The sequence below is a fragment of the Pan paniscus genome, chromosome X (assembly GCF_029289425.2).
Source record: "Pan paniscus chromosome X, NHGRI_mPanPan1-v2.0_pri, whole genome shotgun sequence".
Classification (NCBI taxonomy): Eukaryota; Metazoa; Chordata; class Mammalia; order Primates; family Hominidae; genus Pan; species Pan paniscus.
Window position 1 is genome coordinate 153,350,040 of NC_073272.2, and position 71,017 is coordinate 153,421,056.

At 46.9% G+C, this 71,017-nt stretch overlaps 2 protein-coding genes, 1 long non-coding RNA gene and 1 other non-coding gene across 6 annotated transcripts; 3 read left to right on the top strand and 1 right to left on the bottom strand.

The window, feature by feature from the left end:
- Nucleotides 1–7,012: 7,012 nt before the first annotated feature.
- On the bottom strand, nt 7,013–11,226 carry PNMA6F (PNMA family member 6F). Of its 2 annotated transcripts, none has more exons than XM_034949922.3 (2): nt 10,868–11,226; nt 7,013–10,126 (listed from the first exon to the last, which is right to left on the bottom strand). In XM_034949922.3, the coding sequence occupies exon 2, from the start codon at nt 10,053–10,055 to the stop codon at nt 8,271–8,273; it is 1,785 nt and encodes a 594-aa protein (XP_034805813.1). In that variant the 5' UTR covers nt 10,056–10,126; nt 10,868–11,226; the 3' UTR covers nt 7,013–8,270. The 2 variants fall into 2 exon arrangements, with proteins under 2 accessions (XP_034805813.1, XP_034805812.1); XM_034949921.3 differs by having other exon boundaries at nt 10,918–11,225.
- A 12,289-nt stretch (nt 11,227–23,515) lies between these two features.
- ZNF275 (zinc finger protein 275) lies at nt 23,516–42,339 on the top strand. Of its 2 annotated transcripts, XM_008964307.2 has the most exons (4): nt 23,516–23,655; nt 25,984–26,060; nt 34,834–34,935; nt 36,133–42,339. In XM_008964307.2, exons 2-4 carry the CDS (start codon nt 26,030–26,032, stop codon nt 37,287–37,289), a joined length of 1,290 nt encoding a protein of 429 aa, XP_008962555.1. In that variant the 5' UTR covers nt 23,516–23,655; nt 25,984–26,029; the 3' UTR covers nt 37,290–42,339. The 2 variants fall into 2 exon arrangements, with proteins under 2 accessions (XP_008962555.1, XP_003804905.1); XM_003804857.5 differs by lacking the exon at nt 25,984–26,060 and having other exon boundaries at nt 23,519–23,655.
- Nucleotides 40,885–40,988, top strand: LOC112438620 (small nucleolar RNA U13). Its single transcript, XR_003027021.1, has one exon. It is a non-coding gene; the product is annotated as a small nucleolar RNA U13 (small nucleolar RNA).
- Nucleotides 42,340–46,553: 4,214 nt separating the features above from the next.
- On the top strand, nt 46,554–49,520 carry LOC130541157 (uncharacterized). The gene is made up of 2 exons (XR_008955202.1): nt 46,554–46,667; nt 49,110–49,520. It is a non-coding gene; the product is annotated as an uncharacterized LOC130541157 (long non-coding RNA).
- The last annotated feature ends 21,497 nt before the right edge of the window (nt 49,521–71,017 follow it).

The following is a 71,017-nucleotide window of genomic DNA, read 5'->3' on the forward strand; positions in this document are numbered from 1 at the left end:
CCTTCCAAATTGCTTTTAAGCCACAATTGACTTGTCATCACAGTGGTTCCCTTAGCAACGGCGAGAGCTGGCCACCTCTCTCCCGATACAGACCACACTTGAGTATTTTTCCACAGAATGTGCTTCTTTCCATGGCATATTCCAAGACAGCTCCCTACCTGTTAGGAAAAACCCTTCACCATGGGCCCCCGCTTGCTTCTCCAGCCTCACGCCTCACTACTGCCCTCTCACTGCTGCCCTGTTCCTGGCATTCACTCCCGGCCTCCTCCACATGCATCCTGCTGCTGGCATTGGCGACACCTCCTTCCCCAGTCCTCCACCCTTTAACAGTGGCTTGGCCTTTAAGACCAAGATCAGAATGCATCTCCTCCGAGGACTGCCGTGGAGTCCCCCAGACTGAGTTCTGTGCTCCCAAGTGGCTCCCAGTCTCATTCAATGCACACGTCCCCCCCCCAAACCAAACACACGCAGCCCAAGTACCATGTGCCTGTACCAGCAAAGGATCTCCAGACTCTGCAGGTAAAGCCAGCAGCAATGCACACAAACTCCTAAGGAGGCGCCTAGCAAGTATCAAGAGCTCAGCGAGTGTCACTTTTGTTCCAGCTGTCACTGTCTATGGCCCAAAGGACTAGGATAGCAATTGCCAGCCCAGGGGACACTGAAGAGATGCCCTGACAAGTCCCTGCCTGGGAACAGACCAGAGCAGAAGACTGAGCCTCAGCTCTGGGAGCCCCGCCCTAAGGAGCACAGGCTCCTACAGGTCCTGGGGACATTGCAGACACTGAGTAGAAAGAAGTTGAGTGCTCACGACCATCTCAGGTCCCCAAGTGGATGGAGGCAGTCACTGAGAACGTGTGGCCCATGTTATTCTGGTCTCTTACTTAGAGTCTTTAAAAAGACATTGACATTGGTTTGGGATTTTTGTTTTTCTGATTACAGAAGCAACATGTGTTGACCACCAAGAGAGCGCTGATCACTGTTAACTGCAGGCCCTGTGTCCTCTGGCCATGTTTTCAAGGGCTGTCACCATTAACCACATGCCACCTGTCCTCCGGCTGTTTCCACGGCACAAGCTGTGTGGTCTGTCAGCCTGGGTTAGAATCCCAACACATCCACTGATGAGCTGTGTCACTGTAGGCAACTTCCTGAACCTTCCTGTGCTCAGTGTCCTCATTTGGAGAAGAGTGGTCGTGACACTGCCTACCTCCCCTCCCGAGGGCTCCTCTGACAGCTTGAGGAGTCAACGCAGGCTCAATTGCTCAGCCTGGTGCCTGGCCCTAGGTAGTTCTCTAAGGGAGAGGCTCACTATTCTCCCAGGCTCCAAACCCTTCAGCACCTCGGGGTGGATGGCTGGTGTGGGGGGAGGGCCATTATGACCAGGTTTCTGCTGTCCCTGATTTGGCCAGATGTAATCATGGCTGTCAAATGGCCATGGGGGACTGAAAGCAAGATACGGGGGTGCCACAAAAGGCAAGACCACAGGCAGTGCCATAGAAAGTGCAGTGTGGTGGGCATGCAGTGTGGCCACACTATGCAGAACCCAGGTGGGTGTGCGCCAGGACTCCTGGATCTGGGGCTCAGGGAGACAGGGCTTCAGGGCCCAGTCTCCAGCAGTGCGATGTGCCCTGGAATAGGGTCACAGGTCCCCAGGGTACTCACTGGTGATTGGGCTGACTGTCAGCCTTGCTGGAGAGAAATCCACCCACCCCTATTCCCAGGATAGGAAACTGATCTGCTTGGGGGCTGCTTGTCTTTCTTTGTGATAGGTGCTGTGGCTCACAATGAGGTTCTGGGGATAGATGGACCTGGGGCTTTCCAGGAGGAGAATGGGAGCCATGAGTTTGAGCCCAAGCAGGCACGTGGAGCCAGAAGCAGGGCAGCTGGAGGTGCTGGAGGCCAAAACGCTCAGGGGACTGACTGCTGCGTGCAGGGACTGCAGGCCTGGGAGGCAGGCCCTGCTCTGGGCTCCCTGAGGAAGGGGTAGGATCTGGAGGAAGATGGTAGCCTTGAGAGAGGCTGCCCCACAAATGCTAGGGTCTGTGGGTGGGGAAAAGCTCAGACAGCACAGTGTAAGCCCAGGCCCAGAGCCAGCCAAGCCTCTGGGGCCCATGGCTCAGGGGACCACAGCAGCAGGGGACCAGGGTCTGCCCTGCAGGCCCAGGGAAGCAGCCAGCAGGCACTTGGGCTTTGGCCTTTGCACAACCCACTGTGGGTGAAGGAGTCAGGGCCTGGGAGGTGGCCCTGTTTGCACAGGCAAAGAGAAAGGTGAGACAGAGGGAAAAGGTCACATTCAGCTCTTTCCAAATTATCTTGCTCCAGGGGAGAGGACCAAGGGCTGGGAAAAGGATGGCCCCCAGGGGTCTCACTCTTCTGTGCCAGGCCCTGTTCCTGTGTCTGGCAGCCAGAGGGCCCATTCCCAGAGCCCATCTAGAGCCAGACTGCCCAGGGCGTGACCTTCCTCCTGGCACCCTGCCATGGGAGTGGCTGGGAAAGTGACTGCTCTGTGGCGTCTTCATCTTCAGAAAAATGAAGCTGCCACACAGCTCACCAAGAGGAGGTGATCCCAGGCCAGGAACAGGTGGAGGTCTGGAGTCCAGAAAGGCCACAGAGGGTGCTGGATCCTGTGGGAGAAGCAGCAGGGGGTCCCGGCCATGCCCCTAGGTTGGCCTTGTCATTCCCAACCAACTGCAATGGGACATAGACTTACCTTACAAGGTAGTGAATCGACAGGTTCTCAGATGAGCCTAAAATTAAGTACAAAATATGCTGGCCCACCACAGACCCCGGGGTGCTATCCATAGAAGGACAGGACACAGGCCTGAGGACGGCACCCCTGTCAGTCCTCTCTGCTCAGGGGCAGACCCGAGGATGGGACCCCTGTTAGTTCATTCTGCTCAGGTGAAAGGCCCAAGGATGGCACTTCTCTCAATCCACCGTGCTGAGGAAACAGACCTGAAGACAGGACCTAACTCAGTCCCCACTGCTAAGGGAAAGAGCTAAGGCCACGACTCTCCCAGTCTTCTCTGATCAAAGCCACTCAGGGAGCAGGAGTTTTCTCAGTCCTCTCTGCTCAGGGGACAGATCTTAGGACATGACCTCACTCAGTACTCTCTACTCAGGAGCAATTCATAAAGGGACACCTCTCCACATACATGTCACTCAGCAAACAGGACAACAGGAACTCTGTTGGTCCTCTCAGCTCAGGGGACAGGCCTGAGGATGGGACCCCTCTTGGGCCATCTTCTAAGGGGATAGATAAGAGAACAGGACCTCTCTCAGTCCCATCAACTCAGGGGACAGACCTGAGGGTGGGACCCACCTCGGCCCATCTTCTAAGAGGATAGATATGAGGACAGGACTTCTCTCAGTGCTCTCTGCTCAAGGGACAGGCCTGAGGATGGGACCCCTGTCGGTCCATCTTCTGATGGGATAGATATGAGGACAGGACCTCACTCGGTCCCCTCAGCCCACGGGACAGGCCTGAGGATGGGACCCCTGTCGGTCCATCTTCTGATGGGATAGATATGAGGACAGGACCTCGCTCGGTCCCCTCAGCCCAGGGGACAGGCCTGAGGATGGGACCCCTGTCGGTCCATCTTCTGATGGGATAGATATGAGGACAGGACCTCTCTCCATCCCCTCAGCTCAGGGGACAGGCCTGAGGGTGGGACTGCTGTCAGTCCATCTTCTAAGGGGATACATGTGAGGACAGGACCTCTCTCAGTCCTCTCTGCTCAAGGGACAGGACTGAGAATGTGACCCGAATCGTTTTATCTTCTAAGAGGATTGATGTGAGGTCCAGACCTCTCTCAGTCCTCTCTGCTCAAGGGACGGACCTGAGGATGGGACCCCTCTCTGTCCATCTTCTAAGTGGATACGTATGAGGACAGGATATCTCTCAGTCCTCTCTGCTCTAGACACAGACCTGAGTTTGGGACCTCTGTCGGTCCATCATCTGAGGGGATAGGTGTGAGGAGAGGAACCCTCTCAGCCCCCTCAGCTCAGGGGACAGGCCTGAAGATGCGACCCCCGTCGGTCCATCTTCTTAGGGGATAGATATGAGGACAGGACCTCTCTCAGTCCTCTCTGCTCAAAGGACAGGCCTGAGGACAGGACCCCTCTAAGTCCTCTTTTCTCTACGATAGATATGGGAATGGGACCTTTCTCAGTCGACTGTGCTCAGAAGACAGGCCACAGCACAGGACCTCTCTCTGCCCACTAAGCCTCAGCTGCCTGAAGACAGCATCTCTCTCAGTCTTCTCTGCCCGGGGACACCTCTCCCACTGCTTTCTACTCAGGGTCAGGCCTGAGGACAGGACCGCTGTCAGTCTTCTCTGCTAAGGGGACAGACCTTAGGATGGGATCCCTCTCTGACCTCTTACACAGAGGATGGGCCTGTGGACAGGACCTCTCTTATGACTCTCTGCCCAGGGATGGGTCTGAGGACAGGACTCCTCTCAGTCTTCCTGCTCAGGGGACGCCTGAGGATGAGACCTCTCAGTTTTGTTTGCTCAGGGGACAGACTAGAAGATGGGACCTCTCTCAGTCCTCTCTGATCAGAAAGAGACCTGCGGGTTGTACTCTGTCAGACATTTCTGTTGTTCTGCACAGGGGACACCTGAGTATGGGACCTCTTTCAGTCCTCTTTGCTCATGGAACAGGCCTGAAAATGAGACCTCTGCCATTTCTCTATGATCAGGGACAGAGCTGAGGACAGCACCTTTCCCAGTTCCCACCGCTCAGGGTTTGGAGAGAGGCCTGTCTGCTCAAGAGACCCAACTCAGTCCTCTCTCGTTAAGGAACAGGTCTTATGATGACACCCGTCTCAGTTCATTTTCTCAGAGGTATACCTGTGGACAGGACCTCTCTCACTCCTCTCCGCTCGAGGGAAAGACCTGAGAACAAGACCTCTCTCAGACCACTTTGATCAGGCACAGGCCTGGTGACAGGACCTCTCTCAGTCCTCCCTGCTGAGGGGACAGGCCTTAGGATGGGACCCCTCTCAGTCTTGTCTACTCCGGGACAGTCCTGAGGACGGGACTTCTCTGAGTCCTCTCTGCTCAGCCTCACCCCCATGATTGGGCTCTGATCCAGCTCCCTCATCCACCGCTCAAGCCCTCTGTGAGCCCAGGAGGCTGCTGCTTATTGGATGGGCTTGGTCAGCCCTTGGGCACCCAGGAAGGCACCTTGATGGACCTTTCTGTCCCCAGGCCACACATGCCGCCCTCCTCAGGGGCACTTGTTGAGGACTGTGCAGCAAAACACAATGCATGGTAGGAGCTCTGCCAGCTGGCACGCACCAAGGGCCTGGCCGGGATGAAGGGGACAGGTGGCCCCCCGGGGGGGGCCGTCCTTCAGGCCCGACAAAGTCTCCTTGCTCTGGGCTGGTGGGGAAGCAACTGGTTTCTCCCGGTACCTCCTTCCAGACTCCCTGGCTAGATCCCTTCCGGGTTTCACAACCCAACTGTCCAGCATGTGTGCTCACATGCCCACTGACACAGTCACACACACATTCACTCACACACTCATGTTCCAGACACACTCACATGCGCACACACATTGAGTGACAAACACACATTGACGCATTCATGCCTGCTCATTGACACACCCACATTTGCAGTCAGCACACGCACGCACAATGACTCACAAACTCACACACACACTGACACACATTGACACACTCACAGTGTCACACACATTCAGCGACATGCATGCTCACCTTCAATGGCACAGCCTCATTCCCCCACACCCTCCCACTCACACACGCTCAGTGATGCAGTCACATGCTGTCACTTGGATTCACACACACATTCTCAGAAACTCATGCACATGCTCACACTGACACACACACGCACACGCTCAAACACACCCGCTCACTCACACTCATACCTGCTCGGGAATCGCGGCACACACAGGTCCACTCTGAACAGGGAAAACCAAGGAGCCCTGACAGGCCCTGGCAAGGTCAGCCAAGCTCTATGCCCTCTCCTCTTGCCCTGTCCCCAAAATCCGGAGGGGCCCTTGGAAAGTGAGCAGTTGACTTGGCCCTGCTGAGACACAAGGGACGGACATGCTGGGGTTGTGCCTAGCCTGAAGAAGGCAGGGAGAACAGAGCATAGTGGGGGCCCCAGGCATGCCTGCAGGGCACCCCAATGGGACACACTACAAGGGTCCCTGAGACACCGGTTAAGCACCTTCAGGCCGAGGAGGCTGCAGGCCCAGCCCCAGAGACCTGCCGCCCCCTGCCCCTCCCCGACAGCCCCGCAAAACTACCCCTCCCATGCCTGCACTGGCCTGTGTATGCCTAGTGTCTCCCAGGGCCCCTGCCGCCCTGCAGACCTGCTGACTGCAGCTCTGCTCAAGCAGACACGTCGCCTAGATCCAGGATTCCTCAGCCCAGGTGGGCAGCCACCCATTCCCAGCATTGGCTCTGAGGCTGCTTTGGGGGAGCCTGGCTATCATCTGAACCATGGGGATGGCCGGAGGCTCTGTGCTCCAGAACAGCCGGAGGAAGTGTGTGGACACAGACTGAGTGAGCCCCGGGAGACTGTCGCCACATCCAAGTCAATGATCCCGTCCCCTCCCCACACATGTGCAGGGAGGGGCCTATCACTTGTCCCAGTTCTGTCGCCCACAGACTCTGCGTTAGTTAAATGGCTGATCCAGGACTACCCTCCATTTGTGGCGAGCTCCCTGGCCTGTTGGGAGAGAGAGCCAGTTCCAAGAGGGCTCAGGAGGGCGGGTTCCAGGATCCTCAGGCCCCCACCAAGAACTGCCCCTCTGGCCACAGTGCTCAAGGAGGATTGCTGCCCTGGGGATTCAATCAGCCACTGCCCATGAAAACCAACATCCTGTCGCCAGGCTCCATGCAGCCCAAAGAACCCCACAGGCCTTCAGGGACCCTGCCCTGCGCACACCCCAGTGTCAGCCTGGCCACTGTGGCCCTCAGCCCACCCAACCCCATCCCCAGCAAACCTCATCCCCAGTCTCCCAGAGCAGAGGCGAGGCCGGCTGGAACACTGAATGAAGTTTATTGAAGAGAAACATGTACTGAAACCATTGAAGAGAAGGGAATCACAACACAGAGAGAAACTGCAAACGGCCACCACAGGACACAGGTCCCACACAGGTCCCGGGCCCCCTCCTCCTGGGGTTCCTGGCAAGACGCCTTGTCTACCCCACCTCCTGCTGCCGACCCTGCTGCCACCTCCCTCCTTCCTGAGGGCCCCAGGGTCCGCCTCTTGCCAGGATGGTGGACTCTGGCAGTGTCCACTGGCTTCAGGGAGCCCCCTCCCGAGCCCATCTGCTGGGGCAGGGCCCTGCCCTATAGCCCTCACAGGACACTGAAAACACAGCAGGGAACACCCCCCCAAGTCAAGGAAACTGAGTCACAAGTAACAACAGGAATAGAACGCCAAAGCACAAAGCTCCCCGGGGAGCCTCAGGCAGGGCAGCTCTGCTCTGTCCCAGGTCCGGTTCTTCCTCACACAGTCATGGTCACCATCATGGTCACGGGCACCATCGTGGTCATGCTCACCATAGCAGTCAAAGGATGAGCGTCCATCGTGCCCTGGCGCCTCCTTCCGCCATCTCCCAGGACTGTGCTGGGGGCCTCCGGGGAGGAGCTGCTCAGAGAAGAACACACACAGCTCCACGAGAACAAGCAGCCCCTGACCTAGATCTACACCAGGAAAGCAGAGGTGGTGCTCACGACAAGGGACAGATAGCAGCTAGCAGAGCCTGGGCTAGCAGGAAGCTCACAGCATGTGCCCCAGGCCCAGAGGCAGCCGCACCGATGGGCGCACAGCATACAACTTTGTGTAGGAACAATGGCTAGCGGTGGGTGAGTGGGCGTCTGCTGTACGGACGCGTGGGTCACTATGGGGCCTACAGAGGTGAGGGTGGGCTTCCCAGAACGGGGGGCAGTCTGCCCCAGGGACGGCAAGTGGGGGCCACCTCTTGGGAGATGCAGGCAGCTGTCACCCTTGAGAGGGCCTCTTTCCCCCATCTCTCCCAACACAGGACAAGGGGTGGGGGGCAGACATCTTCAGGCTGGCCGCTCAGGGCTCCCTCCAGGCCAGCTCCCCATTTGGTATCAAACGTGGACATCTGGGTCACTGGGAAGGGCTGGTGGTGGTGGCCAGGGCCCATTAGGGGAGGTGGGAGGCACAGCTCCCAACATGGGGTGAGGGACCGGCCCTGGCCTGGCCTCTGTCTGCCTCCAGGGTGCTGCTGCCTGAGAGGAGAGGAGCCCTCAGGGCCCTCAGAGCCTATTTGCCCAGGGGGGACTTGGGCTTGCCCGCCTCCCCAGCCCCATCCTCATCCTCGTTTTCTGACTCCTCTAAGATGGGCTTGAGCCCCTCCTGGGGAGGCTCCTCAGCCTCGTGGCCTCCAACCTGGACAAGGCCCTCTGGCTCCCAGCTGGGACCTCCTGGGGCCATGTCGACTGCACTGCCCATCCTGGCTGGGAGGCCCCCAGGGGCTTCGGGGGACCTTCCCTGACCTAGGCCTTCAAGGCCTGCAGGGGTATTTTCATCCTCCCCAGTGGCAGGGGCAACCCTGGCGGCCTCTTTGGTGGCGGAAGCAGCCTCATCAGCATCTTCTGCTCCAGGATCAGCCTCGCTGGCGTCCCCCTGGGCTGGGGAGGCCTGGGCAGCAGCTGGGTCTTCACTCTCCACTGGGGCCGCTGCCCAGGCCACACCCTGCTGGCTCCTTGCTAGGGAGGCTGCCCACGCCTCCATGTCCCGGATGAGCCGCAGCAGCCTCAGGAAGCCAGGTGGCCTCCTCTCCAGCTGCATCCTCCTCAGGGTATCCTGGAGTGCCTCGCTGGGGCGGGCCCGAGACAGCACCTGCCGCAGTCGCAGGTGGTTGGCCATGGCTGGGTGGACGGCCCCCTTCTCCACGGCCTTCTGCAGCAGGCCTTCCAGGCGCACCACGAAGGCAAACAGCCCCTCCTGGGGCCCCTGCGTGCAGGTCAGGAACTTCATCCGCGAGGTCATCCATGTATCCCGGCTCCTAAACACCTGCCCCAGCGCCGTCAGGCAGTCCTGCGCAGAGAAGTCTGGATCTTCCTCCAGGAGGCCGCTCACGATATCCAGGGCCAGGCCATCCAAGCTGTCCAGCAGCCGCCTCCTTTTCTCCCTTTCCGACGCATGGCACCACAGCTGCAGCATATCCTTGGCGTCCTCCAACCAGCTCTCAAAGGACTCTTCCACGCAGCCTGGCTGCTCCCTCCCGGAAAAGGGTCTCAGTTCCTGGTAGGCCATAGTTTTCACCAGAGGCCGCAGGGTCTGGCGCCATGACTGGGTCCAGGCCTCCACCACACCTGCACCTACTGCCTCACCTGCAGCTCCTGCCTCATCTTCACCTCCTTCCTCACCTGCGCCTCCTGCCTCACCTGCACCTCCTTCCTCACCTGTACCTCCTTCCTCACCTGCACCTCCTGCCTCACCTGCACCTCCTGCCTCACCTGCACCTCCTGCCTCACCTGCTGCTCCTGCCTCACCTGCTGCTCCTGCCTCACCTGCTGCTCCTGCCTCACCTACACCTCCTGCCTCACCTGCGCCTCCTGCCTCACCTACACCTCCTGCCTCACCTATACCTCCTGCCTCATCTTCACCTGCAGATCTTTCCTCATTCACACCTCCTGCCTCACCTACAGATCCTGCCTCACCTGCAGCTCCTGCCTCACCTGCACCTCTGGCCACTGCTTGCCCCTGGGGCTGTGCAGGGAAACTGGGTATATCCTGAAACTCAGCATCAAGGGCCTGGGGCAGGGAGATCACTTTCCAGGGTCCCCCTTTGCCTGCTATTTGGCGGGGAATCAAGCTTTGGTTTAAACCCTCAGCGAATTCCACCAAGGCTGCCCTGGCCCCGAGCTCCTTTCTGAAGACCTTGATGAGCACTCGGTACCTGCCCAGGGGCGACAGGGCAGCCCGCACGGCCTCCTGGAACTCATGTTCCTCGCAGTCGTCAGGGATATCCAGGATGAGCAGAGAGCGCTCTGCGTTCACACCCATCCTCCTGCACCAGTCCTGAAGCATCGCCAGAGCCATCGCAGAGGACTTGAGGGAGGGAGCCTGATCAGACAGGAATGTGTGCTGACTGTTGCAGTCTCTGACGCAGCCTGTGAGTGCAAAGGGGAGAGAGGGACGTTGCTGCCAATCAACCCACCCCCACTACAGGCCTTTGCCCTCCCCTCCCAAGCACTGCAGCAGCCAGGGATCCACTCCCTCCCACTGCTGCAGCCCATGCACCCCCAAAGCCCTCCCCCAGTTGGTGACACTTAATCCCTTGGCACACACCCACCACCTCTATTGGGAGATCCCCTTTTGCCTGAGCTGATGTCCCCTTATCACACCACAACAAGTGCACCTCCCCCTCCCACCATCATCTGTAACATTGCAGCCAGGAGTCCTCCCCTATCCAAGCCCCTGCAACAGGTAGCTCTTCCCCCACCCAGAATCCCTGCGGCCAGTAGTCTTCCCCTACACAGATCTTCGCAGCCTGGAGTTCTTCCTTACCCAAACTGCAGAAGGGAAGCAGAGAGACCTCCCCTGTCTCTTTTCCAGCGCCAAACCAGGAGCCCCCTCCCTCTTTTGATCTTCCTCTTTTGATCTTCCGTGTAACCTGGCAACCCCCCTCCACGCCCCCCACACCTGCAGCCAGAAGTCCCCTTCCTCCCCCGAAAGCCAGAGCCCCCCTCTCTCCCACCGTCCCCTGCACCTCTGCAACGGCAGCCCACCCTACCCCCCACCCCCGCCCCACCAGACTCCTGCAGCCAGGAGCCCCCTCCTCCTCTCTCTGCGGGCCCTGGGCCAGACCGGGACCCCCTCTCGCGCCCACTGCGGAGGCAGCGATCTGGCACCTGCCCAGGGCGCCCGCGGTCACTCTGGGGTCCCGCCGGAGCCTGCTCACTTTCTCCGACTCTGCGGACGCTGCGACCACCCGCGGAAAAACGCCGCCTTCAAGCTGTGGAGCCCACTCTGGAGGCCGCCTAGAGGCCCTGGAGCAGGAGGGTGGAAGATCGCGCCTCAGTCACGCGGCCGCGCTGCGCAGCGCAGGGGTCTCCAAAGCCCGCTGTGCTAAGACTACAGGGCTTCCCGCTTCTCCCAGAAGCCCCAGGTAGATGAGGAAGAAAAATTTCGTAGTCTCTGTGGAAGACAAGTGGCTAGACAGGAGGAGACATCTGTGTTGCCCTGGCAACGGGACCTGCATGGTAAGGGCTTAATGTTCCAAGGCTTGGAGCCTCTGGGAGCAACAGGCCCACCGATTGGCCCTCCACCATCAAAATGACCTCCATCAGTAATTGTGGCAAATTGCTGGGATGGGATGGACTAGAAGTCACGAGGAGGAGATCCTAAGACCAGGTCCCCAGGGTATTCACAGCCTGCCCTGCTCAGGCCTGGAATCCCTACAACATAGATTGATTGCTGGCTGTGTTCCTCATACCAGCTCTTTACCGGCTGGAGGCCGGCCTTCAACCACCTGGGCAGCCATTGCCTAGGAAAGCGTGTGGGCTTTCAATCAGACAGATGCAGCCTCACCTAACAGCTGGGTGGCCTATATCTGTCAGTGAACATGTATGCCCATCATCTGGAAATGGGCAATAAAACACTTGCCTTTTTATATATTGCTGGATATGGATTTCTAATAAATAGTTTTCCTATACTGTTCTTGAGGGATATTTTTCTGTAATTTTCTGGTTTTATATCATCTTTTTATCAGGATTTAGGTTTGTACTGGCCCCATAAACTGAGTTAAGAATTGTTTCCTGCTCCTCTATTTTCTGAAACTGTTGTGTAAAATTGGCAATTTTTGTTCCTTAAATATTTGCTGGAGTTCACCCATGAAATCATCTGGGCATGGATTTTTGTTTTATTTTTAGAAAAGTTTTTTGTTAATAAATATATTTATGAAGTATAGGGCTATGTGTTTTTTCTATTCAATCCATTGGAAGTTTTGGTAAATTGCTTTGTTTACAATGCATGTGTCAATTTTATCTAAGTTGTCAAAATTATTGTCATAAAGTTAATATTCCCTCACTATTCTTTTAATGCCTATATAACCTCTAATGATATCCCTCTTTCACGGCTGATATTAATGATTATTTTCTTTTTTCTTGATTAGCCTTCCTAAGGGCTACACATTTGGTTGCTCTTTTAAAATATGTGTGATTGACTTACTTTTAGTTTGTTTTCTATTTTGTTGATTTCTGCTCTTGTATCTCTATTATCTCCTTCCTTCTACTTATTCGAGATTTACTTTGCTATTCCTTTTCTAGCTTCTTTAGGTGGAATGTTTTGTATATTTACTGATTTATAGTAAATATTAAATATATTTTATATATTTACTGATTTCTTGTCTAGTGGTGATATCAGTTGCTGAGGCAGAGATGATGAAATCTCCAACTATAATTGTGGAAATGCCTAGTTGTTCCTTTATACTGTCAATTTTTGTTTCATATATTTTGAGGCTCTGTTATTGGGTGCAAACATGTTTATGAGTTCTATGTGTTTCTGATTAATTGAACCTTATATAATTATTACCTTTATCTCAGGTGATACTCTTTGGAACTCCACTTTGTCGGCTATTAACATAGACTTTCCCACTTTCTTATGCTTGCCCCTTGCATGGTATATAATTTACAACCTCTTACTATCAACCCATCTGAGTCTGTATATTAAAATTGCATTTCTTGGAGACAGCAAAAGTCTTGCTCTTTTATTCATTCTGACAATCTCTGCCTTTTAATTGGAGTGTTTAGCCCATTTACATTGAATGTTATGTTTGATATGTTTGGATTTAGGTCTATCCTTTTACTATTTGCTCCATCTGATTTTTGTTCCCATGTTCCCCATTTCCTGCCTGGATTAATCAAATATTTTTTATAATTCACTTTTAATGTATCCGTTATCTTCTTAGCTATATCTCTTTGCATTTTTGTAGTGCTCACTCTAGAGATTACAATATATATATATATTTAACTTTTCACTGTCGACTTAAAGTTAATATTGTACATAAATGTAAGAAACTCTCCATCATATAGATTCACTTCCATTCCACCTCATCCTTTATGAGTTGCCAAACCCTAGTATATACTATTAAACTGTTTACCTTAAAGTCATATTATTATAAAGAAATTAAGAGCAAATAACTATTCATTAATATTTACCCACACATGTGCCATTTCCTGTGTTCTTCATTTCTACCCAAAGATCAAAGATTTCCTCTAGTTTAATTTTTCTTCAGATTGGAAGACTTCCTTTAGTATTTCTTTTAGTGCAGTTCTGTTGATGAATTTTCTTAGCTTCCCTATATCTCAAAAGATATTTACTTCACCTTCATTCTTGAATTTGTTCTATTTCCCTAGCTATAGAGTTCTGTATTGGAAGGTTTTTTTTTCTTTCACCGTTTTAGAAATGTTGCTCCACTGTCTCCAGGCTTCCATTGTTTCTGATGAGAATTAAGTTCTTAATACACTCCCATATGTAGAGTCATTTTACTCTGACTACTTTCAAGATTTTTCTTGCCCTTCTTTGTTTTCAGTAGCTTGACTACAATGTGCCTAGATGTTGCTTTCCTTTGTAATTATCCTCTTTGTGGTTCACCAAGTTTCATTAAATTTGTAAATAATGGATTTCCTAAGAAAAATGATACCAGAGGAATTTTTCAGCCATTATTTCTTCAGATAGCTTTCCTTCCCCATTTTCTCTATCCCATCCTGGCACTCAAAATACACATTTGACCTTTATATATTGTCCCACAGACCACTGAGGTTCCATTCGTTTCTATTGTTGTTCCTCTTGGTTTATCCGAATAGATCATTTCTATTGATCTAGCTTCAAGTTCATGACTCTTCTGTCATCTGCAATCTGTTATTAAGACAATCCATTGAATTTTTCACTTTATGTTTTTCAGTTCCGGAATTACAGTTGGTTTGTTTCTCTTTTTTAAATTTTTATTTTAGACTTAGGGGTACATGTGAAGGTTTGTTGCATAGATAAACACATGTCATATAGGTTTATTGTATGTATTATTACATTACCCAGGTATTAAGCTCGTACCCAATAGTTATCTTTTCTGTTCCCCTCCCTTCACCCACCCTCCATCCTCAAGTAGACCCCAGCATCTGTTGTTTCCTCCTTTGTGTTCATAAGTTCTTATCATTTAGCTCCCAGTTATAAGTGAGAACATGCAGTATTTGGTTTTCCGTTCCTGTGTCAGTTTGCTAAGGATGATAGCCTCCAGCTTCATCCATGTTCCTGCAAAAGACATGCTCTTGTTCTTTTTATGGCTGCATAATATTCTGTCATGTATATGTACCATATATTATTTATCCAGTGTGTCATTGATAGGCATTTAGGTTGATTCTGTATCTTTGCTATTGTGAATAGTGCTGCAGCAAACATTCACGTGCATGTGTCTTTAGGGAAGAATGCTTTATATTCCTCTGGGTATATACCCAGTAATGAGATTGCTAGGTTGAATGGTAGTTCTGCTTTTACCTCTTTGAGGAATCTCCATACTGTTTTCCACAATGGTTGAACTAATTTACACTCTCACCAACAGTGTATAAGGGTTCCCTTTTCTCCACAACCTCGCCAGCATCTGCTATTTTTTGACTTTTTAATAATAGCCATTCTGACTGATGTGAGATGGCATTTAGTTGTGGTTTTCATTTCCATTTCTCTAATGATCAGTGATATTGGGCTTTTTTTCATATGCTTTTTGGCCACATGTATGTCTTCTTTTGAGAAGTGTCTGTTCATGTCTTTTGCCCACTTTTTAATGGGGTTGTTTTCTCTTGTAAGTTTATTTAATTTCCCTACAGATTCTGGATATTAGACCTTTGTCAGTTGCATAGTTTGCAAATATTTTCTCCCATTCTGTAGGTTATCTGTTTACTCTGTTGATAGTTTCTTTTGCTGTACAGAAGCTCTTAAGTTTAATTAGATCCCACTTGTCAATTTTTGTTTTTGTTTAGATTCATTTTGGTTTCTTTGTCATGAAATCTTTGTCTGTTTCTATGTCCAGGATGGTAATTGCCTAAGTTGTCTTCCAGGATTTTTATAGTATGGGGTTTTAGATTTAAGTCTTTAATTCATATTGAGTTGATTTTTGCACACAGTGTAAGCAAGGGGTCCAGCTTCAATCTTCTGCATATGGCTAGCCAGTTATCTTAGCACCATTTACTGAATAGGGAGTCTTTTCCCCATTGTTTGTTTTTGTCAGCTTTGTCAAAGATCAGATGATCGTAGGTGTGCAGACTTATTTCTGGGCTCTCTATTCTGTTCCATTTGTCTATGTGCCTGTTTTTGTACCAGTACCATGCTGTTTTAGTCACTGTAGCCTTGTAGTATAGTTTGAAGTCAGGTAATGTGATCCATCCAGCTTTGTTCTTTTTGCTTAGAATTGTCTTAGCCATTCATACTCTATTTTGGTTCCATATAAATTTTAAAATAATTTCTAGTTCTGTGAAGAATGTCATTGATAGTTTGATAGGAATAGCGTTGAATCTGTAAATTGCTTTGGGCAGTATAGCCATTTTAATGATATTGATTATTCCTATACATGAGCATGGAATGTTTTTCCATTTGTTTTTGTCTTCTCTAATTTATTTGACCAGTGTTTTGTAATTCTCATTGTAGAGCTCTTTCACCTTCCTGGTTAGCTGTATTCCTAGGTATTTTATATTTTTGTGGCAACTGTGAATGGGATTGCCTTTCTGATTTGGCTCTCAGTTTGGTTGTTGTTGGTGTATAGGAATGCTTCTGATTTTTGTGCATTGATTTTGTATCCTGCAACTTTGCTCAATTTTTTTATCAGCTGAAGGAGCTTTGGGGCCAAGACCATGGGGTTTTCTAGATATAGAATCATGGTGTCCACAGATAGAGATAGGGTGACTTTCTCTCTTCCTATTTGGATGCCCTTTATTTCTTTCTATTGCCTGATTGCTCTGGCTAGGACTTCCAATACTATGTTGAATACAAGTGGTGAAAAAATGTATGCTTGTCTTGTGCTGGTTTTCAAGGGAGGAATGCTTCCAGCTTTTGCCCATTCAGTATAATGTTGGCTGTGGTTCTTATTATTTTGAGTTATGTTCCTTCAATATCTAGTTTATTGAGAGTTTTTAACATGAAGTGATGTCGAATTTTATCAAAAGTCTTTTCTGCATTTATTGAGATAACCATGTGGTTTTTGTCTTTAGTTCTGTTTATGTGATGAATCACGTTTATTGGTTTTCATATGTTGAGCCAAACTTGCATCCTAGGGATGAAGCCTACTTGATCATGGTAGATTAGGTTTTTGATGTGCTGCTGGATTTGGTTTGCAAGTATTCTGTTGAGGATTTTTGCATTGATGTTCATCAAGGATACCGGCCTGATGTTTTCTTTTTTTGTTGTGTCTCTGCCAGATTTTGGTATCAAGATTATGCTGGCCTCATAGAATGAGTTGGGGAGAAGCCCCCTCATCCTTAATTTTTTGGAATAATTTCTGTAGGAATGGTAACAGATTGTCTTTGTACATCTGGTACAATTTGTCTGTGAATCTAGCAACTCCTAGGCCTTTTTTGGTTGGCAGGCTATTTATTAGTGATTCAATTTCAAAGCTTGTTATTGATCTGTTCAGGGAATCAGTTTCTTCCTGGCTCAGTTTTGGGTGGATGTATGGGTCCAGAAATTTATCCATCTCTTCCAGGTTTTCTAATTTGTGTGCATAGAGGTCTTTGGAGTAGTTTCTGATGGTTGTTCTTAGTTTTGTGGGGTCAGTAGTAACATTCCCTTAATCATTTCTAATTGTGTTTATTTGGATCTTCTCTCTTCTTCTTAATTCATCTAGCTGGTGGCCTATTTTATTAATTTTTTCAAAAAACCAACTCCTGGAATTTCAAGCCAGTGGGTTTTATCTTGTGAGGTGCTGTGGAAGTGGGGGCTACAGGCTGTTGCTGCTCAGCCCCCTAGATTCAGCCTCTTTCCTAGGGGTATGTACAGGAGTCTAACCTTCCACTTTGCCGAAGCTGCAACTACTTTTGCCAGAAAGCCCAAGTATCTAAGGTTCCAGGTTCTCCACACATGCCTGAGCAGCTGCTCTGCCAAGAGCCGTGGCTCTGTCTGTCAGACTGAAAACTGAAAGGCCCTGGTGGAGTGGGTTCACAAGGAGATCTGCTGACCCGAGGGTTGCAAAGATCTGTGGGAGAAGCGTGGTTTCCTAGAGTCGCTCATTCACTAACCACTTTCCTGGGTAGGGGAGGATCCCCTGGCTCTGTATTGCTCCCAGGTGGGCCATTGTTCTATCTTGCTTTTCTTCGTTCTCTGTGGGTCAAGTTGTTTCCTTGATTAATCCCAATGCAAGTACCTGGATGTTTCAGTTGAAGGTGGTGTATTTACTCACCCCTTCTGTTCCTCTCTGTGAGAGCCACACATACTACCTGCTTCTAGTCAGCCATCTTGGCCACTCCCCCAATTGGTTCTTTTCAATAGTTTCTTTTTCTCTACTAAAATTTCCTATTTAAAACTTCATTGTTATTCTCTTGGGCCATGTTTGTATATATTTTACATTTTTACACTTTTACCTTTTACATATTACACATAACATTTACATTTCTACACTACACAATTGGTTTTGTGTAAATCATAATAAACACATCAGCCAAAGTGATAAGTAGGTTGGTGTATATAATTCATTCATTAATTTATTCATAGATCCACCCATTCAACAAGCATTTACAGTGCACCTACTGTGTCAGGCATTATTCTAAGTCCTAGAAATTTAGAGACAAATTAGAAATAGTCTCTGTTCTTAAGGAGCTGCCAGAATGGTAAGAAGAGGCAGGCATGTAAACAAATTTAGTAATACAATTTACTGGGGGTAGTGATAGGGTATGTACAGAGTACAGGGGGATACCAAGTGGGCAGGTCATACCTGGAAAGGGTCAGGAAAGTCCTCACAGGGAAGGTACACCTTGCATTAGGATAGAGGAGGAAAGATAGAGGTACATATCAAAAACGTAGCAAACAATCATCAAATGGCTTGAAGAACATCAGGGAGAGGTGTCCAGTGAGCAGGTGGACATTGAGATTTAGAAAGCAGAAGTTGGTCCCAGAGAGCCAAACCTGATGGCATTTAGCCTTAAGGTGGTTGTGTGAAGCTGGGTGTATTAGTCTGTTTTCATGCTGCTGATAAAGACATACCCAAGACGAGGTAATTTATAAAGAAAAGGAGGTTTGATGGACTCACAGTTCCACGTGGCCGGGAGGCCTCACAATCATGGCAGGGGGTGAAAGGCACATCTTACATGGCAGCAGGTAAGAAAGAAAATGAGAATCAAGCAACAGGGGAAGTCCTTTATAAAAACATCAGATCTCATGGGACTTATTCACTACCATGAGAACAGTATGGGGAAAACTGCCTCCATGATTTAATTATCTCCCTCCAGGTCCCTCCTACAACACGTGAGAATTATGGAGCTACAATTCAAGATAAAATTTGGGTGGGGACACAGCCAAACCATATCACTGGGTGAGGGGCTGATATCCCCAGATGGCACCACAGGTAGCCTAAGAGGATGTGGGTGAAATAGAGTTGTTCTGAGCCTTAGTCAGTGAAGGAGACCAGAAAAGAATTTGTTGGAACTGAGGGCCAGAAGCCAAGCCTGAGACATTCAGAGCAAGTTTTACCTTTATACTTTATACTTTAAGGACGCAGGCTGTGGACTCAGGCCAGCCATGTGGCATTGAACAAACTACTTAAACTCTGTTTGGCTCAATTTCCATAACCATGAAACAGAAGTAATAATAGGACCTGCCTCAGGACTATTGTAAGAATTAGATGAGATAATATTTATAAAACAATGTCTGGCACATAGCAAACAATCATCAAATAATAGCCTTTGTTATCAATTTATTGTTTTAATGGATATGAAAAACTAGAGAATTAATTTTAACCCCTCAATCACTAGATTGTAACACAGATGCATTCATTTATTTGAGAAATATTTATGAAGCATCTACTATGTGCCAGGCATGTTTTTTGGTACTATCAGGGAGAAATCAATATCTATGGTCTTAAGACCTTAACCTGGTGTTAAGATCTCAAAGGATCTACGAATCAGATGGGGGAAAATGCATCCTTATTTTTACTAAAATAACTAAACTTTAGTGTTTCCTTCAATTATGAATGTAGGCAACAAACCACAACAGTATCGGCAATACATGTGACTTTGTCACCAACAGAAATTAATATTTTCATATCACATTACAGTTATTGCCAATAGCTAGACACATTTGCTGGAAATAACATTTCATCAATTTATGGCATTGGTAAAGAACCTTTAAGTACTGCTGTTTTACTTGTTAATGAAGAAGCACATATATCAATATAAAAATCATTATGAGCATGCTTTATGTTCTTGACTATGGTCAGCCCAGGTTGAGTTTCCCTTGGATGCTTTCTTCCTTGAGTATCAGGACAATTCTTGTTTCTTGTAGTAATCTAGCATTATATCCTAGACACTGTCCATAATGAATTCTAGTAGATTTGGCTTCTTGGTTTCTGTTATATTTCTCCGAAGATGAGTCATTGTTTGTTATTGTTGTTGTGGTGGTGGTGGTGGTGGCGGTGGTGGTTTGTTGTCTTAGTAGACAACTAAACTAGCTAAACTCACATGAAGTCTCCTCTGTATTGGGTACCAACTGCAATCTCCAGACTCCGTTTCTTTGGTATTGGGCATCAGCTGAAACCTCTGCTCAGTTCTTTTCTTGGACTCAGCCCTGTGCATGCATGGCTCCAGGGTCAACCAGAGATTTGGGCAGAGTGTATAGGCCAAACATGGAGCTCGTCAACACAGTGCTTCTCTACTCCCGGGTATTGCCCCTCCTGCTTTCCCTCTGCCATGGCCACCCTAAAATCTGCTCTCTGGGTCTCTGAGTTTTAGCCACCCTGCACAGCATCCTCTGTGGCCCACACTCACATGCAGACAAGCAAGAAACTCACCTTTGCAGAGAGGAACAAGATTACAAATCTCACCGCAGTGCTCAGCAGTTCAGGCTCCCCTGTGGCTCCCACCAATGACTGGGCAGACATTGCAAGACTCGGGATGCTGCCAAGAGAACCATGGCTACCAGTGCTTCTCAGGGAATGGGTGGCACAATGCCTGCCACCAGCAGCCCAGCCTGAGTGAAATCTGTGGGGACCCTGCTTCTTCCCACCTCGGGCCTCAGACTCAGTGGATAGTAGGTTCATATGATTGGTGGAGCCTGAGTTAGGTGCCCATGCTGTAGCTACAAGAGAAGCTGGGAGAGTGAATACTAACCATCTTTGAGATCTAGAGTGGGAGGCAAACTCTACTTCATGGGATAGGGCAATGCCCCAAACAATGGTTAATATAAAAATGATTGTCATTGTCTACTTTATATGGTATTAAATGGACAGAAGAAAGAAGAGAAACACAGATTAAGAAACAAATAAAACACACTGATTACCAATATCAGGAATCAGGGTGGTGTTATCACTGCAGATAATAATAGAACATTGTGTACAATTTTATATTAATAAATTTGGCTACTTACATGAAATGGGCAAATTTCTTGAAAGATACAAATAGCAAAGCTCAGTCAAAAAGAAATAGATACAGGCATACCTCTGAGATAATATGCCTTCTGTTCCAGACCAGGGCAATAAAGCATATATCACAATAAGCCAGTTACCCAAATTTTTTGGTTTCCCAGTGCATACAAAAGCTATAGCCTGTTAAGTGTACAATAGTATTATGTCTGAAAAAAATGTACTCATCTTAATTTTAAAATATTTTATTGCTAAAAATGCTAATGATCATCTCAGAGTTTGGTGTGTGGTGAGGGCCTTCTTACCATGTCCTCATATGGTGGAAGGCAGAAGCAAAACAGCAAGCTAACCAGATGCTGCATGAAGCCTCTTTTATAAGGGCCTTAATTCCATTCCGAGGGAGTAGCCCTCTGGTCTAATCACCTTTTAATAGATCTGGGTCTCTCCCTCTTCTTCCTTCTGTCCATTTAATACTATATAAAGTAGACAATGACAATGCCTCACCTCTTAATAATATCACATTGGCAACAGCTGAATTTTGGAAGGGATACATTCAAACCACAACATCCAGTCTCAGGCATTTTTTCATGGCAGTGCAAATGGACTAAGACAATTTCCAAATAATTTTGTTGAGTGAAAGGAACCAAACACAAAAGAAGACTTATTATAACATTTTATTATATAAAATTCTAGAAAATACCCTATAGTGACAGAAAGCAGATCATTGGTTGCCTGGGGACAGGAGAGGAGAAGAGAAAGGGATAGTCATGGGCATGAGGAAACTTTGAAGGTGATGGAAATCCTTATTGCCTTGATTGTGGTGATGGTTTCATACGTGTGTGTGTGTGTGTGTGTGTGTGTGTGTGTGTGTGAAAGCTTATCAAGTTGTTTAGCTGAAACATGACAAATTCACAGTTTATTGTCTGTCAAATATATCTCAGTGTAAACAGACAACCTACAGAATGGGAGAAAATCACCTGACAAAGGTCTAATATCCAGAATATAACCCCATCAAAAAATGGGCAAAAGACGTGAACAGACACTTCTCAAAAGAAGACATACAAGTGGCCAAAAACATATAAAAAAATGCTCTCATCACTAATCATCAGAGAAATGCAAATCAAAACCACAATGGGACACTATCTCACTCCAGTGAGAATGGCCATTATTTAAAAGTCAAAAAATAAGAGATCCTGGAGAGACTGTGGAGAAAAGGGGATACTTATACACTGCTGATGGGAATGTAAATTATTTCAGCCACTGTGGAAAGCAGTTTGGAGATTTCTCAAACAACTTATAACAGAGCTACCATTTGACCCAGCAATCCCAGTACTGGGTATATACTCAAAGGAAAATAAATCATTCTACCACCAAGACACATGCACCTGTATGGTCATCACAGCACTATTCACAATAGCAAAGACGTGGAATCAACCTAGGTGATCATCAGTGGTGGATTGGATAAAGAAAATGTGGTAGGCATTCACCACAGAATGCTATGCAGCCATAAAAAAAGAATGAAATCATGTCCTTTGCAGCGACATGGATGCAGCTAGAGGCTGTTATCCTAAGTGAATTAATGCAGGAACATAAAACCAAATGCCACACATTCTCATTTATAAGTGGGAGCTAAACATCGGGTACTCGTGCACATAAAGATGGGAACAACAGACAATGGGAACTACAAGAGGGGTCAGGGAGGGAGGGGTCAAGGGTTTAAAAACTAACTATTGGGTACTATGTTCAGTACTTGGATGACAGGGTCATTCGTACCCCAAACCTCAACATCACACACTATACCCAGGCAACAAACCTGCACATATACCCCCTAAATCTAAAATGAAAGTTGAAAACATAAAATTTCTCAGGAACTACATGTGTGTGTATATATATATACATACATACACACACACATATATACACACACATTGCACATAATGGGCTAGCTTTCTCTTTTGTCTCTCTCTCTATATATACACACACATATATGTACATATATATATACTGCACATAACATTGGGCAAACTACTTGAACAGACACTTTACAAAGAAAGATATAGAAATGGCCAGTGAGCACATAAAAGCATACTCAACATAATTAGTCATCAGGGAGATGATAATTGAAATAACAATGAGATGCGACTTCCCACCCTTTCAAATGGCTAAAAATAAAGGCTGACAACCTCAAATGTTGATGAGGATGGGAAAGAAAAGGAGCTCGCATACATTTCTGGTGGGAATGTAAATTGCACAACCACTTTGGAATACATTCTGGCAGTTTCTTATAAAACATAAAACTATCCTGTGATGTGGCAATTCATCTCTTAGGTATTTGCCCAAGAAAAATGAAAGCATATGTCCACACAAAGATGTGTACATGAATATTCATAGTAGCTTTATTTATAATCGCCCAAACTGGAAACAGCCCAGATCATAACCTGGTGAATGAACAAACCAACTCTGATATATCCAAACAATAGCATACTACTCAGCGATAGCACATTCAACAACATAGATAAATCTTAAAAACATCACGTTGAATGAAAGAATCCAGACACACAATAGTACATACGATCTGATTCCATTCATACAGAATAGTGGCTTTCCAGTCTTCGCCCTCAGTTCCCGACCCTTCACTCCCCCCACCACCATCTTGAAGATGCCCAAGGGGGAGAGGTCCCTTGCATTCCTTCGTTCCTTCCTTCGTCTGCTGGTCGATTTGTTCGCTCGTTCATTCATTCATTCGCACGCTCATTCCACTCCTCCCCACCTCCACCCAAGCGTCCAGCCCGCGCGCGCCGCTCCCCCGCAGGCTGATCAGACTTGCCTGCCCAGTCCGCGCCCGCCCAAACCCCGCCCCCTTCCCTCCACGCCCCCTTCCCGGGCCAATCGGGGACGAGACTGGGGCCGGGGCGGCGCCTCGCTCCCTCAGAACCCCCGGCGGCGCTCACGGCTCCGGAAACGCGCCGCGGGGCTGTTAGCTCGGCTGGGCACGGGCGGCTCCGTGGCGCTTCCTGCCACGCCAGGCCTGCCTGGGCCGCGCCAGCGCCGCTCCACCGAGGGCCGCGCGTCGGCCGCCGCCGGGCCTGGGTGAGTGTGCGGGCCGCGGGAGGATGTGCGGGGGGCGCTGGAGGGGCCGCAGGGCGGAGGTGATCGTGGGGGCGGCAGGAGGACGTGTGGACCTGAGTGAGAGTGCAGGGCCGCGAGAGGATGTGCAGGGCGTGCAGGACCGTGTGCGGGGTTGGAGCGAGTGTGCGGGCCGCAGAAGAGTGCACGGTGGAGGGAGGGGGCGTCTCTGGGCAGTTGGAGAGCTGCTCGGCCTTGGGCGGGCCAGAGCAGGGAACGGGTCCCGGATGACGACTACGAAGAGGCCCGAAGGCCTTCCCGAGGCGGGCGGGGGGCGGCGATCCCGGGTAGGAATCGCTAAAGTGTAGAGGCCTGCTCTGCTCTTTGGGGGACGCTAGGAGATGGGAACCGCTCAGGGGCGGAGAGAAAGGACCCCTGCCCCTAGCTCCTAGGAGCCCGATCTGGAGGGGGCATTGTAGGGGTGGGGGTTAAAGGACTTTTCCCTGGTCTAGGGGAGGGGCTGAGCCGCAGTCTGGGAGCTGGGAGGGTGGGCCAGGTGGGAACAGTTCCCGCTGGGGAGTCCCTCCTTTCCTTTTGAGTGGGTGGGAGTGGGGGGGCGGTTAAGCCTCAGCTTGGTGGGGAGAATGGGGGCCGGTAGGTAGCCTAGAGAGAGAGCTGTGGAGAGGCAGGGGAAAGGGGGCGGTGAGCCGAGCTCAAGGCCCTCTGTCTGAACCAGTCTTTTTCTGTCGCCCTGCTGGGGGCCGCCATCTCCCACTTCAGTGCCCCCGCCCCCTTAAACTCCTTTGCTGGCTCCTCCAGTCTATATTTGGGTGATTAATTATATATCTTTTCCACACACACCCCCCACTCGCCTGCCGCCCAAAGTCCATGGTCCCTTTCAAACAACCCCCTTCCCAGAGGTCCCACCCTGCCACCTTGTTCCAACTGAAGCCCTCCAGCCAGCCTTGACCTAGCTGGGCATGCGGCCCCCTCCAGTCTCCTTAGTCAATGAAACATTTCCTCTTCAACCTCAGCCCGACATTTTCCCTTTACAAGAGAATTTCAGATGGGATTGCTGGAACAGCACCTCCCCTAGGTACTAATGCTGCCTCAGCCCCTCCCCACCCTCACCTTCCCCCAACCCCGCAACATTGGACCTTCAAGTAGAAGCCACTTGCACAGTATCTGGCCCAGTTCAGTACATCCCCACAAAATGTTACTAGGGGGATGTACTGAACTGGGTCAGACACTGAGTTTTATATATAGAACCCTATTGAGCAGTGATTTGCAGCCTTCTGTCTGTGAGGGACCCCTTGGAAATCTACTAGAACATGTGAATTCTCTTCTAACCATCAGCACAGACTCAGAGATAGTGGGCTCCCATTTCAGCAGGTTCCTGGGCAGGAATCCTGTCCGTAACAGAGATTCTGAGAGTTGGAGAATCTGGGAACCTCCAGATTCTAGACAGGCCCCGTGTTAAGGAGGTGCAGCTCTGCATCATAATCTCCTGGGGTGCTTGTTGAAAAATGCAGACTCCTTGGTCTCTCCCAAACCTGCGAAACTCCCACATGAGTTCTTAGTGAACTCCACACCAGCTTTCTCACCCAGTGATCCAGCCCTTAGTCAAACCTGCCTGGGCTCCTTGGATGGCCCTGGGCTCTTTGCAATTTGCATAGCATCCCACCCCACCCCCAATTTCGAATCCTTTGTATCCAGGCGGTGTTACCTAAAGGAAGCTATACTTAAAATTTATTTCGATTTTTAGTAAGATGCCATGAATCTTCTTGGAGAAATGGGAACACAAAGCTTTCCTCAATTAAGTACAACAAACACTACAAAATCCCCTTCTGGTCTACCTTCTGGCTTTTTATAGAAAGGAAATAAGATAGAAACCCAAACAGAAAGAGACAGGTGCCCAGGCAAAGTGAGAGGAAACAGATGCCTTCCCACCCACACATACAGAAAAAGGCACACACAGACACAAATACCCCAAGAGAGACAGACTTTCCTGGTGAGACACCCTCTCTTTAGGCCCTTCAGGATTCTGCTACTTCGAGTAGCAGCCTGTTTGCTGCTTTGGGACGGGACGGGATGGGCCCACGTGGGGCCTTCACTTCCGCCTCCTGGCCTGTCAGGTGGAAAGAACATGAAGGCCAGGCTCAGCGTGGCCCAGGGCTTGGCTCAAGGGTTGCATCCTGGCCTGGCTAGGGTGGATCCAGATCGTGGCAGTATATATTCAGTTGAACCCTGTATCTGGCCCAGTTCAGTACATCCCCCAAAATGTGGGGGACATGTTCCTGGGAGGTGCACACAGGTCTGCTTCTGTTCACCTGAATTATTGCAATCCAACAGATGGGGCCTTACCTGCCAGGCTGATCCCTTGGAGTAGTTCTGAGGCATGATGAGTCATCCGTGTGTGTCTCTTTTGGGTAAGTCTGGGTGTTTATGCATGGTGTCTGCTGGCCTTGACGCTGGGCATGCTATCAGAAGACCCTATAGGTGGGGTTACAACATGGTGAGGAGTATCGTTTTGGTTCCGGAAGCACTTATATTTTCATCTGTGCCACTGTTGCTGAACTGTCTTTGCCCAGAGACAGTTCTCTCAATCCAAGCAATACAACTCACAGGAGAAAAGATATTCAGGAAAGAGAATCTGGAGTCTAATCTCCCTTTTGGATGGGAGAGGGAGCTGAAGGCATCCATCTGAATTGGATCTCTTGTGAGTGGAAACCTTTGAAGACACCCGTTGCTCTGGCCTAGAACTGAGCAGAACACAAGCCACCTGTTGTCTTCTGGGTAAACTCAAGCTTTAGGGCCTGAGGACATTCTGCTCCAGGTCTTTATTTAGATGCTTCAGAGAGTCCAGGTGTTTCTGGCACCCCTTGGAAGCTTCTGGAACCTTCCAGAGGAGCCTTATTTGGGTGGTCTTGCTGCCTTTCCCCTGCCCAGGGAAGGACAGCGCACCTGTTAGAGAATGTTGCTTGGCTATTTGTGCGATAAAATCAGTTGAATGCTGGTCTTTAGGCTCAGAAGCTACCGTTAGCCAGTAGCCAAACATCCAGCAGTGAGGCAGGGATGTTCTTAATCCAAAGGCAACCAGAAAACATCTCATTATTACTACATTTTGTGACGTGGGTTGTTTTTTGTCTCTGTTGAGTTCAACTCTTCATTTCTGTTCTTCCACATCAAAGTGGAATGATTATTTTGAGACTCTTAGTGTTTTCTGCTTTCATGCAGTAAATTTGATTTAAATAAGTTGGTTAAAATTTACATTGTGATCTAAAGCACGTTAGCAGGAAGATTTGTTCACTCACATGAGCTTTCATGTTTTAGAAAGCATAATTTTTCAAATTATCAGGCAGTAGGTTGACATTGACATCACTATTTTCCATTTATTCTAGCAGATGTTTGTTAAACAGCTGCAGTGTAATGGCGCTTGCCTAGGTCCAGTGTGCAATTCACAGCTGACCTTGACAGGGCCTTTGCTTTCTGGGAGTTTATAGTCTTTAGACTATCTTCAGATCCCATTGAAAGAAGGAGAGTAATACCACTTACGTTAAGGGTTGGAAATGTGTTTTCCCACAGTATTTCTTTGAGCTTTCATATTTCCCAGTTGTATGTAGGAGTGCACCCTATGAGATTCAGGACATGCTTTTGTGCTGTGAGTGAAAGTGCCTCACTTCAGGGTCAGCATTACCCTGTGTGTCCATTGGGTGTGCATTACAATGATTTTCATGTTCTGTCTGGAATTCCTTCGACCTTGATTCCCCAAGATCCACTGTCAGAAGGCAGTGGACACCTGCGTTTGTCACTTTTGTCACAGCATCTAGCTTCTTTTCCTGATTAGTTCCACCATTTTAAAATAGAAGAGTTGTGCAACATGGACCCTAAATGATCCGATTGTCTCTAGGATTGATGATAATTTTATTTTGAACTGCAGTAGGGATTAATGTGTTATCTTTTTTTAATGATCTTCCTTTGCTTCTCATGCAGCTCTTTTACCTGATATACTTGATTGATTAATTATGCACAGTTTTGTTTCCTTTTGTGGAAGCAGGGCCCACTTCTTTCCTCCCATTTTTATGAGTACCTTTTAAATGATCTCCGTGTCCAGGGCTCTGTCACTGTGGGTGGTGATCACGCAGCCACTGAGAGCTAAAGTACTCTCAGGCTAAGTCCCCTGCGTGAGCTGCTACAGGAAGGGGCACTCCTGTTGCTGCACAGGAAAGGATTATTAACAATTCATTTGGGGGTTGTGGCTCCAGGATTTCAACAGTTAATCATGCCAATTAAGTAAAAACACTTCAGTAGGATTTGCCCGATTAAGTTGAACACTTCAGGAGGATTCACTCAATTAAATGTGGGTGGCTTGGGAGGACTGTGTGTGTGTGTGTGTGTGTGTGTGTGTAAGAGACAGAGACGAAGAAAGAGAGAGAGGAATGGCATGTCTCGTTGTGCAGTGAGGGCATGTTAACAGGATGGTTTAAAGGCAGCACCCAAACACCCATATATACCATTAGGCCTAGATGACACTAAACCTCACCCCCAGTCTGTCTTCTGGCTGTGGCGTGGTGTTATAGGTTGGATATTATTTCACTCTTTTCTGGTGTGGTTTGAAAAGTCTCAAATCTTGGGAGCTAGATATTAAGCAAGTTTACCTCTTGGAGCCCTGGTTTCCTTCTCTGTGAATGGAGGCGGTAATAACCGCAGGATGTGGTAAGTGAATTACAGGAAGGGAGATGCATGTCTCCAAACACGTGTAGTGCATGCTCCAGGGATGGAAGTGTGCTCCATTTAATATGCCCCTCCCCACACACATTGATTCAGTCACCCCGCAATTTATCACGTACCCACTCAGGGCCAGGAGCTGCTGCAGACACTGGGGACTCAGGAGTGACCAAGAATGAGAAAGTGCCCCTGCGCTGTTGGAGCTCCATTTCTCCTGGGGACTGTCAGTTAGAAACAAGCAATTTCATTGGATAGTTTTTAGTTAGCAAAAGTGTTCCAAGTAGACTATGACGGGGACTAGAGAGTGAAGGCATTCTAAGGAGGTGACATTAGAGTTGAGGCCTGATGTGGGCCAGGCGCAGTGGCTCACACCTGTAGTCTCAGCATTCGGAGATTGAGGTGGGAAGATGGCTTGAGCCCAGAAGTTCGAGACAGTCTAGGCAGCATAGTGAGACTCCATCTCTACAATTTTTTTTTTAAGTTAAAATATTAGCTGGGCATGGTGGCACGCAGCTGTAGTCCCAGCTACTCAGGAGGCTGAGGCGGGAGGGTCACAAGCTTGGGAGGTTGAGGCTGCAGTGAGCTGTGATGGCACCACTACACTCCAGCCTGGGTGACAGAGTGAGACCCTGTCTCAGAAAAATAAAAATAGAGTTGGGGCCCGAATTCTCAGAAGGAGCCATCCATGAGAAGCCCTTGGTACTCTCAGCAGTTTCAGAGGCCTTGAAGGCCACAGTCTTGGCCTATCGAGGATTGAATGAAGGCCAGTGTGTCTGGATGTCACTGCGATGTGGCAGGGCAAGATAAGGAATTGGGGGGCTGGGCCAGGGCATTGTCAGAAGGCTAAGTTCTTAGGTCTCTGGCCTGAGGTCAGCGAGAAGAGGTCTCTAACAGGTCCTCTTTCTCAGAAGGTGTATCCACAATATCCCCCTCTACATTCCGTTTGGCAGCCAAACGTCAATGTCAATTGGAAGTGAATTTTTTTAAATGAATTGTGTAAGTAATTCATGACCAGTTCATTTTGTACTGGAAGCCAAAGTCAAATCAGACATCAAATGTATACCAGAGGAATCCAACGGACCAGCAGGGCCCTGCCCAGGTGACAGTGGGACAGAGAGGGTGTGGCTGCTGAGCACCCGAGGATGAACACGATCTCACACTGGGGAAGCCCCTGTGCCAGACAACCAGTTAAAGATGGGAATGGGGCTGCCTTGGACTCTGGGGCTAGATGAGGCCTTCTGCCCGCACTTCTTAGGTGCTGATAGCTTGCAGGGAGGAGCCCAGGAAGTCACAACCCCATGGGCCTGTCTCTAGGCTTTCTGGTCATTTCCCTTCATGGACCGCCCATAGATTCCTGCCAGCCCTTCTCCCCTGCACTTGCCTTGCTGTGTAGGGATCCCAGGAAATGCTGGTTTTTTTACCCAAGCAGAAGGGCTGCTCCCCATTGACTCCTTGGCCTCAGCCCTTGGCTTCTCACATGCTGAGCAGCTTTCTTACTCAAAGTCTTTTAAAAGCAAAATATTTTACAATTGTTATGCTTTTCTGATACCAACAAAATTCAGCTTGGTTACTAAAAATTCTCACATTACAGAAAAAGAAAGCAGATCTTTCTAGACCTTGACTCTCCCCAACTCCAACCCCATGTGGTCACATACATATTAGAGATGTGCTTATTCTAGCTACAAGTCACTCTCACTTTTTTCCTTTTTTCTCCTAAAATGCAAATATATACTTAGCCATCTCCTCCCCTTCCCTTACCCTCTTTAGGTTTTCAAGGGAGAAGTAACTATGTCTGCCTGTATCATCTACGAAGGATTCACATTTTTGTCATCTGCAGCACATCATTCTACGTTGGCACCTGTTGGTTTTATATTGAAACCCTCCAGTTTTCTTCCTGCTGAGTTCTAGGACTCTGGTAGTGTCTCCAGAGCTCTTAGCCACATCTGTCATTCATTCTTTCCCCCACTTTTTTGTGACGGGATTTTTTAGACTCTTTCTGTTGGTTCTAGTATCATGTTTTCCATTCTCCATCTGTTTACTTTTAACTTATCTGTGTCTTTATATTTAAAGTTTCTTGTAGACAGTATGTCTTGTTTTTATTACAGCCTCACAATCTCTGCCTTTTGATCAAAGTGTTTAGTCCATTTACACTTACCTTAACTATCCACGTGGTTGGGTTTAAGTTTACCATCTTGCTATTTGTTTTTATTTGCCTCTTCCATTCTTTTTTCCCCTCTTTTTCTTTACCTTTCTTCTTTCAGATTATTTTTAGTACATATTTGATCTCTGCTGTTGGCTTATTAGCATGTATCAGAGTCTTGGAGGACTTGTCAGAACACACAATCGTATGTTTTACTTCTGATGTTATAAACCCCACACTACCTTTTTATTACTTTTGCTTTAAATGATTGATTAATTGTTTTTTAAAAGATTTAAAAGTGAGGTGGGTAAAAGCATTGTATATTTCCCCACATATTTACATTCCTGGTGTTCTTCAAGCCTTTGTGTAGATCCATCTTTCCACCTACTATCATTTTCCTTCAACCCGAAAGATTTCCTTTAGTATTTCCTATAATAGAGATCTGCTGGTGATGAATTCTCTTAGCTTTTGTCTGAAAACAAACTTTATTTTGCCTTCATTTTGGAAGGAAATTTTCCTTGAATATAGAATTCTAAGTTGACAGTTTTGTTTTTCTTTCAGCACTTTAAAAATGTCATGCACTGGTTTTCTGACTTGCACATTCTCTGATAAGAAGTTAGTAATTACTCTTTGCTCCTCTCCACGCAGCAACATCATTTCTTTCCTCTGGCTATTTGAAGACTTTCTCTTTATCACTGGTTTTTCAGCAGTCTGATTATTATGGGTCTTTTAAAGTTTTGCTAGGGGTTGATTGACTTTCTTGGACGTGTGAGCTTACAGTTTTCATCAAATTTGGAAAACTGTCCTGCCATTATTTCTTCAACTGTATTTTTCATCCCTCCCCCCACTTTTCCTCACCTTCTCAGGTTCCAGTTATGTAGGTGTTAGACCACTTTCTCTTACCCCAGGTCATTAAGATGCTGTTTGTTTTTAAAAACTCTTTTTCTCTCTGAGCTTCATTTGAGATCATTTCTATTGCTATGTCATCAAGTTCTCTAATTTTTTTGTGTGGTATCTAATCTGCTGTTAATCACATCTAGTAAAATTTTCACTTTAAATATCATAGTTCCCACCTCCAGAAGTTCCATTTGGTTCTCTTTATATCCTCTATTTCTCTCACTATATTCCTGTTTTTCTTTTAATGCTTGTACATCATTAAACTCGCTGTTATCCTTGTCTGTGAGTCGTCACTGGTCATTTCTGTGTGTTTTTATTAACTGATTATTCTCCTTGTCCTGGCCACATTTCTGTGCTTTTTGGCATTTCAGTAACTTCTGATTGGATGTTGGGTATTATAAAGATTATATTATTGAGTGTCTGGATTTGGGGTGGTAGTTACTTGTGGATCAGTATGATCCCTTTGAGGCCTATTTTTAAGCTTTCTTTGAGACAGGTCTTTTGTAGCTTTGGCTCTAGGAATAGATCAGCCCTACTACTAAGGCCTCTGGATTCTCTGCTGCATGTCCCAGGTGATTACAGAGGATTCTCTATACTGGTTGATCAGACCTTGAATGTCTCCCTACCTTTGTGTGTCCTGAGAATTATTCAGCTTACAGCTTCCTGGTCACCCTTTTCCTGGGCTTTTGGAGTTTCACTCTATGCATGCATGGGCCTAGTAGTCAGGAAAGACTCAAGGGGAGGCTTATACAGATTTTTTGAAGCTCTTTTTACTGCATAACTAACTCCTTTCTGGAACTCTGCTCTGCAACTTCCAGCTGCCTCAGCTGCTCTGAATGCTGGCCTGTGTCTCCTCAACTTGGCGAAGCCACTAAGCTCTATTTGGTTCTCGCCCACCCCAACACACAGTCTCGATCTGGAAATTGCCTCCAGGCAGAGAGCTGGGGCAATGATAGGGCTCCCGTCATCTGTTTCTCTTCTCTTGGGGATCATGATTCTGTGCTTCCTGCTGTCCAGTGTCTGAAAACTTGTTTCACATATATTTTCTCCATTTTTTTCTACTTATTTATGGCAGGATGTGAAATCTGTTCCTTGTTACTCCATCGCAGCCAAACGTGGAAGTTTCTGTCCATTCTTTTTCACATAACATCTTTAATTTTATATAAGAGTCTTTCTGGAGTAGCTGGATTTTGTGGGCCTTGAGCCAGTGTAAGAGCCTTCCTTTTCACTGAATTATGAGTTGAATTGAATTGAATTGTCATCACAACAGGAACTGTGTAGCTGTTTCTTAGAATTCACTGAAGTGGGAGGCCTGTGATGCACGGATGCCGGTGGTTGAATCTTTCACATATTTTGCAATTTGGAAGAAGAAGATAATTTGTACAAATCATTCAGCTCTTTTATTTAACAATTTAGTGTTTGAAGATCTTTTCTTTGAGGCTTATTTTTCCAGCTGTTTTGTTCCACTTTTCATTTGGGTTGAACACGTTAGAGAACTGCTGTCATGTGTACCTGTCTCGCTGTCACCGGGCTCCTTGTGTCAGTGGGCTGTGGCTTTTAAGGGCCTCACTGCTGGTCTAGAAGCCCCCATTCCTGCTCTCTTCCCTCCGGCATCTTGATCCGGTTTTTTGTTGCCTCTACAAAGTTGGAAAGGGTCTCTCATTTCCTGGTTATTTCTTCTGATGATCTTGGTGTGCCTCCTTCCTGTGCAGCATCAGCATGGACTTCTAGGCTTGCCAGTCTCCCTGCCCTTGGCTTTCTGTCTAGGTCTGTCTTCTCCTAGCTGTGCCTGGGCTGGCATCTGCTGGTCTTGTCTTGGCTCCCTCTGGCCTGCCTCTGTTCATTCTTTGCCAGGCTACTTTCCCCATTGTTCAAGATGTGTTTTCTCAGGCATCTCCGTGCCCTGGCTCGTCATTCAGCCAGCATGTGAGAGAAGACTCAACAAGATCAGAAACCAAGGAAGAGGAAATCACCAGTCTCTTCCCAGGGGATCCAGGGACAGGGCTGTCGTCACTCATGGCCTTTTTCACTTTCTTTAGTTCCACCTACTCCCCAAGGTCTTACCCTCCCCAGGATGGAGCCCCAGGAAACCAGGTCCTGGCAGTCCCTCTTGAGATGCCAGAGGCCCAGGTGAGCTGTGCTTCCCTCTGCCTTGCTTGGGATTCTCTCACCGCTCCCTGAATCTGGCCTCAGCCTCTGTCTCTTGCCCCAGCATGACACACGGCAGAGTATGAACCCCAGCTGCTGCCTTCCTACCCTCCCTCTGCTTCTCTTCTGGAGGCTGCCAAGGATTGGATGTCCACTGGGCTTGGAGTTCCAATCATCCAGATGGGGAAGCTGAGTTTCCATCCAGGAAAGTGATTGAATGGAGGTCCCTTGGAAAGACGAGAGGCCAGGTCCATGGCCCAGGGATCCTAGTGCTTGATCAGGTTCTCTTTTCAGGACTTCTTGGAGCTGTGGTTAGGCCTCCATGTTAGCAACAGACACCCACTCCAGACCCTCACCTCTTGTCCCTGGCATTACTGGCGCTGCCCCTGCCTCATTCTAAAATAGATGGAAAGACTGATTAGCCCTGGGAATTCTTTCAGGATTTGGTGACATTTGATGATGTGGCATGGTACCTCACCACAAGGGAGTGGTTTAAGCTGGACCCTGAACAGAGGGCACTGGAATATTATGGGAACGTGACCTCTGTGGGTAAGGATGTCCCAGCCCTTCCTCAAATTCACCACCTTCTTGGAGTGGGGCAGGGGGCACATGGCTACTCCCACAGAAGCTCACCTTCTCCCTGGGTTGTGGGGAAACACAATGGGTCTGCCACACCTGATATGTCAGAGTAGTATGAGCTCCCCCAACTCCTCTTGGCATGGAAAGAACCCCTCTCAGTCTTTTACTGGGAAAGAAATTAGAACACTGCCACTGTAATGTAGAATGCCCTTTTCATTTTAATGCACAAATTATGCAAATTGCATGGCCATTTGGTTTGAGTTTATTTGTGAGAAAGGTTGACGTGATCAAGATCTTGTTCACCCATTAAGGGTCTGCATGTGCGCAGTGGGGAGGAGGTTTTAGGAGGAGAGACGTTGGGAGTCAGATTTGGGAGCTGTTGAAGTCCACGTGTCTGGGAAGAGCATGAAGTTAAATGTGTGAGCTCTGAGTGGGTGGACAGAGAGAAGACAGGGTAAAGATCACCTCCTCAGGGTGGCCACTTGATACTCCACAGAGCCTCCCCAAGGTGGGCCCAGAGGCTGCCTTCCTCAAGCTCCTGGAAGGAGCCTGACCTTGGGAAACACCTTTGAACTGAATGAATGACTTGCCTAAAGCCTGGTCTTTGAAGATTGAAGGGGGTTCCCCTTCAAAGGCCTTGCCTATGTTCCTCCACTATTCTCATGTCATCTCTGGCTGTCGCCATAACCAATCTCCTTTCCCATGAGCAGGCGTTCCTGTTTTAAATCCTGCCTTGGTCCCTCACCTGGCACAAGGACAAGTGCTACTGGTGTCAGACCCATCGCCCAACACTGATCCTGCTAAGTACTCTGGTGAGTGAAAAAGAAATGTGAGGAAATTGGGGGAGACCCAACCAAGCTGCTATGGGGCATGGGTTAGGGTTGGAGAGCCCAGCTGAGCTGTTAGGCTTCAGGTTAGGGTTGGGGGTCCCAGCTGAGCTCTTGGAGTTGAGGTTAGGGTTTGGGGGCCCTGCTGAGCTCTTGGGCTTGAGGTTAGGGTTGAGAGAAACAACTGATCTCTCAGGGGTTTGGGTTAGGGTTAGGGTCCCAGCTGAGCTCTTGGGGTTGAGGTTAGGGTTGAGAGGATGAGCTGGCCTCTTAGAGGTTTTGAGTTAGAGTTGGGGGGTTCCAGCTGAGCTCTTGGGTTCGGGTTAGGGTTGAGGGACCCAGCTGAGCTCTTGGGGTTGAGGTTAGGGTTAGGGGGTCCAGCTGAACTTCTGAGGTTGAGGTTAGGAGTAGAGGGGCCCATTTGGGCTCCTGGGGTTGAGGTTAGGATTGAGAGGATCAGCTGGGCTCTCTGGGCATTCAGGTTAAAGTTAGGACCCCAGCTGAGCTCTTGGGGTTGAGGTTAAGTTTGGGAGCCCTGCTGAGTTCTTGGGGTTGAAGTTAGGGTTGGGGGGCCCAGCTGAGCTCTTGGAGTTGAAGTTAAGGTTGGGAGGGCTCAGCTGAGCTTTTGGGGTTCTAGTTAGTGTTTGGGGCCCCAGCTGAGCTCTTGACGGTGAGGTTAGGGTTGAGAGGATCAGCAGGGCCCTTTGGAGATTCGGGTTATGTTTGGAGATCCCAGCTGAGCTCTTGGAGTTACAGTTAGGGTTGGGGGTCCCAGCTGAGCTTTTGGAGTTCTAGTTAGGGTTTGGGGCCCCAGCTGAGCTCTTGATGGTGAGGTTAGGTTGAGGATCAGCAGGGCCCTTTGGAGATTCAAGTTATGTTTGGGGATCCCAGCTGAGCTCTTGGGGTTGAGGTTAGGGTTGGGGGACCCAGCTGAGCCTTTGGGGACATGTGTGGCTGCTCTCTGGTCACAGAAGGGGTGACCTCCTCAGCACCACTGTGGTAGAGAGTGTCCAGAATGAGGTCCCTCTGCCCCTGGCTTCTGCAGTCCTTGCTTCTGGTGGCTTCCGGGCCCAGGCCACGTGCTCAGTGGCTGTCTCAGAAAGAAAAAGATTCTTGACAAAGGAGAGGCCCTTCCCTCCTTCATCCTCTGCAGACTACACTGCCTTCTGTTTATCGTTTCAGAAAGCACCTCCGCGACCCGACACCAGATGAAGGGGGAAGATGCCCAGCCACAGGAGATGGCGTCCACAAGCTTCCCAAGGGCCAGTGGTCCCAGTCCTGAATTCAGACAGCACGGGGACTCTGACGGGAAGAGAGGGAGCCCACAGAATCTGCCCATAGAACATCATTTTGCTTGTAAAGAGTGTGGGGACACCTTTCGGCTTAAAGTCCTGCTTGTCCAGCACCAGAGAGTCCACAGTGAGGAGAAGGGCTGGGAATGTGGCGACTGCGGGAAGGTCTTTAGGGGGGTGGCGGAGTTTAATGAGCACAGGAAAAGCCACGTAGCTGCGGAGCCCCGGCCCGGCCCCAGTAGGGCCCTGGAGAATGCCGCGGAGAAGAGGGAGCAGATGGAGAGGGAGGCAAAGCCCTTCGAGTGCGAGGAGTGCGGAAAACGGTTTAAGAAGAATGCAGGCCTGAGTCAGCATCTGAGGGTCCACAGCAGAGAGAAGCCCTTTGATTGCGAGGAGTGCGGGCGGTCGTTCAAAGTCAACACCCACCTCTTCCGACATCAGAAACTTCACACTTCGGAAAAGCCTTTCGCCTGCAAGACGTGCAGCAGGGATTTCCTGGATCGCCAGGAGCTTCTCAAGCACCAGCGCATGCACACTGGCCACCTGCCCTTCGACTGCGACGACTGCGGCAAGTCCTTCCGAGGGGTCAACGGGCTGGCCGAGCACCAGCGCATCCACAGTGGGGCCAAGCCATACGGGTGTCCCCACTGCGGCAAGCTCTTCCGAAGGAGCTCAGAGCTCACCAAGCACCGGCGGATCCACACGGGCGAGAAGCCCTACGCCTGCGGCCAGTGCGGCAAGGCCTTCCGCCAGAGCTCCAGCCTCCTGGAGCACGCACGCATCCACAGTGGCGAGCGGCCCTACGCATGCGGCGAGTGCGGCAAGGCCTTCCGTGGGCCCTCTGACCTCATCAAGCACCGGCGCATCCACAGCGGACTGAAACCCTATGAGTGCGACAAATGCGGCAAGGCCTTCCGCCGGAGCTCTGGCCTCAGTCGCCACCGGCGGATCCACAGTGGGGCGCGGCGCTGCGAATGCAGCCAGTGTGGCCGCGTGTTCAAGAGGCGCTCGGCACTGCAGAAGCATCAGCCAACCCACCACGAGTAGAAACGCCCTGTGGTCCCGCGGGACAGGGACGGAGTCCCCAGAGGGGATGGCAGAGTCAAAGGAGATGAACAGTTTTGTAGCGCTTATATATTTTGTCTTCCAAAAGATTGAGACCGATTTATACTGCCACCAGCAATTTATAAGTGTTACGTTATGCCCATCAAGAGTAGCTTGTACCATTTAACTTAGTTTGGCTAGTTTAACTGGTAGGAAGTACCATCAAGGTATTTCAGTCCACATGCCTTGAATCCAAGAATGAGAGACGACAAATCTGGATGTGGGGTAGGGAGGGGCTTAGAGGTCATCAACTCCAAGCTCCCCCCGCCCCAGAGAAACACACAGAGCTATTCCACGATGGCGTCCTCATAATGTGATCCCAGCTTTCCTGAAGAGAACGTTGCCCTCATGATTTTTGGCCTACTTGAATTTATAAATTTTTAGGGATGTAAATAGAACACTCAAATGTCTTAAAATATTTAATTTATTAATTTAGTTATACATACATACTGTAAATCACATATTATATAAAATAATATATTAATTTAGAAAATACCCCATTTTTGCCACCCTCCCTTTCACGAAATCATTTTACTCTGACTCCTCACCGTCTTCACCAACATGGGAACCCTGTTTGAGTCATCAGACAGTTTCAAGACACACCCAGTCACTTCCATCCGAGCTCTGCACGGTCGCTCAGTGACGATCCCTTCATGAGGCTCTCATTAGAAATTTTCTCCCAAGCCATAAGACCATATTTGCAGAACATTAGGACGATTTCTCTTGTCGTTTTTTAATCTGTCCTGTGACTGTACAATATAACCACTTAAGGTCATACTTTTTCAAACAACCTTTAAACGTCTTTTCTTTTAAAGCACCCAAAATGTCATTGTGAGGCCAAACGCCTAGTAACAGTTACTGAATCTGGGTTAAATGTCTGTATCTTTTTTTCTTAAACCATTTCAATTTGGTGTCCCCTATACATATCCAAAATTAGCATCGATTGGGGTTGTTTTGAACTAATGGGTCTTGTCCTCAAGCAGCGCTATTTTGTTCAAAATAAAATAGTTGAGAGCATGCCCCTAAGAAGAGATACATCTCAAGGACTCAAGTGCAGGGTGACGCCTCCTTTTGGAAACGAGCCTCTCCTGGTATCAGGCCTAGATGGTACTTCTCCAGCCTTCCGTTTCTTGTTCTATAAAACGGGGGTGATCACAGCACCTACCTCCGAAGGTTATCACGAGGACTGCCATCGTGGCTGCAGAGTGCCAGGACCACCAGCCTGGCATGGAGGTACACACTCAGTGAAGGCCATCTGCTGTCATTGTCATTGTCATAGTTATTGCCGTCATTCTGTGGCTTGTCAATTCCAGAACTGGGGATAGGCCCCAGGCCTCCTGACCACCAGTCTCATCTTTCTCTTATGCGATGACTTAAATGGTGTTTCTGTTTTTTGCATGCAAATGGTCCGTTCATCTCCTTTGACTAGTTATCAACTTACCTTCGGATATATTAACTTTATGTAGCAGTTCTTTCTATATTGATGGTGATGTTCTCTTTTCCAATTTTATTGCTTTGCTCTTTGTAGCAGTTTTATTACGTTTTTGTTGTGAAAGCTTTTAATTTTTACATATCCAAGCATTCATTTTTTGTCCACTCAGTCATAACTTTCATTGCTTCTGTAGCTAGATATGATGACATTTTCTCTAGAATTTTAATTACAAACAAAAAGCTGCAACCCCGGCCCATCAGAAGGTGAGTACACCAGGTGGGCAGGCTGGATGGAAATGGGCCAGAGAAGCAGGCTCTTTCCTCATCCGAGATGCGGACTCCGTGTCTATCTGTGGGCACCACTTGACTATCCAACCTGGCCACTGCGGCACACTGGAGATGCTCCCATCATAGATTAGCCAGAACTCTGTGACTGCTCATCATTATAGACCCCTCCAGCAGCAGCGGGGCTTGGCCTCACCTAGATCAATGGAGTGGTCCAAACTTGGTCTGGGAGCAAGCAGCCCAGCCATCCTTTGAGCTCCTGGGAGCCTTGGCAATGCTCCGAGTGGATTCAGTGACTGAGCAGCAGATTCACCCAAGAAACATCTCCTTGGACACAAGAAGACTTGCCTAGACCACATCCTCCTTTCAGCCGGTGACTCTAGAACTAGAAAGAGATTGGTTCATAGGCTTCTGCTGTGGGCAGCTAGGGGAAAATTCACCCATGTGTTCTGGCATCACTTCCTATAGCCACACCTAAGTGAGGGCAACAGAGCAGAGGCTCGGAGAGGAACCCTCCCCTCCGATGGCTTGTGCGTTATGCTGATAGAAGCTGGCAGCACTGCCCTGGGCTATGATTTGCAACAGCCATGCCCAGGAGGAGCACTAAAGCAAAGGTTTGGAGGGCAGTGGAACCCTTCTGAAACCCTGTGTGGCATAGAAGTAGAAGCTGGTCCTCCTGGGTCTGAGCTACCATTTCCAGCGGGCTCCCCCAAGAGGAACAGCAGCAAGGGCTAGCGAGGAACCTGCCCCTCCAGTGGCCCACAGAAGCCACAGATAGAAGCCAGCCCCACCAGGGCTGTGCTGTGACTTCCCAGCAGCTGTGGCTGGGGACAGGGACACTAGGAGGGCCTGGCAAGGAAGTGTGCCCTTCTCGTGGGCCCACCAAGGCTGAGGCAGAGCTTCCTAGCAGACACAACTTGGAAGGGCTTCTCAGGCACCCATCCTGGGAAGCAAGGTCCTACAATGACCCCTGTGACCTTGGCCAGAAGGTCCTCTCAAATGGACCCAGGCCACCACAATAGCACTATGCGACATCTCCACCCTGACCCCCAGGCTGGAGAGGAGCCAAAAGCACTTGTTACATAGTGATTCCTTTTGCCCTGTGGGCCTCAGTTCTTGCAGTAGTTGTGAATCTGTGTCTGAAATCACTACTTTCTTCTCGGATCCATTTTCTCTTTTCGAGTTGTTAGGATGTGTTTTGTACAGCTGTCATTTGATAAAGAAGGTTGACCTCTACCAGGGGCAAGTCTGGCACCTTTACCTAGAAGTACTCTGCCATGTCTTGCCCATTCATTTGTCGTTTGTTGGGTTTCATGAGGGATCCCATTGAAGTAGATCCCTTTTATGAAGGGATCCCATTGAATGCAGCATTAACTCAGAACGTAGCATAAAGTCGTCACTGCTCCCAGCTGGGACGTGGTGTCTTGGCATCCCTTCCTGCCGTCCTTGACTCTTTCCCATCTTCAGTTCTATAATTTTCTCCCAAACAAATGCTCTTTTAGAGTTAACACTAAAGATCTGGTCTTTGCCGTCAAGGTTGACGGAACAGCTGTTCATGGTGTTTGCGGTGAAACCCGTGTTCTCTTTCAATGCAGTCTGTGGCTTTAACGTGTGTCCTGTAATTTCGCCAAGTTCATTTCTTGCCTCTGGTAACTTGGGGGTGGATTTCCTTGGGCTCTCTAGGTGTACTGCTATGTCAGATGCAAAATGTCACCCAGCTTCCTGTCACATATCCTTGTCTGTGCATTCATGCATCTACCTCATTCCGGTTTTCTTTCTAATCTCATGTATTCCTGTTGTGAGGGAATGTGTTCTTTTCCCGATCCTTTTGTAGTTCATACACGTGACAATTGGGTTTCCACGCACGTGCATGAGATGTTCCTCCTTCAAACCTTGTTACTATGTCAGCACATTACCCGCCTGGCATGGAAAAAGAAAAAAAAAAAGAAATATGTTCTTTTCCTACCATTTGAAAAAAATCCTCCATTGCTTTTATTAGAGTTTTGAATACTTGTGAAAATTTTCAAAAGAAAGTAATTGATTACCATTTTTGCTGCTTATTACGATGAGCTGTGTCCATTAGCTGTGTCACCCCACTCTTGCATTTCCAGAATAGTCCCTACCCAATTGCAGCGGGCATGTTTCTCGAGTGGTGTTGCATTCCATGTGCTTGATTTTGTCCTAGAACTGGCACAGCGCCTGCCCTACCTGCAGCCCTGGGTTGTGGCCCTGTTGCGTACCATGTGATTTGCCACCCTGCTTCTAGGCCATATTAATTCAGCCAGAACTGAACACCTGATCCAAGGGCAGCAAGCAATCATCAGAGCATAGAGCTGGCAGAACATGGTAGACCACGGACACCACCAGGCCTTCCAGATCTGAAATGCAAACAAGGAAACAGAAGCTTCTAGGCATCAGAAGGTGTGGGGAGCAGCACAGTACTCAGAAGAGTGAGGAGTGTGGCGCCTGCTGGGAGGAAGGCCTGGCCATGGTATGTTCTTGGATTTCTGGCAGCAGCCCTCATTGGTCCACGTGCGTCCCCACTACAGACTCCTTGACTTGAGCCAGCTTGAGTGGGTCTCTACTCTTTTCTATTGTGTTTTGCCACTTGGCTGCTTCCTGGCCAAGTCGCACCTGACTGCATGAACACCTGTTCAAACATGTGTTCTCTGTTCTCTAAGATGGGTGAAAGTCGATGCCTTCTAGTCTCAGTGAATTTAACCTGTGATTTTATGTCTAGGTATATTGTTCCTTTACTGAACCCACCACGTGCGGGCCATAAAATGAGTGAAATCACAGTGCACCCTGTTCTCTTATTTTTGAAGTGTTTCACGATTTCCAGCATGTCCATCAGATGGGGGGATTGCTAACTTCTCACTTACTCATGTACTTACATTCTGTAGTTCTCATTGCATCACTTTGGATGTTTACTTTGAAAAGCAGAAACTGTCTCTTTAAACTTGGCCCTCAATGTCATTTGCATATCTCTGAGAACAATAGCTATGTCCCACCCCAGTTTGTATTTCCGTTGGTTGTTGGCACTTTTTTCTCATTCCCCCCATCTCATTACCTTGTCTGTTTTCTGGCACTCACTATAATCAGCCTTGCACTAGAGCTGTTTGTGGACTTGGCTTCACCCCCTCCTCCTCAGCCCTCCCCCACCCATTAAATTGTGAGCTCTTAGAAGACAGGGGTGGCCTTTCATGTCTGATCCCCTACCAAATCTAGCACAGTGCCTTGCATCAAGTAGATTTCAATAAATATATGTTAAATGGCATTGGTCTTCCTTGACGTCTTTTGTCAAAGCTTCATTTACCACGTTCCTTGCTCCTTTCTCCATGCCATGGGGTTCTATACTTGTCCTTGCACTTGGAAACTGCCCCCTCCTGGGGTCCAGGTGCTGTTGTGGCCCCTGCTGGGAACGGTTATTCCAGTGCTTGCTGGGCACTTGGAGGGAAGAGGAAGCACCCTGATGGGGAGGCTGGTTTGCCTGGAACTCTGAGCTCTCCCTTGGCAGAAAGGGGTCTTTCACTCAGCCTCCCCTCACCGCAGCTAGGGCTCCCCAAATCGGAATTCCAGGTGGGAGCAGAAGCCAAGGCCAGATCCTCAGCTCCTCCCTCAGGGACTGGGAATGGGATAACATGGCTTTGGGACTTGAGAATCATCCCTAGGCTGCATAGGGGTGGGAGCAGGAGTTCAGTCCTCTTGGTGGCCTGTGGCTGGCCCTCTGCCTGGTGACCACTGCCTCAGAGAAGTCAGGGGCAGGAGCAGGCCCCAGTTTCCTGGCCCTTCTAAATGCCAACGGCTCAGCTGTGGAGCCAGCAGCCCAACTGCAGAAGGACATCCCATCCCTCCGGCTCCGGGATGCACATCCCGATGGGAGCCAACAGGAGGAGACAACATGACTCTCTCCACTGCCCCAGTCTCCCTGGCTTCTGGCAGGGGCCCATGCTCATCACAGCTGTCGATTCTCCTACCCCAGGTGCAGCTCTGGGTGGGTGGAGCGATACCACCCCCCTTGACGGTTGCTTCCTACTTAGCAAGGCAGCCACCTCCCGGTGCGTCCACCCCCAGCCAATGCCTGCCCCGGCCTGGCCCAGCACTTGCCATTTGCAAGTCACTTAGTTGCTGGAAAAGCATCATTATGTGCTTGTTACTGAGAATTCTACCTGTTTGTTTTTTCTTAAAACATGTGCAAGCTGTTCTGGCAAGTCTCAGATGTGCATGGGTCCATTTGGACAGCTGACACTGCACCCAAGGCAGGAGGGGACAGCATGGGGTTTTCTCTGGGAATCCTATGAGCCCCTAGTAGAGGATTGAGAATATTCTCTCCTGCCCCTCTCCTAGTTCCCCTGCCTGCCTGAGCACTGTAGCTCTTCCAACACCACCCTCTATAGAACAAATGAGAAGGCATCTGAGGAAACGGGATGTGCCTTTTGGCTCTCCTCCCTGGTGGAACATTAAAAAATCCAAGATTAGTGGAAAGATCACATGCTACACCCTAGAAGTCTCTTGCTGGCCTGAGATTCACAGTCCCAAACCCCTAATCTCTGGGCCAGTGTCTGCAGCCCTGATTCCTCTAGCCCAAATTCCCCATCACAGCCCTCCGCCCCAGCCTACCTCTCATTACAGGAAGGACAGGCCAACAGGTAGAAATGGGGGCTTCTGCTTCCATGCCTACTGCATTTTAGCTTCTCCTCCCCAATACTCTCCCAGCTTATTTTCCTGAAGCTTCCAGAGCTGTGTCTTTGTCCACCCTCACTAGTCTCCAGCAGACGTGATGCACCTTCTGGGCTAAAATGCATTTCATTCAAAAGCTCACTGCATAATAAAAACATGGCCTGAAATCTTTTTCGGGCAAGATGTGTCAGAAAAACTCTCTGCTCTGTCATCCCTTTTCTGACCTTTATTCAACAAGTATTTATTGAGCACCTGCTCTGTGCTGGGCCCCAGAGATGTAAAAGCAAGTGACAAGGTCCTTGCCCTCAAGGACAGAGTGCCAGAGAGAAACAGACATGCAGCCAAAATGTCACCACAAGTGGGGCCTATGGTTCACCAAGCTGTGCTCCTGGGTAGGATTTGTGCACTTGAGTGGAGGCAGGTTACACAACAACTACCAAGCCAAATGCATACAACATTAGTGGATAAATCCCCCCACTCCCTCCTCAGATGCTATGGGGTTTTATTAATACATTCCTCTCTGGCACCTCTCCATCCCTGCCCCAGCCCCGCTCCAACAGCCTCACTGGCATCCCTGTCTCTTTGCCTTGCCTTGCCTTGCCTTTCTGGACCCAGTCCATGTTCCTCTCTGCACCTGTCGACCTCTAGGGGAGGAAGGCAGCTCCAAAGGGGTGGTCCTCACCCGAGCCCAGCAGGCCCCACCGTGCTACAGAGCATTCTTTACTGTAAGGTCGGCCTGTCACCTCAGCACTTTCAAAGGTGGGTGGGGCCAGCACCTCAGGGTGCTGTAAGCTGGCTGGGCTACGTCACTCCTGGGATACTGTGCTGCTGGTTCTCTGTCCATCCCAGTCCTCTGCCCCATCTCCAACAAGCCAGCTTACCCCACAAGTTTAAGTCTGTTCATCCCTTTCTTCCCTATCGCAAATTCTGCAGTCCTGAGGTGTTTCCTCTGGGCCTCTACAGTCCAAGGGCTTCTGGCACCACCACCCCTTATTGAGCTGTTCGTCATTGGTGTCTACAGGTGTCTCCCTTCCCCCACAGAAGTCTCCTTCACCTTTGAACACCCACCTGCTGGATGCCACAGGGGCCCAGACAGAGAGGGCCCTAACCACACCCTGCCCCCAACCGGGAAGGGGCCCCTCCCTCCTCCCTGGGCTCCCTGTTCTGCCAGACCCTGACCCCACAGCCTGGGAGAGGCTGCAACCCCAGACTTGGAGCCCCCTAGGTAAGGTGGAGCAGATCTCCCTGGACCCCACCAGACACTGGGGCACTGGATGAAGATGTCTTTGGAATTCATGAGAGGAATCAGCTCTCCCACCCAGGGCCATGTCCTTGGGGATGGGACAGGTGGGACAGAATGTAGCCTAAGCCTGGGCCTCCCCTCACCTCCTGTACCCCCAGATGGAAGTGGTGGAGATGATGGATCAGATCATCCACGGGTGTGGGAGGACTCATCAGGACTGGGCCAGCCCCAGCTCCAGGGGGCCCCGGCCACAGAGCCCATGGCATTGTCCATGATGCTGCTGAACCTGGCAGAGCAGCTCAGGGAGGCAGACAAGGAACTGGCAGGCAAATACACAGAGCTGGGGAACTGGTGCACTTGGAGGATTCTGCAGCTCATGCAGGTTGGGGGGGCCTGGGGACCTGGACAGCAGGGGGCCCTCCACTCCCCAACTCCCCAGGGTGTCCTCGGGCTTTACACACCTGAAGAGAGAGACATGGGGAGGTCCCCACCTGAGGAAGGTGGAGGGCTCAAGGGCTGGAGGGAGGGTGTGGAGCCCTAGGCAAGGCCTGACAGCAGGAGACCCTCCAGATCAAAGTCCCTCCCAGGCCTCTGGGTGGCCACTGCACAAAGGTGCTGACCTCCTGGTTGGAGGTAGCAGGTGAGTGGCAGATGCCTGGAGAATGGGGATGGATGAGGCCTCCACCATGGCTCAGAAGGTCCCCAAGGTCAGGAGCTGCCAAATAGGAGGGTCCAAATGGTGGAGGTTGGGGGTGTTGCCCCTGAACCTCAAGAAGCCTCAGGGCACCAAGCCCACTTTGGAAGGGCAACAAATGCCAATGACCAAGGCCAAAGCCCAAATTTCACCATCGGGGAATGAACTTCCAAGATTCAGTAATAATTCTGAAATTTATCTCTGGTATGGTTTGGCTGTGTCCCCACCCAAATCTCGTCTTGAATTCCCACATGTTGTGGGAAGGACCCAGTGAGAGGTTCAATTCAATTACCATGGGGGCAGGTCTTTCCCATGCTGTTCTCAGGATAGTGAATAAGTCTCACAAGATCCGATGGTTTTTAAAAGGGGCATTTCCCTGCACAAGCTCTCTTCTCTTGTTTGCTGCCATGTGAGATGTGCCTTTCACATTCCACCATGATTGTGAGGCCTCCCCAGCCACGTGGAACTGTAAGTCCATTAAACCTCCTTCTTTTGTAAATTGCCCGGTCTCGGGAATGTCTTTATTGGCAGCATGAAAACAGACTAAAACTAAATTGGTGCCAGTAGAGTGGGGTACTGCTGAAAAGATACCCAAAAATGTGTGTGGAGGAAAAGTTAAATATTAAATTTGAACTCAATTGAACATGGACACAAACAATGGTCACCAAGTCCCGGAACAGGTTGTGTGAGCCCCTTGAGACATTCGTCCACTGCTGTGTCAGAGAAATCTCCATTTCAATCTGTTCCTATACATTGAAAAACAATAGACAATCGCAAAAACAAGTTGACCTTTTTGTGTTCCTTGAGCCCAGTCGTGAAGGGCCCTCGTGACTAGGCCTCATGCCAAACAACTCGTTACAAAAAGAGCTAGGGTCCCAGACTGCACCAAACCTTCATGAGACCTCTCCTTGTCTGTGCACAGATGAGTGGCCAACTCTGGAGCCCAGGATGTTGCTTCCCAGTCTGGTGGTGAATCCTCCACAATCTGGTGAGTGTAAATATATATATTCCCTTCTCCCCTTCCCATTGCAATTTGCTTATTGTATCAATATGCTTATGATATCATTTGCTTATTATTATATCACTTGCTTATTATATCTGCATTGCCATTTACATGGGATAAAGGTTGTTTACCCGTAAAGGTATTGTGTGTGTATCTTTTCTTCTCCCTTCACGCACTTCCTGCACAGAACAATGTGGAAGTGACTTTGGAACTGGGTAAAAGGCAGAGGTTGGATTCCAAATTTTGAAGGGCTCAGAAGAGGACAGGAAAATGTGGGAAAGTTTGAAACTCCCTAGAGACTTGTTGAATTGCTTTGATCAAAATGCTGGTAATTATTATATGGACAATGAAATCCAGACTGAGGTGGTCTCAGATGGAGATGAGGAACTTGTTGGGAACTGGAGCAAAGGTGACTCTTGTTATGTTTTAGCAAAGAGACTGGCAGCATTTTGCCCCTGCCCTAGAGATTTGTGGAACTTTGAATTTGAGAGAGATGATTTAAGGTATCTGGTGGAAGAAATTGCTAAATAGCAAAGCATTCAAGATATGACTTGGGTGCTGTTAAAGGCATTCAGTTTTAAAAGGGAAACAGAGCATAAAAATTAGAAAAATTTGCAGCCTGTCAATGTGATAGAAAAGAAAATTCCCTTTTCTGAGGAGAAATTCAAGCTGGCTGCAGAAATTTGCATAAGTAACAAGAAGCCAAATGTTAATCACCAAGACAATGGGGAAAATGCTTCCAGGGTGTTTCAGAGACTTTTGCATCAGCCCTTCCCATCACAGGCCTGGAGGGCTAGAAGGAAAAAATGGTTTTGTGGGCCAGGCCCTGGGTCCCTCTGCTGTGTGCAGCCTAGGGACTTGGTGCCCTGTGCCCCAACCACTCCAGCTGTGACTAAAAGGGGCCAAAGTACAGCTCAGGCTATTGCTTCAGAGGGTGGAAGCCCCAAGCCTTGAGAGCTTCCATGTGGTGTTGAGCCTGCGAGTGCACAGAAGTCAAGAATTGAGGTTTGGGGCCAGGCATGGTGGCTCACACCTATAATCCCAACACTTTGGGAGGCCAAGGTGTTGAGGTCAGGAGTTCGAGACCAGCCTGGCCAACATGGAGAAACCCTGTTTCTACTAAAAATACAAAAGTTAGCTGGACATGGTGGTGCAAGCCTGTAATCCCAGCTACCCGGGAGGCTGAGGTTGGAGAATCACTTGAACCCAGAAGGTGGAGGTTGCAATGAGCCAAGATCATGCCACTGCACTCCAGCCTGGGTGACAGAGCAAGACACCATCTTAAAAAAATAACTGAGGTTTGGGAACCTCCACCTAGATTTCAGAGGATGTATGGAAATGCCTGGATGCCCAGGCAGAAGTTTGCTGCAGGAGTGGGGCCCTCATGGAGAACTCTGCTAGGGCAGTATGGAAGGGAAATGTGGGGTCAGAGCCCCCACACAGAGTCTCTACTGGGGCACCACCTAGTGGAGCTATGAGAAGAGGACCACCATCCTCCACACCCCAGAATGGTAGATCCACTGATGGCTTGCACTGTGCACCTGGAAAAGCTGCAGACACTCAACACCAGCCTGTGAAAGCAGCCAGGAGAGAAACTGTGTCCTGCAAAGCCACAAGAGTGGAGCTGCCCAAGTCCGTGGGAGCCCACCTCTTGCATCAGCATGACCTAGACATGAGACATGGAGTCAAAGGAGATCATTTTGAAGTTTTAAGATTTGACTGCCCTGCTGGATTTCAGGCTTGCATGGGGCCTGTAGCCCCTTTGTTTTGGCCAATTTCTTTCATTTGGAACAGCTGTATTTACTCAATGCCTGTACCCCCATTGTATCTAGGAAGTAACTAATTTGCTTTTGATTTTACAGGCTCATAAGTGGAAGGGACTTGCCTTGTCTCAGATGAGACTTTGGACTGTGGACTTTTGAGTTAATGCTGAAATGAGTTAAGACTTTGGGGGACTGTTGGGAAGGCATGATTAATTTTGAAATGTGAGGACATGAGATTTGGGAGGGGAGAGGGCAGAATGCTATGGTTTGGCTGTTTCCCCACCCAAATCTCATCTTGAATTCCCACATGTTGTGGCAGGGACTCAGCGAGAGGTAATTATTCAATTACAATAGGGGCAGGTCTTTCCTGTGCTGTTCTTGTGATAGTGAATAAGTCTCACAAGATCTGATAGTTTTTAAAGAGGTGTTTCCCTGCACAAGCTCTCTTCTCTTGTCTGCTGCCATATGAGACATGGCTTTCACCTTGCACCATGATTGTGAGGCCTCCCTAGCCATGTGGAGCTGTAAGTCCATTAAACCTCCTCCTTTTCTACATTGCCCAGTCTTTGGTATGTCTTTATCAGCAGGGTGAAAACAGAGTATTACAATCTCCAAACCTAACTGTTATTATAATGTAATGATCCATTTTCATCCTCACTTTCAGAGCTGGCCCTCTGGTGCCCAAAGCAGACTCCTGGGGTCCCTGTATTGGGCACTTACCCACTTCCTGCTGGCCGCAGCATGACACCTGATGCTCCTAGAGCAGCCAACTGGATTCCAGAAGAAAGGCTTCAGCGGTGTGTCTTCCAGAAGGAACCTGGCTCCTAGGATTAACAGTTGGGTCAAATCTCAAAAACTCTTTGCCCTTAACTACTGAAAACTGCCAGCATCTATAGCAGTCATAGTCACAAGATTTCCTTTAAATTTTTGAGCAATTGTTTTCCTAAGGCATTCTGCAAAGTCTGGCTTGAAGTTTGTTTAGTTGAGATAAAAATGTGTTTGACTGCACTCCAGCCTGAGAGACAGAGTGACATACTGTCTCAAAAATAAATAAACAAATAAGTTTTTTAAAACATGTTTGAGAACCACATTTTTCTCCGATGCTTTATTTTTTTCTTTATATTTTTATATTCTTTATTTTTGGGGATTAGAGACAATTTATCAAAGACACAATTGTACACAGCTTTGGAGTTTTTCCTTCTGGAGATTCTTTTTTTTTCTTGCAAGATGAGAATTCCCCATGGTGCTCTTTCTGAAGACACTTATGACTTAAATGGAGTCAAACAAGTAAAAACTAAATTCCATTCTTAAAGTTCCTTCATTCAGTGCTGCAAACACTGGTGTGCCAAATCATCGAGTGAGATTTTTTATCCTGTTCTGTGTTATTATTAAAAATGTATGAACAGGCCGGGCACAGTGGCTCACTCCTGTAATGCTAACACTTTGAGAGGCTGAGGTGAGATCACTTGAGCTCAGGAGTTTGAGACCAGCCTGGGCAACATGACAAAACCCCATCTCTACCAAAAATACAAAAAAAAAAAAAATAGCTGGGCACGATGGCATGCACCCATAGTCCCAGCTACTCAGGAGGCTGAGGTGGGAGGATCACTTGAGCCTGAGAGGCAGAGGTTGCAGTGAGCTATGACTGCACCACTGCACTCCATCCTGAGTGGCAGAATGAGACTGTGTCTCAGAAAAAAAAAAAGACTATCGTCTATTTTATATTCATTTTTAATTACACAAACAAAACATGAATATAATCTCATTTTAAAATATTAAACAAATACGAATAAAATAAAAACCCCGGTTAGTCACTGTCTGGCCCCTCCCAATCACACCCCCCTTTCTGAGAAGATCTGTCCTGATGTTTTTCTGCATATTTACCTGCATATATGTACACACACAATAGACAGTTTATCATGCCAGCTGTTTATCATGCAACTTACTTTCTTCACATAACTAAGCGTGGGAGAATGTTGTTGGGAGAGTGTTGTTAACTACAGGTCAGTATTTCATAGCATGAGCATAGTGAGGTTTATTTGACCCTTCCCCTTCTTGGTGAATATTCAGGTATTTTCCAGGGTTTTGCTAATAGAAACAATGCTGCAAGAGCCTTGCTCAGATCTCTTGTGCACAGGTGTGAGCTGTACAACAGATGCTGAGTTAGGTAGAGTGACACTACATTGCTTCAACAAAGAGACCTGCAATAAAGCAGTAGCTTAGAGAAAATTGAGGATCATTTCTCATGGAAGTCTGAGCCATGTAGTCCTGGTTGATGGGGCAGCTGTGCTCCACACAGTCACTCACAGACCCCAGCTCCTCACATTGCCTTTTTCCTCTCTTCTTTAGGACAGCACTTCTCAAACGGTCTATGGTGAAAAGCCAGTTTATTTCATTCAATTGTGGAGTGAAATATTTTTTAACTCGCAATAAAGATGCCATGGTGATATTCTGTTACTATAAAAGCCTTAATATCTGTACTAACCCAATGTAAACTAAAAATAAAATCCTAAGCCCCCAGCTGACTGAACGGACCCCCTCTTGGCCAGGGGGACATTAGAAAACCTTAAAAATGAGTTCACAGCCATGATGAGACAGCAGGTCAGACATGCCTCCCTTTTGGAGATTAAACACAACAACTAACCTGCATTGGTGTTAAAATAGAGATCATAAGACTGACAGAACACACTCTTGATGACAATTAGATGCGAAATTATAAACAGGACCTAAGGCCATGCCACGCAAAGGTTAAGTCCCATACCCCTACACTTACAGAATGAACTGTGCTCTCACTGCCACAAGTTTTTCTTTTTCTCTAGCAGCTAAACAAGCACTGGCCTTGAAATAAGCAAGATTATAAACAATTGCAGCTCAGCCAGCTTCAGACATGGACTAACTGAACCCCTGTTCCACCAGGCATAACTACAGCTTTGATTGGACAAGAGATTGATTTCAGTAACTTTCTCCTGATAAGACCAGCAGCCACATGCTTGTTCTTGCCAGTTTACAGAGATTTCATGCTTGAGTGACTTCATGTCCTGAAAAGACCTTTGGATGTATAGGACCTAACTGTAATACATTTAAATGTTAAGTCTCCACCCCAAAGTGAACATGGGTCATATGTTACATGCATGTTTGTTCAGTACACATGTGTCAGGACCCCCTTTATGAATATTCATAGCTCTTCCTGTAACCTGTTGAATATGTATGTTTAGCTAACCTGTCCAGCACCAAGATCCTAGCCCAACCCCTCCTCCTTCAAAGTGCCTGTCTCTTGTCTTGGCCAGAGGCACGCTTCCCAGCCTGCAGGATGACCACCTTGCAAGCTGTAACCCTTAAAAAGAAGTAAAGTCTCCTTTCTCCTTTACAAATTTATAGATTTGTTTAAAAGTTAATGCTGGTCATGGACCCACCACTAACAAACAATTTATGGGTGCACAGTGGTTCAGGGACCCTGCTATAGCAGCTCCACTTGAGGAGGAGCTTGAGTGGGGAGTGGGCACCACACTCACCCCAAGGGATGCTGGGCAATCTCGTCTCACTGAGCAGCCTAGCACCCATGAATAATAGCCCTTGGGCCAGAGAGACAATGAGCAGTCTCACCCACAGATCCCCAGAAGTGGCATTTACTGGGTTCAAAAGGTACAGGCATTTTAAAAGTAGATTCTGGCAACTTTCCCTCCAAAAAAGCCTGTACCAAGTGGCAAGAGTTCCCATGTCCCCCCACCCTAGCCAAAACCAATGGGCAAAAATGGCAGGTACTTCCTTATCATTTGCACTTCCCTGATTACTAGTGCAGTCAGGTTGAACATCTTTTTACTATTACAGACCATTCAATGGCATCTTCTGTAAACTGCTCTTTCATACTCTTTGCTAATTTCCCTATGGACATGCAGTTCTTTTTATATGCTTGATAGTAACCCTTTGTTATGTACATTGTAGATGCTTCTTCCGCAGTGTTTTTTTGTTTTTGTTTGTTTGCTTGTTTGTTTTTGTTTTTGTTTTTGTTTTTTTGAGACGGAGTCTCGCTCTGTTGCCCAGGCTGGAGTGCAGTGGCGCGCTATCGGCTCACTGCAAGCTCCACCTCCAGGGTTCATGCCATTCTCCTGCCTCAGCCTCCTGAGTAGCTGGGACTACAGGCACCTGCCACCACGCCCAGCTAATTTTTTGTATTTTTAGTAGAGACGGGGTTTCACCATGTTAGCCAGGATGGTCTCGATCTCCTGACCTCATGATCTGCCCGCCTTGGCCTCCCAAAGTGTTGGGATTACAAGCGTGAGCCACCGCGTCCGGCCCCACAGTTATTTTTAACTTAGTTAATGGCGCATTTATTGTCCTGTAGAAGTTATATTTTTCACAGTTATGTCCTCAAATGTATCAGGCTTTTCTTTTATGGTGTGTGCATTTTGTGCCTTACTTAATAACATCTTCTTTATCCTCTAGTCTTGTTTTTATAAATTTGCTTGTATAGTTTTCTTTTTTATAGTTTTGTTTTTTATGTTTAGACTTTTTATTAATCACTCAGGAATATTGTCTTTTCTATGATCTATAGTTAGAATCTATTATTTTGTTTTCCTTACATGAATAGCCAATTGTCCCAACGCCATCCTTCCCCTGATTATTTGAAATGCCAAGTTCATCACGTAGAAAGTAAGCTCCATGCTTCCATGAGGGCAGAGGCTTTCTTTTCCTCACCCCTAAAATAATGTCTGGCACGTCATGATTTGTCAACTGAATGGATGGATGGATGAATGAATGAACGAACGAATGAATTCTAAATAGCCAAATTTTCCTGGGTGTGTTTCTGGAATTTCTGTTGTCCTATCAATTAATATGATGATTCTTGCTTCAATACTCTACTGTTTTAACTATTGCTTTATAAGTTTTGATATCTAGTAGGTTCTTTCTTTTAAGATTTTTTGCCAATCTTGTACATTTCTCTTCCAAATTGATTTAAGATTTGCCTCACAGGTTCTATTGAAATCCTTTGAGGATTATTATTGGGGTTGCATTAAAGTTATAGATTAATTTCAGAAGAGCAGACGTCTTTCAAAGTTGAATCTTTCTATCCAATAACATGATATATCTTATCATTTATTCAGGCTACTTTTATGTCCTGTAGTGAGTTTTTATATTTTTCTTTATATCAGTCTTATGCATTTTTATACCTTTTAAGTTCAAATGATTTTATAGTTTGCGTTGTTCTGGGGATTACAAGGTTTTTAAAAATAGTATATTGGTTAATTGGTCATTGCTGGAAAGGTAGAGCCTGTGAAAACATCTCATATGAACACTAAAGATTTGTCAGGTGCTTCTTTTAGATTCTTTAGAAAATGAGCACAACATAGCTGAATAATTATAGTCTTTTCTCATCCAACATTTATACTCTGTATTTCTTTCTTGTCTCGCATTGATCAGGCTGAGTCCATTACTAAAAGTTGGCAAGGATGCTGTAAATAGATGCTGAATTTTATCAAATGCTTTTCCTACATCAGTTGAGATAATATATTATGTTTTCCCTTTAACCAGTAATGAAGTGAATTACATTAATAACTGTGTTAATATTGATCTATCTTTGCATTATTTGAGGGAACCCGTACTTTGACATGATAAAGGATCCTTGTAATGTCCTCATGGATATGAGGTATCTTTGTGCTTTTGTTCATGAGGAAGATTGATCTACACAGTGCTTTTACTGTGCAATCTGATTCCAATTTTGGTATCAGGGTTATAATAGCCTCATAAAATGGGTTTGGATGCTTTCCATCTTTTTCAATGCAGAGAAGGGTTTGTACAATATGAGAATTACCTATTTCAATTCAGATTTAGCAGAATTTAACCATATAACCACCTGGGTCTGATGCAATATTGAAGCATAGATCTTTGACTATCTTTACATTTCTTCTACAGATATTGGTTTATTCTGATTTTCTACTTCTTGACCAATTATTATAATTTGTATTTTCCTAGAAAATTTTCTATTTTATCTATATTTTCTAATGTATTCACATAAAACTATATATAGTATTTTTTTGTGTGTGTGAGACAGAGTCTTGCTCTGTCACCCACACTGGAGTGCAGTAGCACAGTCTCAGCTCACTGCAACCTCCGCCTCCTGGGTTCAAGTGATTCTCCTGTCTCAGCCTCCTGAGTAGCTGGGATTACAGGCATGTGCCACCATGCCTGACTAATTTTTGTATTTTTAGTAGAGATGGGGTTTCTCCATGTTGCCCAGGCTGGTCTCTAACTCCTAACCTCAGGTGATCTGCCCACCTCAGTCTTCATTGCACCTGGCCTATATATAGTATTCTCTTACAAGTTTTAGAAAAATTGACTCTGCATCTGAAGTTTACACCCTGTCCTGTTTCTTATTATATTTATTTGTTTTTTCACCTTCTTTTCTCCTGACCAATATCTCCATGAATTTGTGCATTTTTAAATATTGGTGTTTTCAACTATTCTGGGCTTTTTGCAATTTATTTATTTTATTAATCATTATTTTCAGTATTGGGGGCTTTCCTTTGGTTACTAATTTCTTATTTTAGTGTTTTGGATTCAATAAATATGATTTCTGCCTTTGAACTTGAGATTTTCTTTGTGACCAAATATGTAGTCAGTCTTGGATAATGTTTCATATACTTTTGAGAAGAAACTCTGCGTTATCTGATTGTCAGATGCAGTTATACACACTGTGCACCTCTTACGTCAAGCTCCTGACTTGCGTTATTCAGATCCTCTATATACTTATTTATTTTGTTGTTTCCTTGGTCTGTCAGTTCCTGAGAGAAGTATAGTAAGTCTCTTGCACTCTGACTACGAACTTGTCAATTTTTTCTGAACTTCTATCAAGTTTTTGTTTCACATGTTATGAAACTATATTGGGCACCAAGCCTTTAAGCTTGTGTCTTTTACATATAGGAATAGTCATATTTGTCCCTGATAAAGTTTTTTGCTTTGGGCTCCATTTTACATGATAGTAGTATTGTTCTACCTGCTTTCTCTCTGTTAGTATTTTCCCGGCATTTTTTAAATCCATTTATTTTGACTCTTCTCATTATTTGTTTTGTAAAAAGACCCTGAGTTTGTTGGGAGTAGTAGTGTTGCAAGTTTCAAATCTACATTTCCCATCCTTCCTTGCAGATAGGGGTGGCCAGTAAAATGAGAGTGAAAGTCACTGGGTGGAGCTTCTGGAAGGTTCCTGACAGTGGGCTGAATTACCAGGAGCTGCCCTGTTTGATCCCCACACTTTCTCTTTTTCCTAACCTAGAACACATATTTGATGGCTGGAGCTTCAGCAGCTATGTTGGTGCAGATAGAAAAAAAAAAGCCAAGAAAATCGTAAAGATCTCTCTTGACATCCTCAAGCAACTAACAAAAGCCAGCAACTGCCTACTTCCTTATGTCTCCATACGTGGAAAAAATAAACTCTTTTGTGTTTAAATCCCCATTGCTGGTTTTCTGTTACTCCATTGAACACAGTTCCTAATTAATACATTGCCTGTGGAGGCAACCAGTATTACCCAGTTTTTGTTTATTCTTCTAGAGATATTCTTTTTACTGTCATCACTTTAAGTATATTTTCAACTTTTTATAATGGGCAATTTCAGACATACACAATAAATAGCAAATGGTATAATGAACCTCCACGTACCCACCACCCAACTTCAACAATTATCCATTGACATTCTATGCATGTACATGCACACACACACACACACACACACATTCCTATTTTATACAAATGCTAGCATGCTACTCACACTGTGCTTTACTTTTCTTTCTTAAATTAACAATGTGTGTTGGAGATGGTTTATATCAGCACCTAATTTCTTCATTCTCTTTAATGTCCATCTAGTATTCTTTTATCTTTTCACAAAAATATATCTGTAGAATCAATTCCTGCATGTGCAATAGCTGGGTCAAAAGGTACACAATTTGTAATTTTGATAGATGTTGCCAAATTACCCCCACAGAAGTCGTACCAGGTCCAACTCCCAAAAGTAACATAGGACAGTGCCTATTTGCCCACACTCTTGCCAACATTGGGTACTATCAAACTTTTCTACTTTTGCCAGTCTGATAAATGAAAGCAGGCAGTTTTGATTTGGATTTCTCTTATTTGGAAGTCATTTGTATTTCTCTCCCGTGAACCGTATTCCTAGTTTATGCCTGTTTTGCTATTGTGTTGCTGTCATTTTTCTTACTATTTTGTAGGAACTATTAAATAATAGGAAAACTAGCCTCCTTGTCTCTAACAGGAATTGCAAATAATTTTCCCGGTTTAACATTTGCCCTGGACTTTGCTGGCAGGAAGTTTTGTGTTGAAGAAACTTTTCGTTTTTATGTACTGAATTAATCAAGCTTCTCTGTTTTGGCTTCTGTCATACTTTAAAAGGGCTTCTCTCTTCCAACATATTTTAAATGTCCCATATTTTCTTCCAATATTTTTATAGCTTTATTTTTTTAATCTTTAAATCTGATCCATCCAGAATTTAGTTGGTTGCACATTATGAGGTGGGATTCAACTTCACATTTTTCCCAGATGGCCACCTACTTATCCCTACACCATTTATTGAATAACCCATCTTTCCCCAAGGAACTGCAATAACATTTCTATCATATTCTAAATCCTCGTTTGTATTTGGATGTATTTTAGACTTTCTGTTTTTTCTATTGTTCTGTCTTCTATTCATATATTAGTACTACACAGTTCTTTTAAATTACTCTCAATTTATGTTTTAATATAATAAGTATTATATTAAATATTACATCAAACATAATATTATGTTATTGTAAGTATTATATTAAATATTACCTCACACATATAAGTGTTGTATTAAATATTACATCAAACATATGTTATAAGTATTATATTAAATATTACATCAAACATATAAGTATTATATTAAATATTACATCAAACATATATTATTATAAGTATTATATTAAATATTACATCAAGCATTTATTATGTTATAAGTATTATGTTAAATGTTATATCAAACATATATTATTATGTTATAGTATTATATTAAATATTACCTCACACGTTATAAGTGTTGTATTAAATATTACATCAAACATATATCATTATAAGTATTATATTAAATATTACATCAAACATGTTATAATAAGTATTATATTAAATATTACATCAAACATATATTATGTTATAAGTATTATATTAAATATTACATCAAACATATATCGTTATAAGTATTATATTAAATATTACATCAAAATATTATGTTATAGTATTATATTAAATATTACCTCACACATGTAAGTATTGTATTAAATATTACATCAAACATTATGTTATAAGTATTATATTAAATATCACATCAAACATATATTATTATGTTATAATAAGCATTATATTGGTAGGACTAGTGCCCCTCTCATTAGTCTTCCTTTTCAGAATACTTCTGGCTAATTTTACTCCTTTAGTTTTCTACACCAATGTTAGAATCATCTTGACGAATTCCAAAATCTTCTGTGGTTGTGTGTGTGGGATCATCTTTAATTTAGAGATTGATGTAGGGAAATTTTGCTTCTTTATGAAGTTGACTTTTTCTATCTGAGAACATTATAGACCGTTCCATTCACTCAGGCCTTTTTTGATGGCCCTGAGGAACATTTTAAAATTTCTTTACATAGATCTTGCACATTTCTTGTTAAATTTATTTCAAGGTATTTTATTGTTTTTATTAAATGGCATCTTTTCTTTTATTGTATGTTCTAACTTATTGTTTGTCTCAATGATTTTGTACCCATACAACTTACTGAATTCCCCTTACTCTTCGTAACTTTTTTTTTAATTTGTTTTTGTTGCTGTTGTTGTTGTTGTTGTTTGTTTTGAGACGGAGTCTCACTCTGTCGCTCAGGCTGGAGTGCAGTGGTGCGATCTTGGCTCACTGCAAGCTCCGCCTCCCGGGTTCATGCCATTCTCCTGCCTCAGCCTCCCGAGTAGCTGGGATTACTGGCGTGTGCCACCACACCTGGCTAATTTTTTTGTATTATTAGTAGAGACGGGGTTTCACTGTGTTAGCCAGGATGGTCTCGATCTCCTGACCTTGTGATCCCCCCGCCTCAGCCTCCCAAAGTGCTGGGATTACAGGCGTGAGCCACCGTGCCCGGCCCTACTCTTTGTAACTTTTTTAGTAGATTCCCTTAGATTTTTCCTGATGCAGAGACATATATATAATAGATAATCTGCAAATAATCATTGTTTGAATTCTGCTTTCTAATGTCCCAACTTTTCAGATTGTGAAATACAGCCTAGATACAGAGGACTGTGTAAATCATATATATTTTTTACATGCATTTTCTGCACTTTAAAACTCTACAGTTATAAAGTGAACATACTCGGCTAACCCCCTGGACCCCAGATCAAGGGCTAGAGCCTTGGCCGCCACCCCAGCCCAGAGTGCGTCCCTTGCAATCGCCTTCTTATTAAATTTTTCGTAATCTTTTCCTTGCTTTGCATCAGAGTTTTGCCACTGAAGCACACATCCATCCATAAATCATATGATTCCACTTTGCTGTTTTTGAACTTTACATAACTGTAACTGTAATGTATGTTTTTTGTGTGTCTTGCTTCTTTCATGCATCACTGTGTCTTTAAAATCCATCCTTACTATAGCCTACTTAGAGTGTATTCCTTTGCATCCCGGTAGAGTATTCCCTTCTACAACATTACCATGATGTATTTATCCATCCCACCCCTGCTGAGTATTTGGTTTATTTTCAGCCACCAAATGCTGTGATGAACCATTCTACAATTTTCCTGTGGCTGCTGCAACAAAATACCACAAAGTGGTCGACTTACAATAACAAAAATGGATTCTCCCACAGTTCTGGAAGCTGGAAATCCAAGATCAAGGCATCAGCAGAGCCACACTTCCCCTGAGGGTTTGAGGAGAGATTCTCTTTCTTGCTTCTTCCTCCAGCTTCTGGTGCTCCAGGCTTGAGGCCACATCACTCCACTTTCTACTTCCATATTCACAAAGCCTCTCTCAAGTGGCCTCATGCCTTTCTCTTATAAGGACACTTCTCATTGGGTTTAGGGCCCACGTGGATAACCAAGGATGATGTAATCTCGAGATCCTTAACTTAATTACATCCACAAAGACCATTTTCCCAAATAAGATCCCATTCATGGTGCCTAGGGATTAGGACGTGGGCATATATCATTTTTGTTGTGGAGTAGGGGGCACCATTCAATGTATTGCAACCGTCTACACTTGCTTTCTGGGGCCCACATACACAAGTGTCTCTAGAGTTTGTATACTTAGCAGTGGAACTGCTGGGTCATAGGGGAAGTGTGTCTTCAATATTACTACGGGATGCCAACCCTTTTCCCAACGCACACTCCCACCAGCAGTGTGGGAAGTTTCCATTGCTGCACAGCTTCACCACCTTGCAACTGTGATACCTTTTGGTTTCTGCCAGTCGGGTGGGTGTGTAATGGTATCTCCCACTAACGTCAACTTATAGTTCTGAAATGACAAATGAGGTCGGGCACTTTTCATATGTTGTGAAGAATTGTCTGTTCAAGACTTTGGCCCATTTTTCTATTGTAGTCTATGTATTTTTCTTATTTTTTGTTCCTTCTATCTTCTAGTTACGAGAACTTAGTTACATGTTTGTTTCCCTTCTGTTCTCCAAATCTCCCATCAGAATCTCTCATGTTGCCCATCTCACCAAAACCTATAAGAAAGGGAATTCTGGAAAACATAGTTCAGGCTAGCCAAGTTGACACATTACAAAGCCACCTCAATCCATTTCTTGAACTCTCCTCAAATTACTCAGTCTGCACGTGACAGTCATTTCCTGTCAGACAGCTGACTGTTACAGACGTGTAGCATGTTTTATCATTCAATAAAATATTTATTAATTCCCATGTTACTGTCCTTGAGCCCTGGATGATTTCAATGTGCATTTCTTCTTTTCTAAACACGTGGGGATTTTTCTAGTTATATACAGTGAGCTTCTTCCTCTCTGCAGTGAGGGAGATGTGAGCCATCTCAGAGAAAGTACGTTAGAAAATAACCTATTAGATTTGGACTTTTGTGGGGTATTTTGAGGAGGGTCTGAGGAAGCCAGGGTTTGCTCTAAACACTGTCAGAGAGCGAGGACAAGTCTATGATTGGGTATCTTAGTAAATCTTTTCTCTGGGGAGGGCAGGCTAGAACAAAGCTAAAGCTGTAATTTGTAAAGAAGCAGCAGTCACCCACACTAGCCAAGCAGGAGGAGGACGTTTGGTATTTTGTGGGTTGCACGTTAACCTTGTTTTTATCTGCACTTAGACAAAATAATGAAGTGGCCTTGCTTTGTCTCATTTTCTCATGGTCTCCAAGTAACCTTGTCTGAGGTTAGTATTCTGGGAGATTGTTTATGTCCAATAGGAGAACAGCATGGCCTCCCTGCAAGGGCCAGGCCAGCTTCCAAATGTCAGGGTCTGCTGTTTATTTTCCCTTTCTCTTGGGTTTCTAGCTTAATGACACTGTGGTCAGAGATCACGCTCTGAATGATTTTAACCCTTTGAAACATGGTAAGATTTGCTTTAAGTTCCAGTTTGTGGTTGGTTTTTATAAATATTCCATGTGTGCCCAAGAGAATGTGCAGTCTGCAGTTGGGTGTGATGTTCCACATATGCCCATTAGGTTAAGCTGCCAGTTCCTGTTCAAAACCATATCCTAACTTGTATTTTGTTTGCTTGATTTACCAATTACCGACAGAGGTGTGTTAAAGTCTTCCAACACTACATATGAATTAGTCTTGGGAAAAAAAAATGAACTCACATCTGATTAACCTTCTGAATCCAACTACCAACACAGAAAATACAGAGTTTACTACCCTACAGGGCTGCAGCCATTAATATCCAGACTGTGGGGAATGCCACAGTATGAATAACACTGTTTTATTCAACAAATACATTGCAAGGGGAAAACAAGAAACAGAGGCAGAACCTGTAGATTAAAAGACACTTAAAACCAGGCCAGGCACAGTGGCTCACTCCTGTAATCCCAGAACTTTGGGAGACCAACACAGGAGGATCAGTTGAGCCCAGAAATTCAAGACCAGCCTGGGCAACATAGCGAGATTCCATCTCTAAAACAAAAAATTTTTTTAATTAGCCAGGTGTGGTGACACACACCTGTGGTCCCAGCTACTCAGGAGGTTGAGGTGGGAGGATGGCTTGAGCCTGGGAAATGAAGGCTGCAGTGAACCTGGATGACAGCCTGGGAAACAGAGCAAGACTCTATCAAAAAAACAAACAAACAAACAAACAAAAACATAAAACCACTATCAATCAATTTATGAACCTCAGATGGCTTCTTATCCAAACAAACTATAAAGGAAATATGTGACAATGGAGAGCTTGAATACCAACTGGCTATTTGACAATAATTAGAAATTATCACTAATTCTTAGTGTGATCATGTCATCATAGGATGTCTGGACTTTGCCTCAAAATACTTCAGGAAATTCTGGGAAGATGGCAGTGGCATAGCTCTCTAATCTCCCCAAATCCTTGCATAAAACAGAACGGGTGGCAGAATCAAAACTCCAAAGACAACATTTACAACAGTGCAAGCTGGAAAGGTCTTCCTAATGAGCTCCAAAATACAAGTCGGTGGGTGCAAACCACCAAGAGCCACAAAATCCACAGAGCAGCCTGAGTGCAGGGTTCTGTTTTATGTGAGGATTTGGGGAGATTAAAGATTCATGCCACTGCCATCTTCCCAGAATTTCTTGAATTATTTTGAAGCAAAGTCCAGACATCCTATGATTTCTCTCATAGATTGTAAGTGTGGGCCTATAAAACATACTCTATTAACATAACTACAATGCCAAGATCATATTAAGCCCAGGGAACAAAAGGACAGGTGACTGACTTGAGAACAGGGGACACCAAAGTAGTCAACAGGTGCTCATTGGAAAACCAGGCAGGCCAATTTGAGAACAGCAGCTCAATCTGGGAGGGGTTTTGCTGAAGGCAATGGCAAGTGAACAAAAGGGGCCCTCAGTAAGGTCTGGCCTCTGTGAGTACCTGAAACCTGCCAGACAGTGCTCCCTTCTAGGATAGAGCCCCACACTGGGGGAAACTGCTGGAGAGAAGCTGAAATCAAGGAAAACACAGAGAGCAGAGCCAAAAGAAAGAGGAGATCTAGCTCAAGGTCAGCTGGAGGAATTGAGCCAGAAGTTTCAGAAGGCACACCACCACATTTTTGATCATTAAAAGAAAACAATGAAAGAAAGAGGGAGATGGGTGAAGTTAGAAAAGCTATCCTGAACGATGCCTCCTTCTAAAAGTTAAAGAAAAATAATTTCACATGAAAACTATCATGATAAAATCCCATACCTTTTCTTATAATGAAAGCTGTTTGGAAAAAAAAAAAAAAGCTGTACTGTAAGAAAAAAAAAAAGCAAATAAAGAACAGATTCCTATCTATCTGAAAAGAACAGATTCCTATCTGGAAAGACAGCAAGCACACCAGAAAGTTATGTCCTCAAAACAAATCCAAACTAGAATTACGATTTCCCAAACAAGCAGAAAGAAATTAAGAAAGTAATGCAAGACATGAAAGAAAAACATAAATCAGAATTAGCAAAACTCGGAAATTAGGTGATAGGACTCAGGAAAGAATTAGAAACAAGATTTTTAAATGTTAAAAATGAAAACTAAATTGGAAGGAACACAAAAACACAACAGATAATGTATTGAGGGACATAAAAGGTGAAAGCAAGGACTTTTTTTAGCACAAGAAATAATGAAGAAATAGATTAAAAGGATTTGAGACAAAGTGACAAATATCGAAGTGACCTTATGGGTAATCAAGTTAAAATCATCAGAGTGGACCATTATCCAATATGAGTCATGTCCTTATAAGAACATAACAAGGAAATTGGGGCACAGATGATACACCCAGAGGGAAGATGATGTGAAGAGACACAGGGAGAAGACGGCCATCTACAAGCCAAGGAGAGAGGCTTGGAACACATCCTGTTCTCACAGACCCCGGAAGGAACCCACCTTGCCAATTAACCTGGATCCACTTCAGTTGTTGAAGCCCCCAAGTCTGTGGTATTTTGTTATGGCAACTGGAACAAATCCATCCACTCCCAAATCTGAGTGAATCCCAATTTTCAGCTCTGTCCACTCTGGTGTTTCACTCATCTATTAAGATTTTATTTCAATGAGCATTTTTACTTTCTAAGATTTCACCTTGGCGTTTCTTATCTGCCTATCTTTGTTCTGTGACCTCCCAATTTTCTTCTATGGGGGCTAGTCCTCCTTTCTTTCTTTGGAATTTCCCAGGACTCTCTTTCAGGGCACTGGACTCGTGGTGTGTTTTATGCTTGCAGTGTGAGAGTTTGTCCTCAGAGGGAGAGATTTTCCACTGGGGTCCTGAGCATGCCTGGGTGGTGTGGTAGTCCCCTGCTTATCTGCAGTTTCACTCTCCACAGTTTCAGTTACCCGTGGCCAACCTCGGCCCAAAAATATTAAGTGGAAACTTCCAGAAATAAACAATTCAATTAAATAAACCATTTTAAATGGCGCCCCCTTCTGAGTAGCGTGATGAAACCTCAAGCCTGCTGCATCCTACCCGAAGCGTGAGTCCTCCCTTTTATCCAGCCATAATTTCTGCAGCTTCAAAAACTAGCACAAATTTCTTATTCCTTCTTCACAGTTTCATGGATGGAAGATTTGTTCTTACTGCAGCTCTTAGCAACCTCAACGTGTATTTTAGGGCCATTATTAAGTAAAAGAAAACACAAGCACTGTGATACCGGGAGAGTCATTCTGAGAACCAAGGTGGCTACTAAGTGGCTAATTGGCAGGGAGGCATTGACAGCGTGGAGCCACTGTACAAAGGGAGGATTCACAGGCTGGACAGGATGGAACAAGACTTTATCATGCTACTCATAGGGGTGCACAATTTAAAACTTTTAATTATTTCTGGAATTTTTCATTTAATATATTTGGACCACAAGTCGCTGAAACCACAGAAAGTAAAACAGAGGAGAGGAAGAGACTACCGCCTTTGGGAAAAGGGTCTTTGCAGATATAATTAAGGTAGGGATGTCGAAAGTAAGTCATTCTGGATTAGCGTGAGCCCTAATTCAACGACAAGGGGCCTTGTAAGTGACAGAAGAAGAGAAAGACATACAGCAGAGGCTGGAGTGAGGCAGCCATCAAGCTCAGGATGCCTGGAGCTTTCTGGAGCTGGGAGAGGCAGGAAGGAGCCTTCCCTAGAGCCTCTGGGGGGAGTGTGGCCCTGAGACACCTGGATTTTGAACTTCTGGCCTCTAGGACTGGGAGAGGATCCACTTTCTCTGTTGTGAGCCACCCAGTTTATGATGCTTTGTTCTGGCAGCCACAGGACACTAAAGCCCATAGTGTACCAGGCAGAGTGGGATGTCTACTTGCCAGAGCAGCCCAGCCCAGTGAGAACTTTGAGTAGGGAGAAAGGCTGATACTATGAGGAAGGCTGCCTGCAAGAGGTAGAATCAGGCCAGATCCTGAAGGAAATGAAGGCTTTGATCAAAGAAGCATGAGCAAATGCTGAGATAGGCAAGGATGGCATGTGTCCAAGGCACATACGTGTGTCACCCTGGTGGCTTCTGTGCACACAAAGGAGGGGGCAGGTGAGGCTGTGGAGGAGTCAGGCCAGCTCTGCCACCCCTGGAAAGCATGGCCCTCTGGAAGCGTGCCCCGTTCCCCAGGGTGGCTTTAAGCCCAAGAGGGCACATATGGCTTGCAGCGTCCAGGGCTCTCAGTGGCTGCAGGCAGAGGGGTTTGGAGACTCTGGCCTGCCAGGCAAGCTGGGAGAAGGCAGTTGGGGTGGTCCAGAGGAGAGAGGGCCAGCCCAGTCAGGAGACCTGTGGCAAAGTCAAGTCAGCCAGGTGGCTGGAGAGGAGGTGGGAAAGAGATCCTCAGGCCTGAGCCACCTGGCCTGGGGAGTGCACACAGCCCTTTGGAGACCAAGGAGTGGCCTTGATTTCATATTGAAGCCAACATGGCTTAATGTGTACTCATACAAAATAAGCAGAGAAAGCAAATGAAACAGGAAACAGGACAGTTATGAGAGCGCTTCCTCAACCCCTAACTGGCTGGGCCCCAGGGTAGTTCCTGATGGACAGATCCATCTGCCATGTCACCCCTCTAGGCAGCTGTAGCAGGCCTTGCCCTCCGTGGGCTCCAATTTGGACTCAGTGGTTCCCAGCTGGGCCAGGGCCTTTCCAATCCTTCCTGTTCCCAAATAAGCATAATTAAGTCCTGGATACATGGGACTCAGCTGTTACAGGGATTAAAGCCTCTAGGCTTAGTTCTGACATTCCATTCAGATTGTGCTGTAGATCCCTGCAGAGAGCAGAATTTTCCAGAGGGGAAAACTCACCCCTGGCTGTGCTCTCAGGCTTCTGTCCCTCATGTAAGGCTCAGGGTCCATGTGGCCAAGTCCACTGGACATGCGATGCCCCCCAAAAGATGTCCACGTCCTCATCCCTGGAACCTGTGAATGTGACCTTATATGGCAAAAAGAGACTTTGCAGATGGGATTTAGTTAAGGGCCTTGAGATGAGGAGATGAGTGTGGATTTTCTGGGTGGATTATCTAGGTGGACCAAACACAGTCACACACATCCTTATAAAAGAGAGAAGACTAAGTGATGGAACACAGAGAGGTTGGAAGGTGCTGCTGGCTTTAAAGACAGAGGGAACAGTCAACAAAGTGAAGAGACAACCCACAAAATGGGAGAAAATATTTGCAATACATAAGGATCTCAAAAAACTCTACAGGAAAAAAATCTAATAATCTAATCAAAAACAGGCAAAAGATTTGAATAGACATTTCACAAAGGAAAATATAAAATGACACACAGGCATATGAAAAGATGTCAACATCGTTAATCATCAGGGGAATGCAAATCAAAACTACAATGTGATATTACCTCACCCCAGTTAAAATGGCTTATATCCAAAAGACAGGCAATAACAAATGCTGATAAGAATGTAGAGGAAAGTACACTGTTCATACGCTGTTGGTGGGAGTGTAAATTAGTACAACCACTATGGAGAATAGTTTGGGGTTTCCTCCAAAAAACGAAAAATTGAGCTACCATACGATCCAGCAATCCTACTGCTGGGTATATACCCACAAGAAAGGAAATCAGTATATCGAAGAGATGTCTGCACACCCATGTTCATGGCAGCACTGTTCACAATAGCCAAAATTTGCTAGCAACCTAAGTGCCCATCAACACAAAAGAATGGATAAAGAAAATGTGGTACGCATACACAATGGAGTACTATTCAGCCATAAAAAAGAATGAGATCCTGTCATTTGCAACTGCATGGATGGAACTGGAGGTCATTATGTTAGGTGAAATAAGCCAGGTACAGAAAGACAAACATCACATGTTCTCACTTACTTGTGGGATCTAAAAATCAAAACAATTGAACTCATGGAGGTAGAGAGTAGCAGGATGGCTACCAGAGGCTGGGAAGGGTCAGTGAGGGGCTGGAGGGGGAGGTGGGGATGGTTAATGGGTACCAAAAATAGAAAGAATAAATAAGACCTACTATTTACTAGGACAGTAGGGTGACTATAGTCAATAATAACTTAATCGTACATTTTAAAATAACTTAGAGTGTAATTGGATTGTTTATAACTCAAAGGATAAATGTTTGAGGGGATGGATACCCCATTCTCCATGATGTGCTTATTTCACATTGCATGCTTGTATCAAAACATCTCATGTACCCCATAAATATATACACCTACTACGTATGTACCCACAAAAATTGTTTTAATTATGGAGGAAGTGTCCGTGAGCTAAGGAATTCGGCTGGAGGTGCTGGAGGTGTGAACTGGAGAAGGTGTGAACAGGATTCTCCCCTGGAGCCTCCTGAGAGGGTGTGGCCCTGCTGGCATCTTAACTGTGGCCTAGTGAAACTGATTTGGGACTTCTGCTCCCACCACAGCCCCCTGTATGAGCTTAGGGCCCTTCACTGCACAGACTTCTTCTCAGGTCCTGGGAGGGGTCCCAGAGATTTTGTATTTGTAATTTTATATTCTTTTCCTTAAAGAGGTCCCTCCAAATTCATAAACTTTAGGCTCCATAAACTGTGGATCCACCCCTACCCTGCCTAAACCACCCACCAGCAAATGGAATGAGACCCCCACAGGAGGCTTCCAGTGGTAGGCAGAATTCTAAGATAGCCCCCAGTTCCCCATCCCCTGGGGTACAAGTCCAATGTGACACCCCAGGTGGTGAATCTGAGGGACCATCACCCCTACGATCAGGTTATGGTACATGGCACAGGTGACTTTAAGAAAGGGAAGCTCTCTTCAGTAGGCCTGACCTAATCACATGAGCCCTGGAAATCTGGGTCTAGAGGCCAGAGACAGAGAAGTCGGGGAGTCCAGGCGTGAAAGGGGTTGAATGAGACAACAGCTCTTCTGCCGGCTTTGAAGATGGGGAAGCCCAGAGCGGCCCCTGTTGACAGCCAGCAAGGAATGGGACCTCAGTCCGATAGCCACAAGGAGCTGAATTTGGCCAAGAACCTTCATGAACTTGGAAGTGGGTTATTCCCCAGAGCCTCCAGATAGGAGTGCAGCCTGTGAGACCCTGAGCCTCAGACCCAGCCACTTCATGCCCAGAGCTTCTGACCCACAGAAAGGAGTGTTCGTGACAGCTGCTAAGTTTGCGGTAATCTCTCCCACAGCAATGCCTAACTAATCCCCTTACAATGGCAATTCGGCCCCTGGCGGGAGGGCTGAGCATGTGGCCCCAAGATAGGGGCCCTGCCAGCAAGGGTGACACAGGGTGGGGTAAGCAGCTACCCCAAATGCAGATGGGACCCCTGCAGATTATAGTGCAAATGTCCCTTCCTCCAGGGACTCTTCTCTGCCCTTTCTCCTCTTAGATGACACCAGAACTCCTTTTCTGCTCTCAGAACACCTGGCATTCGCCTATACATCACTGTCACCACTTGTAATTGTCACGTAACTGGGAAGTTACTTTTTAATGTCTAGACCACTGCATCCACAAGGGCAGGAAGGCTGGCGGATCTTGGCTCACTGCTGTACCCCAGCACCCAGCATAGTGCCTGCCCTGGCACACAGTGGGGACTCAGTGAATGGGGGTGGGGGATGGGTGCATTCGCTTTCATCCTCTGCCTGTAGGTCCTCAGTTGCGGTTTCATGGAGCGGCCACGTTGAAGGCAGGGGAACAAGGGGTGGCGGGAAGTGCTGAAGGGGCGGTTGAGGGGCAGTTCTGGAGTCTGCATGGTGAAGAAAGGAGGCCTGGAAGAGGTTGGGGCCAAGGTAGGCGGGGACAAGGGCTATTGCTCTCTCCCATCAAGGTCACGGGGATGTAGAGGAAGGAGGAAGAGGCTTCCATTGAGAAAGGGTGCTTGGGAGTGGGAGGTCGGGGGGCAGGTCCAGGGTGCACCCATGAGAGTGGGGGATCAAGGGGGATAAACAACAGCAGGGACACTCCAGACAAGCATGACTAGATGGGGCAGGCCTAAAGGGGAGGAGTGCAGTGCCAGACGTGACATCGCAGGGCAGAGGGAGTGCGGCCCCTTCGCCTTCCCACTGTGGCACATGGGGCCATGGCCTTGGATGCATGCCAGCCTTGCCCAAGGCAGGAGGTGGAGGAGAAGGCAGACGCAAGGGCCAAGGGCAGGGGCACAGTGGGAGGCCTGGGGGAGGAGGAGAGCCCAGGCAAGAATGCAGGGCCGGGAGGGAGTAGTGGGGAGAAGACTGCTGAGTGCCCACCTCCAAGGGCCGGGAGGTAAGGTGGAGGGATCACTGGGGTCACCTGGGTGCAGAGGGTGGGGTGTAGAGGGAGTTTTCCATCTCCTTGGCCAAACTCTGAGTTCTATGTCTGTGCCCTGAGCTCCTAACCCGGGGCCAGCCCAAGTGGGTGCTCCACGCATGGTTGTGTCATCAACACCTACTGCACAGAGGCAGAGGCTAAGGGCTGGGGTGCCTCGAGAACCCTCATGGAGCTCGTGGCCTCAAGAGAGAAAGAGATGGGCATCATGCCAGGAAAGAAGTGGGGCCTGAAGCAATCTTGCTGGTGACAGGAGCTCTGAGGATAGCAGGGATCTGTCACAAGCTCTAACACGTCAGAGCCACTCGTGACACTCACCAATGTGAGCCTCTGTTTCCTAACATGTCCAACCATTTCAATCCTGTGCCCCTCTTCTGTAGAACGCTCTCTTGCCTCGCTCAGGTTTCAGATTCAGGGTCACCTACTCAGAGCCCCTTCCTCGAGCCCAGCTGCCAGTCATCTTTGTCCTGCTGGGTCACTTCACAGTACTTCTCCCAGTCCGTTCTTTTTTGATGGCCACCTCCATGCGTCCCCTGGGCTCTCTGGAGCCACATCCACCCAGCTTACCAGTGTGTCCCAGGACCCAGCCCCCGAGGAATCAGCAAAGGGAATGGCTTGTAAGGAGGAAATGAAGTGAGGTGAGGAAAAGCGCCCAGCACTGCATCTGCTACAAAGCGCTTCTGGCATTTCCTTGAACCATGAGATGCAAACAGATTGTAAGTTTAGGAAAGAGGAAAGTTGGTAACCAAAGCAGTGGAGCTGAGAGGGTTTCCTGGCAGGCAGGCTGTAATCCCTGGCCCGCATGGCCACGGAAGCTGCCTGCAGCCCTTCCTGGGCAGCCGTGCACAGACTGGCGGCCCCAGCCTAAGTCACAGGACTCTGAGTTAGAGCATGTTTCTGTTGGCCGAGCTGTCACCCAGGATAGCTGTCCTTGTCAGCACTGGCCATCCTCCCAATTCTCAATCTCGAGGCCTCAGGGCTCTGCAATAGAAGCCACCAAAGCAGGTGGAAAAGAGGTCAGCTGACCTTCAAGGGGCCACTGAGGGCGGCCTTCAGGCCAGAGGGTGAGACAGAGGTGGCCTGTGAGGGCACCAGGCGCCCAATGGGGATGTGCGCCGGGCTATTTGAATCTTTTGACAAAATCTGTCACCTAGCTCCTCTGGGCATCAGCAGAAGGTGAGGCTGACCTCCCCAGGTGATCTCGGCCTCCTTTCTGGCTGGATACTGGTGACGTGAATACAATGCAGCTGCTCTCACTCTTTCTCTGTCCCCTGGGCCCCCCAGAGACCCATCACCTGCCATTGTCTGGGAGGTGGACTTAAAACTGACTTTCAAGGCCTCAGACAGGCACCAAAGGCCTTTTCTCCTGGGAAGCAACAGTGGGGTTGCAGGAGTCCCAGGGGAGACGGTTCAGATATTCACCTTAATGAAGACCTCACCCCACAGGCTGGAGGGCCCCAGTTCCTACTTCTCTCCTTCAGCCCAAGCCAGAGGCCTTGGGGACTCAGACCCACAGACCGCATAATGGCCCCAAGCCCAAGCTTACTGAAATAGAGGAGGCCCTGCTGCCTCTCTCTGATTTCAGGGGGCCAGAGAAGAGAGGTGTGAGAGCTAGGGGGTCACCAACAGTTGATCTTGGGCTGAGAAATTAGGAAAAAGATCAAATCCTAAATGACAAGATTTTCTTCTAGAACTACCATTCGCCTTTCTTGGTCCA

What these genes read in the sequence shown, in the direction of transcription:
- PNMA6F (XM_034949922.3), bottom strand. Translation starts at nt 10,055, where the DNA reads ATGGCTCTGGCGATGCTTCAGGACTGGTGCAGGAGGATGGGTGTGAAC.
- ZNF275 (XM_008964307.2), top strand. Translation starts at nt 26,030, where the DNA reads ATGATGAGTCATCCGTGTGTGTCTCTTTTGG. An exon ending in TCCGTGTGTGTCTCTTTTGG is followed by an intron (nt 26,061 to 34,833) that starts GTAAGTCTGGGT and finishes TCCCATGAGCAG; the next exon opens with GCGTTCCTGTTTTAAATCCT. An exon ending in TGATCCTGCTAAGTACTCTG is followed by an intron (nt 34,936 to 36,132) that starts GTGAGTGAAAAA and finishes TTATCGTTTCAG; the next exon opens with AAAGCACCTCCGCGACCCGA.